A 72,089-nucleotide genomic window follows, 5' to 3' on the forward strand; every position below is an offset into this window, starting at 1 on the left:
TTGAACACTAACCCCACATTTTCGCCTAGCGACAATGGCTACAAGCGCAGGCGGAACAATAAACACAACCACAATTATGAAAATGGCCAAAACTGGCAAAATAACGGACAAAATTTTAATTACAACGGTAACCAAAACCAACAGGGACAGGTTTGGTACAGTAATAACCCAAACTACGGAATGCAGCATCCAGCATATCCGCAGCCTCAGAATGTAAACAACGACGCATGGCAACATCAAACTCAATCACAGCCACCGCCGCAAAGGAATTACAGCAATGCAGTACAGAACACAACACAACAGACATCTAATGCAACTTTTACACAGCAACAAGGAAGGAACGCGTGTGACTGGAATAGACAGTGCCCGAATGTAAACATAATAGAGGTAGACAATAACCCACCTACACCAAGACAGACTGACGGAACACAAGACAGACATTTAAACTAATGACAGCCATTACTAGACCCCCAAGTTGTGGCTGAGGAATACTATGGGGAGACTTTGATTTACAAGAATTATTTAAGACTGACACAGTAAGTACTGAACAAGAAGAAGTAAGAAGTATTTACAAACATAGACCTGTGTTATTCTTACCTTTTAATTATGGTCAAAATTTATCAGATGAACTCACTGAAAATGATGACATTATTTGCCGTTCATCACACAAAATGCTTCCGCTAAGGCAAAAGCAGGAGGTATAACTACAAGTCTCACGTTAGATACTGGTGCAGTTGTAAGCGTATTATCTGAGAATTTTTACAATTTAATGCAAGAACATGGACAAGTGGATGTGTTTCCAGTGCAAGGATGCAACATACTGACTGCTGTAGGTAACAAGCCTATTAGTATTAAGAAGCAAGTTTATATACCAGTTCAAGTAGAGAATGGATCGATCAATTGGGCATTCTTAGTTGTACCTAATTTAATATGTGATGTTATACTGTGACTGGATTTCTTGGGTGAAAAGGACGCTATAATTGACTTTTCTACACAAACATGTAGTTTTAAGGATTTTGGCAATCAGTACACCATGCACTTACAAACTAGAGAAGTAACCCATGATAAACACTGTCCAGGATACAAGTTACAGATAATACAGAACATGATGATAGAGAGACATGCACACCAGTACCTAAGCAAGATATGTTTGAGACACATACAATTATACAGAGTAAGGTACAGCAACCATCGGCATTATCTGAGGACGAACGAAGTGAACTAGCAAAACTATTGCATAGATGTGCCAGTGTTTTCTCAAACAGACCAGGAGTAATTAACACATATTCTTATAACATTGAAGTGAAGCCTCATACAGTATTCTACCACAAATCATATAGTGTACCACACTCACAGAAAGCAGAAGTTTGTAAAGAGTTAAAACAGATACTGGAGTGGAATATTATAGAGCCCAGCACATCTTCATATTGCAGCCCACTATTAGGTGTAAGGAATGTTAATGGTAGCATTAGACTTGTGCTAAATGCTAGGGCAATAAACCAGATTATACTACTTGTCAGAACTAAGCCTGAGAACCTTGAAGAGCAACAGCAGAAATTTCTAGATGCAAGATACTTTAGTTCCTTAGATTTGGTAAATTCCTTCTGGAAAACAAGACTGGAACCTCAGTGTAGGAAATACACAGCTTTCTCGTTTAATGGAAAGAGTTATCAATTTTGTGTACTGCCTTTTGGCTTGAATATCAGCTCTGGTGTTTTCATCTCAGTCTTAGAGACGGTACTGAATGGAGACTTAAAACATTCTGTCACACACTACGTGGATGATCTTTTGATAGCCACCCATACATAGGAAGAACATTCATACATTCTTAACAAGCTATTAAACAGATTTACGGAATGTGGTGTTATAGTGAATCTATCTAAGTTTGCTTGTGAACAAATAAAATTTCTAGGACATATAATAAATGCACAAGGCATAAGGTCAGATCCCATGAAGCTGGATGCGCTGAAGAATCTCCCAGCACCCAGAACAAAGAAACAACTAAGGTCACTAATTGGGTTTTTCTCATTTTTTAGAAAATCTTTACATCACCCACTTCTAAACAAACCACATCTACTCAAACTACTTAAGAAAACTAGACTTGGCATTGGAGTATGGAGTGTCAGGAAGGCTTTGAGAAAATTAAACATGCACTAATGAATGCAGACATATTATGCCACCCAGATTTTTGCTCAGAATTCTGTTTAGCTTGTGATGCTTCCAACTATGGTTTAGGAGCATGTCTTTTCCAAGTTGTAAATAAAGATGGTAAGGAAGAAGTTAGAATTATAGGATTTGCTAGCAGAACTTTGACTGAATGTGAAAGATCTTACACAACTACAGAACTAGAAACATTAGACATAGTCTGGGGTTTCAAGAAATTTAACTATTATATTTTTGGCAAGCACACAAGGGTATACACAGATCATCATGCTTTGACATTTCTTCTATCATGTAAATTCTTACACCCCAGGTGGGCGATTTCCCTTCAAGGATACTCATTTGAAATAATTCACATTAAAGGTACAGATAATGTCATAGCAGACACACTATCACGACTTCCACAAGGATTAAGTAAGGATACAACAGAACCAGAGAACCTCCATGATTACAGAATTTTGCTAATGCAGAATAGCAATTATATTCAGTATTACAAAGACTTGTGTACAAACATGGAAACACTACAGATGGCAGACCCTCACTGGTCAAAAATTAGGAAAGTTATCACAGATCAACCACAGCACACACTGTGTAGTAGATATAAACTTTGATAGAGGAGTATTACTTAACAGAAGACACATTTTGAGTAAAAACTGGTGCGTTTGTATTCCCCAGGAATATGAAGGATATCTTATTTGGCATACACATTTTCTCTTTGGTCATTATGGATCTAAGAAATGTTTTTTTCTAAATTAAGCTCATACTGTTACTTCACGAACATGAGAAGAAAAGTACAAAACACGCTCAAAACTTGTACCATATGTCAGAAAGCAAAAGCAAGTAACCAGTCACACAGAACAGAACTATATTCAATACTGCCTACCAAACCATTGGAAATAATTAGTACTGACATATCTTGACCTCATTCTGCAAGCTCTGGAGGAGCAAAATAGATACTTTTATTTTATGAGGTTTGTAGCAAACATGTAAAATTATCTGCACTGAAATCTGCAACAGCAATGCCATTATCGGGAGATTTAAAAACGATTACACACCACATGTAGGAAAACCTATTAAAATCCTATCAGACAATGCCACATACAACACAGGATTTCGTTGGAGGAAATTTTTATCCGACAACAACATACAACCCAATTCATTAGTAAATTTGCACCACAAGGTAACCCAGCAGAAAGAGTATTTAGGGAACTCAATCGGTTTATCAGGACTTACATACCAAATAAGCAAACCAAATGGGTAAGCCTATTGAACTCATTTGAGGAGGTCCACAATAATCTAAACATATATGACACTACCTATACACCTATGGAAATCATGTTTAACATAGTAGCAAGAAATGAATGGAGTAATCCAATACCGAAGTTGAAACACGAAGAAATCCCACTAGAAGACAAGTCAACATTACATTGGAAAGGGAAAGTAAGATAAGAAAAGGACACTACAGTAAACGAACTAAGAAAAGACTTAACTACAAGCAAGGTGAACTTGTACTTTTGCGTACTCACCACAAATCCTGAGCTCTGATGCATAGGAATGCTAGGTGGAGACTAATCTAGACGGTCCATACATAATCCATGGGATACCGCATCCAGGAGCATACTTACTAAAGAACAGGATAAATGACAAGATTTTGGATTATAACCGCATAAAGACATTAAAAAGTACAACACAGAATAACTACATGTAAATAGTAGTTTTAAGGGAATGCTCTGAATAATGACAGGCAGAGGATACTAATATTAATTAAGTAATATTTATGGGCCTGACTGAAGAAAGAAGGCATGATTACAGAAGGCTGATGCTGAATATTATAGTCATTAAGATAGAAGGTAAGTGATATTATTTGATATTAAGTATATATGATTGTGCAAGGCACATCTATTAACGAAGTTTGCAGTACGATGTGTAGATTGTGACACCGATTCACACGCACGCCTGCGGAACAAATAGAAATTCTTGAGCACAGCGATTCGAGGCAAAAACACACGACACTGAGTGACGCGAACACAGTGGCCAATTAATTGCATGGTTACCTTAGGTTATGATTTACTGAATAAATTTCCGTTTCGTTACGCGGTAACATTTGTGTTTAATAAGCGCCTCAGGGTCCAGTGCTCTAGTTACGATGTATTTTGTCTTATATTCTCTATTTTCAGGTTAATTTAAACTTGTATATATTTGTTGAATTTTTGATTTGCAAACAATTCTTTCCATACCTTGTTGACAAAGGATACTTACTTCATTATGTTATTTAGTTGTGAAAACTAAATCGCAACAGAAGGAGAAATGTGAACAAGTGCGTTGTTAGGTCTTGTGTGTGAATGCGGAAAATGACAACGACGTGATACGGTGAAATTTGCAGTCCAAACGACTCTGAACAAAGACATTATGCCAATTATGTTTGTCGACGAGCGCAAGATGTCGCGAACAATTATCGTCGGAGTGCGCCCGCACTCACTATCAACATAAGAAACTAAGTATGTAATGCCATGCAAGCGACCGGAGGAGCAACTTATGGAAAACTTCAAAATGCTAATAATTCAACGTATGACGAACATTAACCTTAGAACAGTGGATAACCAAATCAGTAAACTGTGACGTCGGAAGTGATTTACATGCCTTCTCCGGGACTAAACACTTGTGGCACACCTGAAGTTATGTACTTCAATTCTTATGTACGACAGGATCTGTGAACAACGACAAAATAGTCAATCAAACGACAAAAATGAACCCTTTCCTTCGTTAAAAGCGAGGAAAAGGTGCACTGTAATGAACTTTAATGGACAATACAAATCTGTATCACATCTGCAATGGACTTTGACCGCTGACGTCAACTGACGGCACGAGAACCTAACGGATGCAAGAAATGAATAAATTATAAACTATACCAGTACAATGAACAATGAAAACCAATGGAAAATATTTTCTTTTCAAAGTGATGAAGTACTTACCTCCAAGGAACTTTGGTATGCAGTTATATGAAAGTTATCACGACGAGATACACCCGAGAATGTCGGCGCGGAAATAGAGACTGAAACCGGCAACTATGCGCGACGGAGTATCTAGAAACGATCGCGGCGCGGCAGCAACCTACAGTGAAGCGCATGCGCGCGGACTACGATAACAGACTGTGGTCAACAAAGGGAAATATTCCGGCAACTTAAAGACCGTCTAAGAACTTGGTTTGTCAAAATGTAAGTAAATGCAATCATAATTTATCTGTATATGTTGTTATGTTTAAGGAATTGTATGAGTATTTATTATTATTATTTTTTTTTTTTTTTTTTTTTTTTTTTTTTTTTTTTTTTTTTTTTTTTTTTTTGCCATCCCACTTGGAAAAGTTGCTTATCTAAAAATGTGATCTTTTGCCTCGCAACTTTGGGGACGGTTTAAAGACACATTTTTAGCCATAGCATGTAAATTATCTTTTTTAATCAGAGAACCCTGTTTAATAAAGCATGAAAACCAATGCAAGTTATCTAGTGCGCGGTCGCATTGATCGCTGGTGAGACACAGAAAGGATGTCTAGTCTTTTGTTAATTACTTCTTCTGTTGTCTGTTCTGGAATGGAGTCGAGGGAGAGCCTCGCGCGTAAGACTGGCCGCTCTAATTTAAATTCTTTAATTTTATAAAAAGTCACTGCGTACTGCAGGGCGAATACTCGCGGAAACTAGTAATTATATAACGAAATTTCCACTGCGCACGGACGAGATACCGACGTGCGGATAATCAACACATCACTAGTGATTAATATTGTATTCCCAATGTAAGTAACATAATGCACTTCAGTAATTATAGTTATGATTAACGCTACTGTGATTTCATTATTTGTTTAATCCATGATCCTAAAATTTCAACATTATATGTGAACTGTATTTTCAGTATTTATCTCATTTTGGCTCAGAAATAGCGTGGCCCACGAACGTCTTTCTTACGGCGACGAAATTCTCAAAGCATATGTCCGATGCCACCTTATCATGGTTTAAATATATTCACTGATGTTTTTAATATTTCCATCCATCTCAATTCAGTTCAACAAAAATTATAAAAAAAAACCAAAATAATATAAATAAGCATATTTACACACACACACACATATGCAGTGTGTCTGTACTTAAATTGCAGAATCATTGAGAAGATGAAACTTCTACGTTATTTGATTCTGAAGCACCTGACTAAAACTGAAGGTACTTTCTCTTTACTTATTCTTATCATGTCAACACTAGCGCAACGCAATCTGACTGCTCAAAAAGTTACAACCTTACTTCAAATAATTAATTCAAAAGAAAGGCCCTGACTAAAAATAAATCTTAACAATAACCTTTATATTTCATTAAGCAATTACCACATAAAAATCTTCATTACACGAACTACTGCAATACAGCGAGCGCCAATACTACCAGCCACGTGTAAGATTCTAACTACTGAAGGCACCAACTTCTAATAGTAATATTGTTAGTTAATGAAAGATTTTGTTGCGGAGCAAACAATGTGTTTACCTTAGTAATGTGGCCACCAGTTCAAAAATCATATACTGTATAAACGTCCGTGACATCCAGTTCCAAAAGATTACATAATCATCGACAAATTACATTTCCAAGACGGACACACGTCGAGAACGTCCGCTTTAGTTAACACTTCAAACCTCTATCCTCCGTCACCTCTGGCTTTTATCTCCCCACATCCATCACTGCTGTCTGTTCACCTCCAAGTGCCCAGCAGTACTTCCATCACTGCTGGCGACTAACTTCCAACTGCCAACACTACTGGCGATTAACTTCCAACAACGAGCCCAATTAGCCACAGAGTCTCGTACAAAGAAAGCGCGGTCAGAGATCCAATGCAAAGCGCTACACAGCGCTGCCAACACAGAAGCAGTCCACTTTCAACGGCAGCGCACACTCTTCGATGTTCTCCCATGCTGAGCACAAGGTTGGAAAGAAGTTCTTGCGGTATGCCGTTCCATTCCTCTACCAGCGCATTTGACAAATGGTGGATGGTTCAAATGGTTCAAATGGCTCTGAGCGCTATGGGACTTAACATCTGAGGTCATCAGTCCCCTAGAACTTAGGAATACTTAAACCTAACTAACCTAAGGACATCACACACATGTATACCCGAGGCAGGATTCGAACCTGGGACCGTAGTGGTCGCGCGGTTCCAGACTGACGCGCCTAGAACCGCTCGGCCAAATGCTGGATGATCGTTAGTGCATATCAAAGTGCTGTAAAGCGTCTCCCAATTCATCTCACACGTTCTAGACAAGATTTAAATCGGAGAACGGGCCTGCCAGCCAATTCGGCTATATATATTCATTGTAAGAGCTTCTCCAGGGGCGCTGTTCGCCGCAGTTCTGCATTGTTTTCCATGAAAATGCAATCGATGCCGAATACACCCCTGATAAGATGCCTACGGGGAAGGACTATAATGTCACAATAACGTTTTCCGATGAGTGTAGCGAATTGAAAGATTTGAAGGTCAGTCGCCCAAGCAACATTATGCCTCTCCACACCATAACTGGACCACAAAAAACCCATGTTCGAAAATATTCCTGTGTGAATTATGTGTTACTATCTCTCTCCATATAAGGCTACATCCAGCACACATCTAGGGATATAGATATTGTGATCATTCATACTTTAACGTTACCTCGCTTCCGGTTGTTAGTTGTCCTTTCTCTGTACTTAACAGTCTTCCAGAAAACACGTAACATAATTTACTACCCGATTGTTTCTGCACAGTCGTAACTCCACCACGAAGTGGACTACGCCTGTCGGTCTAGACTACCCCTTTAGCATCCACGCATCCCCCCTTTAGATAAGTGACCTGCTCCCCAACAGAAAATACACTGAAATGCCAAAGAAATTGGTATAGGCATGCGTATTCAAATACAGAGATATGTGATGATGCTGAATACGACGTTGCGGTCGGCAACGCCTATATAAGGCAACAAATGTCTGGCGCAGTTGTTAGATCAGATACTGCTACTAAAATTGCAGGTTATCAAGATTTAAGTGACTTTGAACGTGGTGTTATAGTCGGCGAATGAACGATGGGACGCAGCATCTCCGAGGTAGCGATGAAGTGGAGATTTTCTCGTACGACAATTTCATGAGTGTACCGTGAATATCAGGAATCCCGTAAAACATCAAATCTCCGCATCGCTGCGGCAGCAAAGAAGATCTTGCAAGAACAGGACAAACGACGACTGAAGAGAATCTTTCAACGTGACAGAAGTGCAACACTTCCGCAAACTGCTGCAGATTTCAATGCTGAGGAATCGACAAGTAGCAGCGTGCGAACCGTTCAACGAAACATCATCGACATGAGCTTTCGGAGTTGAAGGGCCACTCGTGTACCCTTGGTGACTGCACGACACAAAACTTTATGCCTCGACTGGGCCCGTTAACACTGACATTGGACTGTTGATGACTTGAAACATGTCGCCTGGTCGGATGAGTCTCGTTTCAAATTGTATGGAGTGTATGGACGTTTATGGGTATGGAGACAACCTCATGAATCCATGGACGCTGCATGTCCGCAGGGGACTGTTCAAGCTGGTGGAGACTCTATAACGGTGTGGGTGTGTGCAGTTGGAGTGATATGGGATCCGTGATACATCTAGAGACGACTGTGACAGGTGACACGTACGTAAGCATTCTGTCTGAGCACTCGCATTCATTCAGGTCCATTGTGCAATTGGGCAATTCCAGCAGGACAATGCGACACCTCACTCATCCAGAATTGCTGCATAATGGCTCCAGAAACACTCTTCTGAGTTTACACACTTCCGCTGGCCACCAAACTCCCCAACATGAACGTTACTGAACATATCTGGGATCTCTTGCAACGTGCTGTTCAGAAGAGATCTGCAGCCCCTCGTACTCTTACGGATTTATGGACAGCCCTGCAGGATTCATGGTGTCAGTTACGTCCAGCACTACTTCAGACATTAGTAGAGTCCATGCCACGTCGTGTTGCGGCTCTTCTGCGTGCTCGCGGGGGCCCCAACACGATATTAGGCAGGTGCACCAGTTCCTTTGGCTACTCAATTTATATATGAATGATTTACTTGTGCCTTGTGTGTCTTGCTATAATTTGTAATTTGTAAATGAGGTAAATATTGATATAATGTTGTTCAGTACGCTGTCGTCAATTACCAACTGCACTTATACCCGTAACACACTCCTGAGCGCAATATACAGTAGCTCGATGAGAAATCCATAAATCTAAAATATTTTTTTTGACGATGTTCTACAGCTTTGATAAAGTTCGGAAAATTCATTTCTAAAATGTATAAATGAAATTACGGCTGTCACTGTGCCAAAAGTAGCTTATAAATATATGTTTGTTCAACGTAAATCGGCTCTTGTATCGAAACACCGTAACTGACCTGTTTGTAAATGTGGAGTGAGTGCAGGGTAAGAACAGACTTTATTTCTGGTCCCAGTGTTCTGCGTTTCAGCAGCGTTGCGATACAGGGTTGTGCTTTGAGTGAGCGCCATTACAACAGCCTCGTATCAGAACAACAGTGCGAATGTCGATAGTATGGGCTGTGTGTCTTGGAAACAAAGTTATTCCACTCACTCGCTCTACTTGATGTTGACAACGGTAATGCAAAGTTTAGTCTTCGCTCTCTGTATTGCATGCACTACTGCTTGATTCCGTCATGGGTTAGTTTTTCCTTCACGGTTAGCTGGAAGCTAACTACTGAAGATTTAGTTGCGAAGACTTGCCCGATATGCGCCTCGTGTTTGGGTTTTATGAACACAATAGCAGAGTAGCACAACGACGCCATTGTAAGCTGATCGCACAGTGGTGGTATCCCTACCACAGAGCTCGTTCTTCGTAAAAGAGTTGTTGCATTACTATATATTTTGTGTTTTACATCTTGATGAGTGCATTTTACAGACATTTTTCATTGTCGAAAAGATATTTTCACAGAAATAAATGTAACTGGGATAACAAAACGAATAAATCACAGTTACATTTATGTGCTGTTATGAACCACCGGAGACATTGGCTCCCTTATAAAGAAAACCCATAAAATGTCCATGAACTACTTCTAAAGTTCCGTCTGTGGAGTTTTGGCTCATCCTGTATAGCTACATATCAGAGGGACTAACATTACAGAGTGACTCTGCACTCGGTTCTAGGCGCTTCAGTCTGGAACCGCGCTGCTTCTACGGTTGCAGGTTCGAATCCTGCCTCGGGTATGGATGTGTGTGATGTCCTTAGGTTGGTTAGGTTTAAGTAGTTCTAAGTCTAGGGGACTGATGACCTCAGATGTGAAGCCCCATAGTGCTTAGAGCCTTGAGAGACTCTGCACTGCGGTGTCTGCCAAACAGGTTGTAGAGCAACTACAACTCACAATGTGTCGGTCTTCCCAGCGGCGCGATTCACAATTAAAAAGACACAGTTGTCTGACTGCACTAAATAAACAAGCCCCGCGTCTCTCGTTATTACTAGACAAAACTAAACAGCCATATAATTACAGCTTCCACATCAACAACTGGTGCCACCAAGGTTGTCGAGTGCTCGAGTGGTCGCTAGTTGTCATGATTATTTACTAAAGTTGAAATGCGTCAGACGGGTTTGAATTGATGCGTTTCATATAGCATTGCAATTACACCAATTTATATGTTGTATCGATTGGTAGATATCTGGGTTGATATCATGGACTATGACAATGACTGCCAAGATCGAGTAACTAACACAGATCTGAATTACATTTTTTATTCTGTGCGATGAGATGCATGACTCCTCGCAGTAGTGAGTGAGCCTCATCAGGCTGGGGGGAAAGCTTGTCGCAGGCAACATGTCCCTGGGGCAGGTGGTAGAGACATATTCTACAGGAAGAGCAGCTATGAGCAGGGAGCATTCGCCCGACCGCTCGGCGGCAGGTAACTGCACGTCGGAATCTCGGTTCAAAGGACCTTTTGATGCCACTGTTTGCGACACATGATGTTCCGAGAAAACTTGGGACAAGTTGGTGGCTGACAGATAGCTATCTCACTGCCTTCACGTGGGAAACTACGTGGCACAAACCGACCCAGTCCTCTCATAGTGCTGTCTGACCGGTAGTTGCAAGTTCATACTTCACCCAGACAACACTCCCCTTAGTTTGGTAAGTACATGACCCAACATCTAGTTGTAACATATCGACCGTAGACTCGACAGTTTTGTTTGGAGATGTGCAGATCCGTCACATCTCACCAGGATGATCCATACAACTATCCTACGTTGTATCTTCTACAGACGATATTACTTTCTCAGCAGTTGATGGTTCCAGGTGGTGTACCCGATATATCAAACTAAAGTGAAAAACGTAGGACTTCATTAATGAACACTTAAATTTTATGGATACCAGCTTAAATTACGTCTGCAATCTATCCGAATCACACTGTCAAAATAACTTACAATCACTGATGTCATACAGCGTATTAATCCAAGAATGCCTAACAACGCTTTATAATACGCAGTGATTCTCGGTCATCACATCCACGTTCGATATAATAATTACGATTGTCAACTCTCTCAGAACTGGTTCTGTGGCCTATTGACGATGACACTGTCTTTAACTGACAATATTTAAGTCATTTACGATGCTTCATGTGACCGTGACCGACATGTGACCGTTTGCTTGGACTGACGCTGCAAGACCCCTTGAGCAGTGACTACGGCATGGGGTTGGAACACTTGCACAAAGTGACATTTGCACGGAGTGACATTTGCACAAGGCCTGTGGCTCTTGCTGAGCTAATCGTTTTTTCACAGGTACAAGTAAACCAAGAAGTCCAGTAATTAAGTGCGGCTGCTCGTGCTGTCTGGCTTGCGCTCATGAAACAAGAGTGAGCAACCATCTATCGCTTCAGAATAGCTCATTCACGCGATTCGTGAGAAATCTATTTTTAAGAATGTTGTATTAATGAGAACTGACAATGAAATTCAACATAATGAGTAGTGACCAATTAACCAGTTCTTTTAATATTCTGATGATGAAAAGAACGAAGGGCAGTTAAGTAAGAAACGTGGTATTTCTTAAGAACTGTTCCAGCCTTATGACGACGGCTTTTTAGGACGAAATTTAAACTGACAAATTTATACTTCGTTACCGTTTTATTTAAACGTTAAATATAGAAACAAAGAGTGTTAATGAATATTACTTACTTTGCTTTTCACTAAATGACCAATGTCTGGTACCACTTTTCCAGTATTGCTAATTCGAAGACAAGCTCTTAAAAGTTGAAGTCTGCCAGTGAGCTATTGTGATTTCGTTCTCCTCATTGGGTAAAAAAACAGCATGTACGAGATGTAAGTCTAAACATCGATATAATCGGAGCTGCAGACTTGTAATGGTTCAAATGGGTAATGGCGCTGTGGGACTTAACATCAGAGGTCATCAGTCCCCTATAACTTAGAACTACTTAAACCTAACTAACCTAAGGACATCACCCGCATCCATGCCCCGAGGCAGGATTCGATCCTACGATCGAAGCAGCAGCGCGAATATGGACTGAAGCGCCTAGAACCGCTCGGCCACAGCAGCCGGCAGATTTGTAATGCCATCAAATTTTACATTGAGGAAACAGATATGAAAACTAATCACGCATACGTCACACTGTAGATGTGTAAGTTCCAGCAGTAGCCGATTTTCCACACTATTAACATACCCGAAAATCGGTGAAATTGCACAGCCTTTTGCAAGCTGAAAAGCAGTATGGCAACTTAATCTAACTGCAGATTAATTCGCTGAATCTTCCCCCTGAAAACAAAAATGTAATTTTAAAGTGAAAATACTGGAAAAATTATTGAGATGTTTATATTTCTGGCCTCATATGACGAATACTATCTTCAATCATGTCACTTAAAACCGTTTCTTTTCTTTTTTTTTAAATTTTTTCACATCAACTTTTGCTCTACCAAGTGTCTGTAATCTTTTCCATGGAATTTATTCTAATGTTGTTGTAAACTGAATTTCTTCATTGTGTTCAAAGTTTTGAGCCTCATTAATAGAACACTAAGCATATCAAGACAACATCACTTACAATGAACATACAGACAAGGCATCCCGCATTGATACATTGATTTTTATGTGTCTGACTGCTTTGAAGTTTCTAACCCGACCATCATGCTACTACTCATCCCTTTAAAAATAGCTACTCCTCATTTTAAGGGGCGCCCCAATATAAAACTCCAATTAAAAAAAATCAGTGGCTATTTCACATCTTTGAAGTGTTTACTCTAATATCCCAAAACTATTTGGCTGTTTTCGAAATACAAATACGTCTAAGAAACGTTTGAAATACGGACTACGTAATGGGGTGTGGCACAACGAATGATACCAAAGATAATTTTAGATTTGTATAACCACCAAACAGAACCATCCTTATTCTGAACTTGGCATAAGATTAAACTGGAAAAACAAGTTGAACAAGTGGCAGCCAGTCGCTGGAAATCAATTACTTTGTGTGTTGACCGTATAAATAAAAATTTTAGGGAATACACTATTTAGTACAATCTACACGCTCCTAGCAAATAGGCACTGGCTTACAATCAGATATCCCTATCACTGTATCTCCTGAAGAAGACTGTGAGGAGATTTTTATTCAGAAAATTCAAGAAAATGACTACTCTGATTTCTAAATTGCAAGGAGCCACATACAAGGGGAAAGAGAAAACGTTATGGTGGTGGTGAATTCTAATGGGTATGTTTCTTGTAGTAGCATTTACTTTTTGATTAAATGTTAATGTACATTTTACCAAAAGTTTTTTCCTTTTTTTCTTTCTTTTTTTTATAAGCTCTGTGCTAACTTTTTTGTCGCAAGTATTAAACAACGTGAATGAAATTTTGCAGTAAGTAGTTTTGACGTGTTTGCATATTTCCATTCATTAATATTATCAAGGCTAATTATGATCATTCCTCTGAAGGCAGCACACTGTTTGCACTTCTCCTGCTCTACCAGTCGGTCGTGCTGCGCTACGCAAAAACGACGACTGACCATCCCGTTTTACCGCGAGCGCTCACAACCCAGGCGCGATCCAGTATGAACGCTCTTGCTCGCCCAGCCGCACCCTCTACATGCCCGCTGTAGTCTACGACACGCGTTAATAGAAGTTAGTTTTAACATTCTGAAAGCTTGTAGAACTGCGACCAGTAACTGTTTTATGATAATTTATTTTGTCTTTACCAGATTCACGCTGGTTTGCTCATCTTCTAACGGGGAGAGAAAGTATGGATTTAATTGCGTCATTTGCCTGCGTTTGCGCTAGAAATATTTTGTCTCCATCTACATCTACATGGTTACTCTGCTATTCACACTTAAATGCCTGGCAGATGGTTCATCGAACCATTTTCATACTACTTCTCTATCATTCCACTCTACAAGGGCGTGGGAAAAATGAACACCTAAATCTTTCCATTCGAGCTCTGATTTCTCTTATTTTATTATGATGATCATTTCTCCCTACGGAGGTGGGTGTCAACAAAATATTTTCGTATTCGGAAGAGAAAGTCGGTGACTAAATTTAGTAAATAGATCTCGCCACAAAGAAAACCGCCACCCCAGCTCGCGTATCATATCAGTGACACTCTCACTTGTATTGCGCGATAACACGAAACGAGCAGCCCTTCTTTGCACTTTTTCGATGTCCTCCGTCAATCCTACCTGGTAAGAATCCCATACCGCGCAGAAATATTCCAGCAGAGGACGGATGTCTCTTTGGTGTGTTTGTCGCGTCTTCTAAGTGTTCTGCCAACAAAGCGCAGTCTTTGTTTCGCCTTCCCCGCAATATTATCTATGTGGTCTTTCCAATTTAAGTTGCTCGTAATTGTAATTCCTAGGTATTTAGCCGAATTGGCAGCCTTTATATTTGTGCGATTTATCGTATACCCAAAATTTATCGGATTTCTTTTAGTACCCATTTGGATGACCTCGCACTTTTCTTTGTTTAGTGCAAATTGCCACTTATATTCGATGCCGGCTCAATAGATGTTGGTTCTAAGAACCTCTTCAGTCGAACTCTGTGGTTATTTCCTAGAAAATCTTTGTCAAATGCCAGTCTTCGTTACGGAATATTTTACAAATTTTAAGAGACATTTAGCCGACTTTGTGTCGTTTCCAGGGAACACCATGAGGAGCTGGTCTCTTTTCATACCTCATTGAATTTATTTACAATATTTATAAGATCTCAAATGACTACATTAAACTACTGTTCAATATTAACAAATTTTTCAATGAATCTGACGTTTTCTTCGTCATTGCAATTTCTGTGTATAAGCAAAACAAATCCGAAATGTTTTTAAGTTTCCATCAGTTTGGAGTTTATTTAGAGCCTTTGCAATCGTTTCGTCACTCTTCATTGTTGACTTTTATCTTCTTCTCCAATCAAAGTTTATAATTAGTCGGTCAGCCTGGCGGCCTTGGTACTCTGCATCATCTCAAAAAATTTTCACTAATGAGTAAATATTCGGATGAACTTCTGATATTTATGTATTTATTCTTCGGTTCCAACCTTCTGAGACGTTAATGGTGTAATGGCGCCTCCCACTGCACTTCCACATCTCTCTTGGCATACGTTCGTTATCAAGTCACTGGTTGACAAAACAGGCATAAAACTTTTCAAACTTTTGGTTTTGAGGGGTTCTCTCTTGAATACACAACCAACCATCATCCATCATTTCCAGGGGAAGAAGTGCTAGAGCAGAACACATTGTTATGTGACTGTGTATTTTCTCGTTTTCCTTTTATGCTGGAACGAGGCAACACCACTGAATTTGTTTTCACCAAACATTGATTAAAATGATAATTGTAGCCAGTAATCTCTGTTCCAGGAAACAAACCATTATCTGCTTGGACGATGCCAGTTTCGATGTCCACTGTCAGAGACGCAGGGTTCCATCCAGGAACATTAGTTTTAATAGCTTTCAACAAACGTCCATACGTTTCTCCAACGACTGGAATTGTGTTTGTTTCCCCTCAAGAAGTATTAAGGTCGGAGTAGAATACAAACAACTGTACAAACTGTTGGCTCGAACTCTTGAAGGTTCCATCCACAAAGACGATTGATAAACATGCTTTTTCCTTTCCGCTGGCAAACACCTGTATTCTGTTTTTCAGTCCCATTTATCATCGGCAAGTAAAATATTAGTACAATCATTCATGGGTAAATTATTTCCTTAGAAGAATATTCTTCGAGAATCGGTGGGATCTTATGTAGTTCCCACATGTTTTCACCTAATGCGATGTAACGATTGTTTCGCACTGCTGTGTGATGGTAATGATGTTATTAAGTCGTACAAATTGAAGAGGCTATCCTACTTCTGCAACGTAAACTGATGGATCTGCAGCATCTCTTTCTCTTGCCCACTTCTTTGCGGTGACAAAATGCTTTCGCACCTCATTTGCTGCTCAATCTGGAATACAAATGTGGCTACCTTCCGCTAAAACTGTATTATTTCTTGTGGATGATCGTCCTTTGCATTTACTCTTTATGAACTATACACAACGCCAGTAAGTTACTTCTTGTATGTTTGTAAATCAGTAAAGACTTCCCTTTGGTGGTCTCTGTGAACTCCATTATGTGAGAACTAAAACACTGAACACACTACTTCCCATCAGAGGTGAACTGCAGTACTGAAGACTGGGAGAAAGCCACGCACGCTACGAACTGGTGCGGGAAGGGGAACTTTGTGCAGGAAATGGGCTGTGGCCTTCTCCAGAATACGTCTCAGGTAGCGGTGGACAGGCCGTTGTACCCTACTTCTGGAACACCCTGTCAATTACCTACAGTTGTCCTGGGATCCGTGTAAATGTCAACACAATCCTCCTCCATACGAGTGTCATTCCGTATAAGTGTCACAAACTCTAACGGAATTCCTGACAGAAAATTCTCCGGCCAATAAAGGGCCTGGATTTTTCTTATGCTCATACATGATTCGTGTGCAGTTAGCAATTGCTACCAAGGATGTTGTTTTCAAGTCGTTGACGCTGTGCTATGTCAGCAAATTGCCACGTTAGGACCTCCGTGTCATCAAAACGCTTTGTTGTCCTGTCCAGACTGAAGGTGCTGGGCAGTATTTCGCCACTTTGCAAAACCTAATTAACGTGTCAGAACCTGAGGATCCCAGGTAAAAACCTGTGTAACTTATTATGTAATAGGAATTCAAACAATATTATTCCTGAGGTGCACAGGGCAGTAAACAATATAGTGGTAGAAGAAATATCCACTGGAATAGGTTGCTGTCATAATAAATCTATAAAATGGAACTATAAGGCCACACACAGATATAACACTTGCTGTAGATTAATAAGGTTCAGAAACTTGTGGCAAGTGGTGTCAGACAAACTACTGTCAGCACAGTATTGTAAAGAAGATTTCGCTTTATGGATAATTTAATACCACTATAATACATTACTGGCCATTAAAATTGCTACGCCAAGAAGAAATGCAGATGATAAACGGGTATTCCTTGGACAAATATATTCTACTACAACTGGCATATGATTACATTTTCACGCAATTTGGGTGCATAGATCCTGAGAAATCAGTACCCAGCACAACCACCTCTGGCCGTAATAACGGCCTTGATACGCCTGGGAATTTAGTCAAACACAGCTTGGATGGCGTGTACAGTTACAGCTGCCCATGCACTTCATCATGATACCACAGTTCATCAAGAGAAGTGACTGGCATATTGTGGCGAGCCAGTTGCTCGGGCCCCATTGACCAGACGTTTTCAATTGGTGAGAGATCTGGAGAATGTGTTGGCCAGGGCAGCAGTCGAACATTTTCTGTATCCAGAAAGGCCCGTACAGGACCTGCAACATGCGGTCGTGCATTATCCTGCTGAAATGTAGGGTTTCGCAGGGATCGAATGAATGGTAGAGCTACCGGTCGTAACACATCTGAAATGTAACGTCCACTGTTCAAAGTGCCGTCAATGCGAACAAGAGGTGACTGAGATGTGTAACCAATGGCACCCCATACCATCACGCCTACCGGTACGCCAGTATGGCGATGACGAACACACGCTTCCAATGTGCGTTGACCGCGATGTCGCCAAACACGGATCCGACTATCATGTTGCTGTAAACAGAACCTGGATTCATCCGAAAAAATGACGTTTTGCCATTCGTGCACCCAGGTTCGTCGTTGAGTACACCATCGCAGACGCTCCTGTCTGTGATGCAGCGTCAAGGATAGCCGCAGCCATGGTCTCCGAACTGATAGTCCATGGTGCTGCAAACGTCGCCGAACTATTCGAGCAGATGGTTGTTGTCTTTCAAACGTTCCCATCTGTTGACTCAGGGATCGAGCCGTGGCTGCACGATCCGTTACAGCCATGCGGATAAGACGCCTGTCATCTCGACTGCTAGTGATACGAGGCCGTTGGGATCCAGCACGGCGTTCCGTGTTACCCTCCTGAACCCACCGATTCGATATTCTGCTAAAGCCATTGGATCTCGACCAACGCGAGCATCCGTGTCGCGATACGATAGACCGCAATCGCGATAGGCTACAGTACGACTTTTATCAAAGTTGGAAACGTGATGGTACGCATTTCTCCTCCTTACACGAGGCACCCCAACAACGTTTCTCCAGGCAACGCCGGTCAACTGCTGTTTGCGTATGAGAAATCGGTTGGAAACTTTCCTCATGTCAGCACGTTGTAGGTGTCGCCACCGGCGCCAGCCTTGTGAGTATGCTCCGAAAAGCTAATCATTTGCATATCACAGCATCTTCTTCCTGTTGGTTAAATTTCGCGTCTGTAGCACGTCATCTTCGTGGTGTGGCAATTTTAATGGCCAGTAGTGTATGTTGGACGGTGGACGCGGCCATCCTGTCCCTCCGTTTTCTCCAGTTAATAAAAATATTTAAATAGATTGTTTTAAAAAATGATATGCATGACGATAGCTTCAAAAAGAAAGTTACACATTATTATGGTAGGCCAAGTAACTTTTATTCAATGCACTTCAGAACGCCACAAATACATGACACTATTTTTCAACATAATCACCAAACTTTTGTAAGTAGCAATTGAAATATTTTACCGAGCGTTCAATTCCTTGACGACAGAATTCCGCTTCTTTGCCGGGGAGCGATTCAAGAGCCACTGTGTGTGTCTTCAACGTTGTAAAAACTGAAATTGTTGCACATCAGTTTCTCGATTGTCTGACCATTGTCGTTCTTGGTCGATGTTGATGACCTTCCTTCCAGATCAGCATCACTCTCGTCTGTACGGCCTTTGTGAATCTTTTTGCGCCGTTGCATGTAGTCAGTATATCGCCAGAATTTCACGGTGAATATGTGTCCGACTGAAACGTTTTGCTCACAAGGATGGCGCTGCCCCGTGTACGTCAACTTTGTAGTATGTTTCGTTTGCCGCGTCATTGTGATGCACGTGTTATCTGTATCGCAGCAAAACTCTGTCTGTAGGAAACGCCTTTCTTACAATGACCAAACTTGTTGCGGAATAGTTCTAGCGTGGCACATCGCATGCAGCTTGCGTTTTGAAGTTCTCTCGTATAAAACTATGAGGTTTTAATACATTACGGTTAATAAAATATTGGATTGAATGTGGCTGGTACTGCCATAAGCGTGATGGCTTGATTTCATGATACGTATTATGCATAGGGAACGCTTCTTTTGGGCATAATAAAAGAGGATGGTGGAAGTTGGAAGCACTACACCTGGGGGGTCTCGGAGGAGGGAGGGTGCTATGTGGCTATGTCAGTGAATGTGGACAAGACGTGGGAGCTGGTACTTTATGACACCATCATTCGACAGTGGAAAGTGGAGGTGAATGAATTAACGGAACTACGATAAATGGTGATACTCGGGGATAGGACTGAGGGTACACCTAGAAGGCAGGGTAAATGTCGGCACATGGTTATTTTAGATAGGACAAGGCTCTCAAAGATATCTTGGGATAGGTCTCTGGCTGTACGTGTTTAATGGAAGTGGGGATATAATGCTATTGGCAGAACCAAAATTGTACTTGACAGCATTTCCCCTACAATTTGTTGCTCATCATTGCATCCCCTGGAATTCTATCATTTTCCAGTTACCCTATCGATATCACCGTTTCTGCTGAACGTGAACTCAGCGACGATCTGCCTTATGTGCCTATATATGAGCTTGCCGCTGCGATTGTTCTCTTAACTCTCGCTTCAACTATTGTTTCCAGATACGAGTTATGTAACAATATCCACCCAGTTACTCTATCTCTTCGTTCCATTATATTATTTATCAAACATTTTTCCCTGTTGAGTAAATGCAGGGGGTCTTCACAACTGCTTCGAGTAAAAGCCTCCTGTAACATCATATTTCAAAGGATTCTAATCATTTCATTTTTGTCTTCCTCATTGCTTAAGTTTCTGCTATAAAAAAAGTAAAAGTAAAATAAAAACGTAAACATTTTCTAGGCTCGAATTTCATATTTCTGAATGTTAGTAGCCATCAAAATTTGTCGACCCATTCAAAATGTGTTGCATTAACACATAGCCGTCTGGCACTTTTTACTTGATGAGTCATTATCCTACTTTTCTGCTTGTTTATATGCATATTACCACTACCAGCTACGACACCTTCTATTTCGTCATGCACCCAGTTCGGTACCTGTTCACTTTTTGCGACTACTGATACATCATCAGCGAACCGTATCATGTCGATTTTCTGTCCGTAATATAATACAAATTATAGCTGACATGAAAATTAAATGTGTTTTGTTGCCGAATTAAGAGATGTTAGCAAAGTAACTTGTACCAATTAACATATTTAGTAATTTGTTACACTTTGAAAGAATCGTAGCGAAGTACACGCTGGGACAGAGAAACAGGAATACTTGAAGTTAATGTTGGCATCCCTGTAGACGTAGTAGTAACGGATGTTTAGCTGCAGTGGAATTATGGAATAATACGGGGCCCGTGGTCGCCGTGAGTGCGTTTTCCCTACCTGATGACAGTGTGACAGATGCACAAAGAGTGTTTCGGCGTCGCGATCAAGTTACTTCTTCAAATGCAATCAAATCGTGGGCTGTAACTTTTAGGAGACTGATTCGGCTTTGAAATGAATCTTGGTGGGCGTGTATTGCCTGTAGATACCACAGAAATCTTTGATGTTGTGCAAACTGCTGGTAGTAAGGAGTCCCCGGCGCTCTATGCGAAAAACTGTCTCATCATTGGGGCTCGGTTATCGGAGCGAACAAAGAATACTCCATAGCCTTTAGTTTCATCGTCACGAGGTTTAGACTGTTCAAGAACTGAAACGTAATGATTCTGTGCTGCGTATACAATTTTGTGGAAACCTGTTGCCGGAAATCAATGAGGATACTAACTTCACTGAAACTTTTTGGGTATCAGATAGAAGCCCATTTTCACCTAAGTTGGTAGCAGAATGAGCAGAACATGCGCAATGGACACAAAAACACTGTTGCACTTGACCTTGTATGGTGTGCAGAGTCATTTCGTGGAGCGATCATTTGGTGGAGTGACAGGCCTTTGCTTTGGAAATAAAGGAAGCTCCGCCGTCAGAGCAATGTCTCAGCGTTGTGTCAACATGATAGAGACACTTCTGGCCTCGATGCTCCTATCTCTTCCGCATCTTGATAATTAGCACTCCTGGTTCCAAGTGGACTGAGCCACCTCATATGCTATCCGACTTCCTAGGCCGCCCGATCTACAGATCTCTCAGTCTGTGACTACTTTCTATGGAGACGTGTGAAGAGCGTTGTGTCTGAAGGAAACATGGCCAACATACTGGAGAAAACAATGAGTTGCGTATTGCAAAATCTTCAGAATCGACTCACTGAGTGCGTAACGTAAAATGCATTTTTTTTTAAAAAATGCCTAATGAAATTTCCACTCTTGTAAAACACATATTTCAGTATCAAATAAAAGTTTTGTAAATTCTTTCATTGTTTTTAATACCACTGCTTTGCAAAATTTAAGTACAAGACAGTTAAAGCAACGTAACATATTAACCACTCAGTGGAAACAAATGAAAGTGCGGGAGCATGTTGCCAGAGGTTTCCCAGACGTGCACAGAAAGCTGGATGTAGATGTCACATGTCGTAAGGTCAGCATGACGACAGCGCCAAATGAGGCTGGCCGCTGTAGGGGCTCTCCACCTCGCCGTTGTTTCTGGCGCCATAAATTTATGTCACATAGTACTATTAATTAAATTTTGACCGTCGGATTTCCTAACAAAGATACAGGTTCTAAATTGTGTCATAAAAACAATGAGATGATTGAATTTCGTTATTAATCACTCGCACAGAGCAAAGGAAAACACACTACAAATGAATAGAGCTGAAAACAACACATTTGAATAGCTGAAGGCTATTAATTTATTTGATGTATCACAGAAATTGATATTGCAACCTAGACATTAAAATATGGGTTCAAGTTGAGTATTATTATTATTAAGGACACGCACGTAAGTCAAAACTTTTCTTTACTACTTCAAATGTCGTAAGTCAACAAGGACAATTATATTCACCGAAAAGCGATCGCAAAATTGGTTACGACAAGAAGCGAAAGAGAAGTGGGAGATAAGTGGAGAGAACACTTACTTCAAGAGTGTATATATATATATATATATATATATATATATATATATATATATAACGGTCCATTGATCGTGACCGGGCCAAATATCTCACGAAATAAGCTTCAAACGAAAAAACTACAAAGAACGAAACTCGTCTAGCTTCAAGGGGGAAGCCAGATGGCGCTACGGTTGGCCCGCCAGATGGCGCTGCCATAGGCCAAACGGATATCAACTGCTTTTTTAAAAATAGGAACCCCCATTTTTATTACATATTCGTGTAGTACGTAAAGAAATATGAATGGTTTAGTTGGACCACTTTATTCATTTTGTGATAGATGGCGCTGTAATAGTCACAAACATATGGCTCACAATTTTAGACGAACAGTTGGTAACAGGTAGGTTCTTTAAATTAAAATACAGAACGTAGGTACGTTTGAACATTTTATTTCGGTTGTTCCAACATGATACATGTACCTTTGTGAACTTACCATTTCTGAGAACGCATGCTGTTACGACGTGATTACCTGTAAATACCACATTAATGCAATAAATGCTCAAAATGATGTCCATCAACCTCAATGCATTTGGCAACACGTGTAACGACATTCCTCTCAACAGCGAGTAGTTCGTCTTCCGTATTGTTCGAACATGCATTGAAAATGCGCTGACGCATGTTGTCAGGCGTTGTCGGTGGATCACGATAGCAAATATCCTTCAATGTGGCTACGAAGGCTTTCCTGGCGTAATAATTGATAATATTCTTCTCGGGTATGCATCCGGATCATAACGTCTTCATGACACAATATTTCCGCGGTCCAACTGGCCGCCATCTTCAGGTGAGAGCGCTGGTGCACAATCTCGCCGGAACTGACTTCCCAGCGCAAGCGGCAGCCCCTATATAGGCCGCAGAAGACCCACAACGCGTGCGCGAGGAGGTGCCGTAGCTGCCCTCTAGCGCAGTAAACATGCCGCGCCGCCAGTGGTGGAAATAGGCGAAATCGAGATATCGCTGTCAAAAATAAAAGAAAAAAATTTTTATTCCGACGATTCAAACACAGACAGTTGTTTTTTAATGTCGGATAACACCGCGTCCCAAGTCTTACTTAAAAGATTACCCTTGTCTCTATTAATAAGATTGTCAGATAAACGAATCTCTATGGATTCTTTTAAAACACAGTCCCAATAGCGAGATGCAGGGGCAACCATTTGTGTCGCATCATATAGCATTCTGTGTCCCTCGGTGAGACAGCGTTCCGCCACTGCGGATTTCTCAGGTTGAAGCAGCCGTGTGTGCCGCTGATGCTCAACACATCGGTCCTGAATGGTCCGGATTGTCTGACCAATATAAGCCTTCCCACAGTGGCAAGGGATCTTGTACATACCGGGCTTCCTCAAACCCAAGTCATCCTTAACAGAGCCAAGAAGCGCTCTAATCTTGGCTGGCGGACGAAAAATACTTTTGATGTGATATCTTTTTAGAATTCTTCCTATCTTCGAGGAAATGCTCCCAGCAAAAGGCAGAAAAGCCACCGATTTGCAGGTATCTTCTGGTGGTTCAGGCGATAGTCCAAACTGGAAAGCACGACGGATCTGTTTATCTGTATAGCCATTCTGCTTGAACACAACCTTAAGGTGGTCCAATTCTTGTGTCAAGCTTTCTCCATCTGAAATGGCATAAGCTCTTCTCGCCAACGTCCGCAGGACCCCCGTACGCTGGAACGATGGATGACAGCTAGAAGCATGCAGGTAACGGTCCGTGTGCGTAGGCTTTCGATAAACACTGTGTCCCAGTGTCCCATCATCCTTTCTGTACACCAGAACATCCAGAAACGGAAGCTTCCATCACTTTCCACCTCCATGGTAAACTTGATGCTAGGATGCAGGGAATTAAAATGATCTAGGAGGCGGTCAAGAGCTTCTCTCCCATGGGGCCACACCATAAACGTGTCGTCAACGTACCTCCAGAAACAGGTTGGTTTTAAGGACGCCGTCTTCAGCGCCATGTCCTCCAAATCTTCCATAAAAAGGTTGGCGACTATTGGGGACAATGGGCTCCCCATAGCCACTCCGTTAGTCTGTTCAAAATATTTGTCATTGAATAAAAAGTACGTCGACGTCAGCACGTGGCGACAAAGCCTGGTTGTTTCCTCATCCAGTTTCTCACCAATTAATTGCAAGGATTCTTCCAGAGGAACCCGGGTAAAAAGCGACACGACATCAAATCTCACAAGCAAATCGCAGGGACTAAGAGACAAAGACTTCAATCTCTGAATAAACACCATAGAATTGGGAATGTCATCAATATCCTTCAACTTTCCCCACAGAAAGGAATCCGGGGACATCAGGTACGGTGAACGTGCGGGCGATGGTATGGTGCCCCGACGACCAATTCACCTGTCATGAAATACGCTATTCAATACCGCTTTAACAGCACGCGAGCTATGTGCTGGACATCCATCATGCTGGAAGTACATCGCCATTCTGTCATGCAATGAAACATCTTGTAGTAACATCGGTAGAACATTACGTAGGAAATCAGCATACATTGCACAATTTAGATCGCCATCGATAAAATGGGGGTCAATTATCCTTCCTCCCACAATGCAGCACCATACATTAACCCGCCAAGGTCGCTGTAGTTCCACTTGTCGCAGCCATCGTGGATTTTCCGTTGCCCAGTAGTACATATTATGTCGGTTTACGTTACCGCTGTTGGTGAATGACGCTTCGTCGCTAAATAGAACGCCTGCAAAAAAACTGTCATCATCCCGTAATTTCTCTTGTGCCCAGTGGCAGAACTGTACACGACGTTCAAAGTCGTCGCCATGCAATTCCTGGTGCATAGAAATATGGTACGAGTGCAATCGATGTTGGTGTAGCATTCTCAACACCGACGTTTTTGAGATTCCCGATTCTCGCGCAATTTGTCTGCTACTGATGTGCGGATTAGCCGCGACAGCAGCTAAAACACCTACTTGGGCATCATCATTTGTTGCAGATTGTGGTTGACGTTTCACTTGTGGTTGAACGCTTCCTGTTTCCTTAAATAACGTAACTATCCGGCGAACGGTCCGGACATTTGGAAGATGTCGTCCAGGATACCGAGAAGCATACATAGCACACGCCCGTTGGGCATTTTGATCACAATAGCCATACATCAACACGATATCGACCTTTCCCGCAATTGGTAAACGGTCCGTTTTAACACGGGTAATGTATCACGAAGCAAATACCGTCCGCACTGGCAGAATGTTACGTGATACCACGTCGTTACACGTTTGTGACAATTACAGTTGGACACCCTGTAACAAAAAGGTACGGTCAAACGTCCAGGAAACATTCCTCGCACACAAATAAAGAAAAGATGTTATGTGGATATGTGTCCGGAAACGCTTAATTTGCATGTTGGAGCTCATTTTAGTTTCGTCAGTATGTACTGCTCAATGGAGCACGTTATCATGATTTCATACGGGATACTCTACCTGTGCTGCTAGAACATGTGCCTTTACAAGTACGACAAAACATGTGGTTCATGCACGATGGAGCTCCTGCACATTTCAGTCGAAGTGTTCGTACGCTTCTTAACAACAGATTCGGTGACCGATGGATTGGTAGAGGCGGAACAATTCCATGGCCTCCACGCTCTCCTGACCTCAACCCTCTTGACTTTCATTTATGGTGGCATTTGAAAGCTCTTGTCTACGCAACCCCGGTACCAAATGTAGAGACTCTTCGTGCTCGTATTGTGGACGGCTGTGATACAATACGCCATGCTCCAGGGCTGCATCAGCGCATCAGGGATTCCATGTGACGGAGGGTGGATGCATGTATCCTTGCTAACGGAGGACATTTTGAACATTTCCTGTAACAAAGTGTTTGAAGTCACGCTGGTACGTTCTGTTGCTGTGCGTTTCCATTCAATGATTAATGTGATTTGAAGAAAAGTAATAAATGTCCGCAGCTCGTGGTCTTGCCGTAGTGTTCTCGCTTCCCACGCCCGGGTTCCCGGGTTCGATTCCCGGCTGGGGCAGGGGTTTTCTCTGCCTCGTGATGACTGGGTGTTGTGTGTTGTGTGATGTAGTTAGGATAGTTAGGTTTAAGTAGTTCTAAGTTCTAGGAGACTGATGACCATAGACGTTAAGTCCCATAGTACTCAGAGCCGTTTGAACCATTTTGAGAAGCAATAAAATGAGCTCTAACATGGAAAGTAAGCGTTTCCGGACAAATGTCCACGTAACATATTTTCTTTCTTTGTGTGTGAGGAATGTTTCCTGAAAGTTTGGCCGTACCTTTTTGTAACACCCTATATACAGGATGAGTCACCTAACGTTACCGCTGGATATATTTCGTAAACCACATCAAATACTGACTAATCGATTCCACACACCGAACGTGAGGAGAGGGGCTAGTGTAATTGGTTAATACAAACCATAAAAAAATGCACGGAAGTATGTTTTTTAACACAACCTTACGTTTTTTTAAAATAGAACCCCGTTAGTTTTGTTAGCACATCTGAACGTATAAACAAATACGTAATCAGTGCCGTTTGTTGCATTGTAAAATGTTAATTACATCCGGAGATATTGTAACCTAAAGTTGACGCTTGAGTACCACTCCTCCGCTGTTCGATCGTCTGTATCGGAGAGCACCGAATTACGTAGGGATCCAAGGGGAACGGTGATGGACCTTAGGTACAGAAGAGACTGGAACAGCACATTACGTCCACATGCTAACACCTTTTTATTGGTCTTTTTCACTGACGCACATGTACATTACCATGAGGGGTTGTAAGTAGGCTGTTTATGTTTTTTTATTGGCAACGTTACGTAGCCCTCTGTATGAAAATCACTGGCTGTGCTGTGTGCAGTCTGTGGCTAGTTTGAATTGTTGTCCGCCATTGTAGTGTTGGGCAGCGGCAGCTGGCTGTTAACAGCGCGTAGCGTTGGGCAGTTAGAGGTTAGCCGCCAGCAATGGTGGATGTGGGGAGAGAGATGGCGGAAATTTGAGAGCCGATGATCTGGACGTGTGTCCATCAGAAACAATACATTTGTAAGACTGGATGTCATGAACTGCTATATACACTCCTGGAAATGGAAAAAAGAACACATTGACACCGGTGTGTCAGACGCACCATACTTGCTCCGGACACTGCGAGAGGGCTGTACAAGCAATGATCACACGCACGGCACAGCGGACACACCAGGAACCGCGGTGTTGGCCGTCGAATGGCGCTAGCTGCGCAGCATTTGTGCACCGCCGCCGTCAGTGTCAGCCAGTTTGCCGTGGCATACGGAGCTCCATCGCAGTCTTTAACACTGGTAGCATGCCGCGACAGCGTGGACGTGAACCGTATGTGCAGTTGACGGACTTTGAGCGTGGGCGTATAGTGGGCATGCGGGAGGCCGGGTGGACGCACCGCCGAATTGCTCAACACGTGGGGCGTGAGGTCTCCACAGTACATCGATGTTGTCGCCAGTGGTCGGCGGAAGGTGCACGTGCCCGTCGACCTGGGACCGGACCGCAGCGACGCACGGATGCACGCCAAGACCGTAGGATCCTACGCAGTGCCGTAGGGGACCGCACCGCCGCTTCCCAGCAAATTAGGGACACTGTTGCTGCTGGGGTATCGGCGAGGACCATTCACAACCGTCTCCATGAAGCTGGGATACGGTCCCGCACACCGTTAGGCCGTCTTCCGCTCACGCCCCAACATCGTGCAGCCCGCCTCCAGTGGTGTCGCGACAGGCGTGAATGGAGGGACGAATGGAGACGTGTCGTCTTCAGCGATGAGAGTCGCTTCTGCCTTGGTGCCAATGATGGTCGTATGCGTGTTTGGCGCCGTGCAGGTGAGCGCCACAATCAGGACTGCATACGACCGAGGCACACAGGGCCAACACCCGGCATCATGGTGTGGGGAGCGATCTCCTACACTGGCTGTACACCACTGGTGATCGTCGAGGGGCCACTGAATAGTGCACGGTACATGCAAACCGTCATCGAACCCATCGTTCTACCATTCCTAGACCGGCAAGGGAACTTGCTGTTCCAACAGGACAATGCACGTCCGTATGTATCCCGTGCCACCCAACGTGCTCTGGAAGGTGTAAGTCAACTACCCTGGCCAGCAAGATCTCCGGATCTGTCCCCCATTGAGCATGTTTGGGACTGGATGAAGCGTCGTCTCACGCGGTCTGCACGTCCAGCACGAACGCTGGTCCAACTGAGGCGCCAGGTGGAAATGGCATGGCAAGCCGTTGCACAGGACTACATCCAGCATCTCTACGATCGTCTCCATGGGAGAATAGCAGCCTGCATTGCTGCGAAAGGTGGATATACACTGTACTAGTGCCGACATTGTGCATGCTCTGTTGCCTGTGTCTATGTGCCTGTGGTTCTGTCAGTGTGATCATGTGATGTATCTGACCCCAGGAATGTGTCAATAAAGTTTCCCCTTCCTGGGACAATGAATTCACGGTGTTCTTATTTCAATTTCCAGGAGTGTATATTATGACTTTTGAACACTATTAAGGTAAATACATTGTTTGTTCTCTATCAAAATCTTTCTTTTGCTAACTGTGCCTATCAGTAATTAGTGCCTTCAGTAGTTTGAATCTTTTGTTTAGCTGTCAGTAGTGGCGCTCGCGTATTGCAGTAGTTCGAGTAACGAAGATTTTTGTGAGGTAAGTGATTTGTGAAACGTATAGGTTCATGTTAGTCAGGGCCATTCTTTGGTAGGGATTTTTGAAAGAGGATGTGAACAGAATACAGAAAGCATGCTTGGATAGGATTTTTTTTGGTGGAAACAAATGTTGAAATAAGAGGAAAGATCTACAGGATGAAGTTTAGGGTTGGACTGCAGTACCAAATGTCACACTGAAAACAAACCCAGTCCTGTATTTTTGTGTTATTACACTATGTGAATTTGTGTTTTTCCTGTCTTTATGTGTTTAGCTAATATGATTTATGTTGTAGAATTTTTCTAATACAATGTTATTTACTTTGTAAATATGTTTAAACATTATTTGTTCTGTTTTGTTTTAATGCTCATGTGTGAAGTTTATGTTTCGAAAGTTATTCTGATCTTTTATGTATGTACTCATGTCATAATTCCTGTAACACTAATGTATATGTTATTTCGATTCTTTTGTAAACCCTGTACTACAAATGTTATCTGTTCTTTAAGACTGGATGTCATGAACTGCTATATATATTATGACTTTTGAACACTATTAAGGTAAATACATTGTTTGTTCTCTATCAAAATCTTTCTTTTGCTAACTGTGCCTATCAGTAATTAGTGCCTTCAGTAGTTTGAATCTTTTGTTTAGCTGTCAGTAGTGGCGCTCGCTGTATTGCAGTAGTTCGAGTAACGAAGATTTTTGTGAGGTAAGTGATTTGTGAAACGTTTAGGTTAATGTAAGTCAGGGCCATTCTTCGGTAGGGATTTTGAAAGTCAGATTGCGTTGCGCTAAAAATATTGTGTGTCAGTTTAAGGACAGTCTTGTATTATTTTTCTAAGGGGACGTTTCAGAGTGAGTTAAACGTACACACGTGGTTTCCGTTTTCAATTACGAAGTGGAATAGAGTGTGTCCCACTGGAAACGCGTCGACGTATGTGGTATCAGCATGATGGTGCAGCTGCACATTCCGCAATTAACACTAGGCTGACCCTTGACAGGATGTTCGACGGGCGTTTCATAGGACGTGGAGGACGCATAAATTGGCTAGCCCGTTCTCCTGATCTTACACCTCTGGACTTCTTTCTGTGGGGTACGCTAAAGGAGAATGTGTACCTGATGTGCCTACAACCCCAGAGGATATGAAACAACGTATTGTGGCAGCCTGCGGCGACATTACACCAGATGTACTGCGGCGTGTACGACATTCATTACGCCAGAGATTGCAATTGTGTGCAGCAAATGATGGCCACCACATTGAATATCTATTGGCCTGACATGTCGGGACACACTCTATTCCACTCTGTAATTGAAAGCGGAAACCACGTGTGTACGTGTACCTCACCCCTCATGGCAATGTACATATGCGTCAGTGAAAAAGACCAATAAAAAGGTGTTAGCATGTGGATGTAATGTGCTGTTCCAGTCTCTTCTGTACCTAAGGTCCATCACCGTCTCCTTTGGATCCCTACGTAATTCGGTGCTCTCCGATACACACGATCGAACAGCGGAGGAGTGGTACTTAAGCGTCAACTTTAGGTTACAATATCTCCGGATGTAATTAACATTTTACAATACTACAAACGGCACTGATTACGTATTTGTTTATATGTTCAGATGTGCTAACAAAACTAACCGGATTCCATTTAAAAAACGTAGGTTTGTGTTAAAAAACATACTTCCGTGCATATTTTTATGGTTTGTATTAACCAGTTACACTAGCCCCTCTCCTCACGTTCGGTGTGTGGAATCGATTCGTCAGTATTTGATGTGGTTTACGAAATATATCCAGCGGTAATGTTAGGTGACTCACCCTATATATATATATATATATATATATATATATGTATATATATATATATATATATATATAGTGCAACTATAAACAGTCTCTTTGGATGACAGTCACTCGCACAAAGATGTCTCTGTGGCTGTACTTGCGCACTTTTACAGAAATTTAAATACTGTAGAGGGTTGAAAGATGAGAGTTATTAAGTTAGTTAAAGGTAGGAGTTTTGCAGTAATAAAGTTAGTTATAATGTGAAGGAATATTGGGAGCCAGAAGTCGTATCTGAGTTACATTCTGTTGCGCAGTTCAGTGCTATGATACCGTGGCATAATTGAGTGGGCGGAGCGCCGAGCTCAGCAACACGAAGGAGAACGCTGTGCCAAGGGCCAGCTCGCCGCATGGCAGGGTGTCAACGTCGAGGGTGGAGACCGGGTCAGTTACGCCAGCCGAGCAACACCAGAATACTCCACCGAACTGAAGAAAGCCGTACTTAAGGACCAGCAGCCAGCTCGTCAACATCGTCCATCGCGAGGTGTTGGAGTGACACAGAGCCTGCGCCACTTAGCGCCGCCACCAGTTCGGAGTTGTCACTGCGATCGCAGTCATCGTAATAGTCACCGTCGTAACAGAGGTGGTCGCCAGTGTGACGCAGCCGCTCGTCTGACGCCATTAACAGGTAGCCGCATGCCGTGGGAGTCATTGTATGGTTGGCGTTGTGGTAATGCATAGTCGCCATCGTCCTGCGACGCTGTCGCCGCAAACGCCGAGACCGGGGCAGGAGCCGGGGCTCTGGCCTGCCAACACCAGACAGCTGCCTCTCGGGAGACGGGACACTGACCTCTCCCACTGCCGCCGCCACGCCCCCTACCTGCGATCACAACAGAGGCCTGTGGCGCGTGCTACCAGCTGTCGCAGTGCGACCCAGCAAGGCCGGAGCGCCGCTGTCGAGGCAGCGGATTCGAGTTACGCCAGCGCAGCCGTAGACCCATCAGTGGGCGCGCGTGTGGGCGTCCGCCACCACACCCGACGATCCGAGAATACTATGAGCGGAAGCAAACCTCGCCCTGAGGGCCAACAACCAGTGTATTGCGGTTGATCAATAAATGTTATTCTGTCATCAGAAGCCTTCCATGGACACAGCCCCACCCTCCTCTTCCTCTTGCTCAGCAGAAAACCTAGCCGGTCTCGTGTGACCGAGCGGTTCTAGGCGCTTCAGTCCGGAACCTCGCTGCTGCTACGGTCGCAGGTTCGAATCCTGCCTCGGGTATGAATATGAATGATGTCCTTAGGTTAGTTATGTTTCAGTAGTTCTAAGCCTAAGGAACTGATGACCTCATATGTTAAGTCCCATAGTGCTTGGAGCCACTTGAACCATTTGAGCAGAGAATCCAAGTTCGAATCCGACGTCGGGTAGTGGAGTCCCGTCCTACTAACACGGCCCAATTACGCTGATATCAGATGTCGCCGTTTCCAATACAATTGACCAAAAGAAGTATGGGAAATATTAAACCCGCAACAGATGGCAGCTGAAGAAACGGAAATAAAACATCGTATGCCAATCAGTGAGTACTCACGGTGCATTATTCTGGTGTTTTTTGTTGCAACATGGCCCAAAAGCAACTTCCGAATAACTTCATACGGGAAGAATCATTGGGAAACTGGAAGAAGAACGAAGTGTGACAAGTGTAAAATGTTTCAAATGGCTCTAACCACTATGGGACTTAACATCTGAGGTCACCAGTCCCCTAGAACTACTTAAACCTAACTAACCTAAGGACATCACACACATCCATACCCGAGGCAGGATTCGAACCTGCGACCGTAGCATCTCGCGGTTCCGGACTGAAGTGCCTAGAACCGCTCGGCCACCGCGGCTGGCGCGACAAGTGTAGCCCAGGAGTTCCCTATTAAAAAAAATCTTTATTTCTCAATATATATATGATACATAACAACCCACCACCTTATGCAATTAGTGGGTCCTAGTTTCCTAGTTGATACAATTCAGGTGTTAGTACTACAGCTTACTCTATGTTAGTTTTCTTTTGCTCTCACTATGGGCTCTACCGTTATGTCTTCCTATGTTATTTTATTCTACTTATGCTAATCTACTTCTACCTGCAGCGTTACAAACGTGCAAGCGTAGTATAAACCTACGTTGTTGGCCCTGTTCACCGAGCTAATCCCGGTGAATGTGCCCCTGGCACCGGGCTGGCCAGAGTTGTTGATCGCTGCAGCACTATACTAATGTTGTTATCCTAGCTTATCCTACGTCTAACCTATCTTAACGTAGTGTCGAAATCGGTGAGTGTCTCAGATCGGTAGTTGGGCGCACCCTCCCCCTAATCCCAGGCGTGGCGGATTCCAGCCGTGAGGCGGCTGGCCAAGTCCACGCCTCGGCGGAAACAGGACAGGAGCGTGGAGTCAAATTGGGTGTAGTGAGATCTTAATCATTGTTCCTGAGATATTCCCTTATCACTTTGAGTGAGATCTCATTTGCTAACTTGTTCAAGATTAAGAAATGGTCCTCATGCCTGAGCAGGTGATATGTGTCATGGTTTGGTAGTTGCTGGCGTAGTTGCGCCGCTACATCGTCGAAGAGGAGTTCCCTATTGCCCGTAACTTTATTTCGCGTGAATGAGGAGCATTCCGAACTACGTTCCGACAGTACATTGCGTACCATTGACACCCCCACATCGGCGGCACCGTTTATGATGGTGTCAGGAGCACGGGGACAGGACCAACGAGGAGTGGAGTCGCGCGCTCTCCTCGGATGAGAGCAGGATCAGTGCGATTACTGATTCTGCGCGTCCCCCGTATGGCGGTAGTTGGAAACATGTAGTGCAACCAGGAACAATGTCGAAGATGTCGTTTTGTTGGTCCATTTATTACGGTATAGGGAGACATAATGTTCCAAGGGCGTACCAACCTCCAAGACTTTGAGCGCAGTACACTCACTGGTGACTGTTATTGTGAAAGTGTACTACTTCCCAATGTGGGTATTTTCCATGGTGCATTCGGCCCTGACTCCACTCTTACGAATGGCAATGCGCGACAGCATTATGGGGCATCTCACGTGGAGGAGCTCTTGCAACGAGGCGATATTCGGCGAATGGAATGTTTACCCCAATTTAAATCTCATCGAGCACATGTGACGTATGATGGGTGGCCTTATTCACATGTATCAAGGCCCATCCGACAGTTTTCTACTGGAGGAATGGAATCGCCCTGCTACGAGAACTCCTCACCAGCCTTGTGGCCAGCGTCAGACCACGTCGCAGAGTCGCAGAGCACGCATCGCCGTCCCTGATGATCACACATCCTATTAAGAACCACGCCTATCTTCCGTAACGTCCAGGGCCCCAGCATAAATAATTGTCCTTTCAGCGTAGTTACTGTCTCTGAATAAAAGGCTCATTTCTGTTCGCCTCGTAGCGTATTTCTTTCAAGCATCTTCTGTACTATACTGTAGCAGTTCATTCCATGTGTGGCCCGTTTCATCGAGCCGTGTTAGTACATGGCAGTGACACATTATCGGAAAGCTGCTTTCGTCCTTAAGTTTCGCGCATCAGTGCGTTTCCAATTTTCTTTTCTTTCTGTGTCACTCTGAAATTGTAGTGGTTGAGTATAGTGGAAAATTTATCAGCACAGTCCTAGTACACTGGCGTTGAGCTGTACTGTACTTGGTTTAATGCTGCGAGGGCTGCAATTGACTGAGCACTAGGAGGATAGAGCGGGCCGATTTACTATACTGCCTGCGCCCTGATAGACACAATAGCACGCGGCTGCAATATGCTGCACGGAACAGACGCCCTGACAGCTGCTGTTCTGCGGATGGCTTCATTACAACTCAGTGCGCAGCACTAAGCTATAAACCCAAATGTCTACCCCTATATTGCGTTTCCAATCGGAGTACGTGTATAGAGGATGGTTGCATGTTTCTTTAAAAGATTTCTTCTTCAATGCCTTGTAGTTTCTACGGAAAGTGATTATCTACATCTACGTGATTACTGTGTAACTGACAATTAAGTGCCTGATAGAGGGCTCATCAAACTACCCTCAAGCTACGTCTCTACCATTCCACTTTCGAACAGAGCACGGGAAAAACGAGCACTTAAACCCTACCGTGCGGGCTCTGATTTCTCTGATTTTATTATGATGATCTTTTCTTCCGAAATATGTGAGCGCCAAAAAATGTTTTCAGACTCCGAGGAAAGAATTTTTGATTGAAATTTCATAAGGAGATCTTACCGCAACGAAAAACTCCTTTGTTTTAATTATTGACAACCCACGAAGTGTATCATCTCCGTGGGACTCTCTCCCCTATTTCCCAATAATACAAAACGAGCTGCCCTTCTTTGAACTATTCCGACGTCCTCCATAAATCCTATCTGATGCTAATCCCACGCCCCACAGCAACATTCCACAAGAGGACGGACAAGCGTAGTGCAAGTAGCCTCTTTCGTAGCACTTTTACAGATCCTAAGTGTTCTGCCAATAAATCGCCGTCTGGTTTGCTTTCCCCACGTCATTATCTATATAGTCGCCCCAATTTAAGTTATTTTTAATTATGATCCCAAAGTACTTAGTTGAATTTACAGCCTTCAGATTTGTATAATTTACAGTATAACCGAAATTTAGCTGATTCAGTTCAGTACACACTTCACACTTTTCATTATTCAGAGTCAATTGCCACTTTTTGCACTATACAGATATCTTGTATAAATCATTTTGCAATTGATTACAAGACGGTAAATGTCAGCGTTATCTGCAAACTATCTAACAGAGCTTCAACGGTACAAATGGCTCTGAGCACTATGGGACTTAACTTCTGAGGTCATCAGTCCCCCAGAACTTAGAACTACTTAAACCTAACTAACCTAAGGACATCACATACGTCTATGCCCGAGGCAGGATTCGAACCTGCGACCGTAGCGGTCGCGTGGTTCCAGACTGTAGGGCCTAGAACCGCTCGGCCACACCGGCCGGCTCTAAGAAAGCTGCTCAGATTGTCTCCCAAATCGTTTATGTAGTTCAAGAACAGTAGAGAGCCTACGACACTTACCGAGCGAGGTGGCGCAGTGGTTAGACACTGGACTCGCATTCGGGAGGACGACGGTTCAATCCCGCGTCCGGCCATCCTGATTTAGGTTTTCCGTGATTTCCCTAAATCGCTCCAGGCAAATGCCGGGATGGTTCCTTTGAAAGGGCGCGGCCGACTTCCTTCCCCATCCTCCCCTACTCCGATGAGACCGATGACCTCGCTGTCTGGTCTCCTTCCCCAAAACCAGCCAGCCAGCCAGCCAGCCTACGACACTTCTTTGGGGAACGACAGACATTAAGCAGAGCGCCCATAACAATTCCTTGAGAACGTCAGATATTACTCTTGTTTTACTCGATGACTTTTCGTCAGTTATTACGAACCGTGACCTTTCTGACAGAAAATCACGAATCCAGTCACACATTTGAGACGTTAGTCTATTGTCACGCTATTTGATTATAAGTGCTTGTGAGGAACGGTATCAAAAGCCTTCTGGAAATCTACAAATTTGGAACCAAATTGAAATCCCCGACGTTTAGCACTCATTAATTCATAAGAATAAAGAGCTAGTTTTGTTCCATAGTGCGATATTGCCTGAATTCATGTTGGCTGTTTGTTAGTAAATCGTTTTCTTCGATGTAATTCATAATGTTCGAACAAAGCGTATGTTATCACTTATGCATTAACTATAGAACTGTGAAACCGAAACATTACATGTTCTGTAAATATTGAGCACTTAAATGTTAATACATGAGCAATATTTGCAATATTTCCTCCTTTCGAGTAGACCAACTCATGTGAGAAATGTAAATTAGTTGCTTCAGCCAACTAGAATTACCGGTATGCCCAAATAACCTTTTTATTATGCACTTGAATAAATCTTTGGCCCGCATATGGTTTTTTATACCGTTGCGTAAATTACAGCTCCAAATGGATCGACAGCAAGAACTGTGTTACGGTTATTCTTCCTCTTTGAACAGTGACTGTCTAGTGAAGAGGCGTAAGGTTGGTAGGGGCGGTTTCCATATCGTCGACTAGGCGTTAAACAAATTCTTTTTCATTTTCTTTTTTTCTTTAAGAAGAAAGAAGCATGCTTTCTGAGTCTCTACAAAGCCGACATATGAAGCAGAATTCATCCCAAAACTACAGATTTGTTCAGTACTTAAATACAATTGTTGAATATGTAATATGAAAAGTCCACTAAAATCTAAACTCTGTTGTCACAATATAATACAGAAATCCAGTTCAACCTGTTGTAGCTTTATATTCTGTGTAGGGTAGCGTGTATGGCTGCGTTTCTGGGTCCAAAATGTACTTCCTTTTGACGTACATCTGTATCGCAAGCCACTGAATTGTCCACAGCGGAAAGCACCTTGTACCACTACTAGTCGTTTCCCTTAGCCCTAATTTACGAAGTCATGGGGATCCTTATGCGAAATCGAAGTTGGCGGCAGTAAAATCGCTCTGTAGACGGCTTCAAATGCCGGTTCTCTAAATTTTCTCAGTAGTGTTTCGCGATTTAAACGCCTTCTTCCCTCCAGAGATGGGTTCACAGGGCATCTCCGTAATGCCTACGCCTCGATCGAACCTACCGATAACAAATCAAGCGATTCGCCTCTTCGGGTCATTGTAAGGTATCCGACTTTTTCCATTGTGTATACACCATCTCCGAAGAGCTTCCTGGAATGCCTGTAAACTACTCATCCCTAGCTGCCACATTAACTGCATTTACCCGAAATGTTTTTCAGCACTGAAATCTTCAAATTCAAATGGCTCTGAGTACTATGGGACTTAAGATCTGAGGCCATCAGTCCCCTAGAACTTAGAAATACTTAAACCTAACTAACCTAAAGATATCGCACGCATCCATGCCCGAGGCAGGATTCGAACCTACGACCGTAGCGGTCGCACGGTTCCAGACTGAAGCGCCTAGAACCGCTCGGCCACAGCGGCCGGCTGAAATCTTCAAACGTAATGAATGGCTAGAGGTCAAAGAATAGCAAATTGCCACGCCACGTATGTATAAAGATGCATTATCCTAATAAAAAGTGTTAATTTTTTATTCGTATTTTATTTTATGTTTTTATTTCTTCAGTCTTAGTCTCTTCTCTTGCACTTCCTGTTCTGTTTGTCAACATGACTCATTTTCCTGTTCTCTTCGCCAACATGAGTTGAATTGTATTCGGCAGCTAATTTTAATATTCGTAAGGTAATTAAAAACAAGATCCAACCTTTCATTGCAATAAACACTTCCCATATTCTCTCCAGCAGACAAAACCCATTTCGTTTCGTTCTGGTTCAGGATGACCAGTCACCACTCACTTCAGTGACTGATATCTCTTTTCTAGAGTGAAACGGTGGCATCGTGACTCATCCACAGTCATAAATTGGCTTATAAAATCGGTTAGATCATTGCTGAAGCTGCTGAAACATTTATTTTCACAGCATACACCAAGCGCGGCTCCCATCTTCAACAGACATTTATGTGTCAATTACATAGTAGTGTGAAGTATATAGTCCTTCTTGCGATATGACTACATCGTGACTTATTTCATGTACGTCTAATATCTGACCGTCCAATACCATATTCCGAATTTCCATCGGTGTTCGCAGTTTTTGAATGCTGATCATCTTCAATAAATATATGACCGCTTCTCAGGTCGGACATCTCTTAATTCTGCAAGACGCGAGGATGAGTTTCTGTTATATACAAATCGCTGCAAACCAAAGGAGTTTATGAGGCACTTTGAAAGACACACAAGCAATACCACTATTTTGAAAACCTGTACAAACAAATCAACTCCAGAGATAAATTCGACAAATTGCTTATTCTTGCCGCTAAATGTATGAGCAACATGTACTAACAACAACGCCATCTCTGTGCGAGCCGGGAATGTGCGAGCCGGGAATATTTCATCTTATCAATATAATCTTGCATCGTAATATGATAATAATTGTCTGGAGAATGCTACACATTAGATTCTCTAAGTAATTATATCAGTGAACACTTCAGAGCTAGTCGTGGAACTGGTTCATTTTTTTTTTTTACACACATCACAAAAAGTTTTGCATCACCTCTGCTTCGAGAGTTGAGGACCCTGTACAGACAATTGTGATAGAGATCAACATAAACACCATTTCCGCCCTTTTTAATGCTTATGGAAAGCACACACTGCATGTTGTACTACCATACAGCGAGATCTTCAGAGGTGGTGGTCCAGATTGCTGTACACACCGGCACCTCTAATACCCAGTAACACGTCGCCTTGCATTGATGCATGCCTGTATTCGTCGTGGCATACTATCCACAAGTTCATCAAGGCACTCTTGGTCCAGATTGTCCCTAAGGGTGGTTGGTGTCTCACGTCGTCCATATACAGCCCTTTTCAATCCATCCCAGGCATGTTCGATAGGAGAACATGCTGGCCACTCTAGTCGAGCGATGTCGTTATCCTGAAGGAAGTCATTCACAAGATGTGCATGACGGGGCGCAAATTGTCGTCCATGAAGACCTATGCCTCGCCAATATACTGCCGACGTGGTTGCACTATCGGTCGGAGGATGGCATTCACTTATCGTACAGCCGTTACGGCGCCTTCCATGACCACCAGCGGCATACGTCGGCCCCACGTAATGTCATCCCAAAACATCAGAGACCCTCCACCTTGCTCCAGTCGTTGGTCTAGGGGGTTCAGCCTGACAGGGTTGCCTCCAAACACGTCTCCGACGATTGTCTGGTTGAAGGCATATGCGACACTCATCGGTGAAGAGAACTTGATGCAAATACTGAGCGGTCCATTCGGCATGTTGTTGGGCCCATCTGTACCGCGCTGCATGGTGTCGACCTTGCAAAGATGGACCTCGCCGTGGACGTCGGAAGTGAAGTTGCGCATCATGCAGCCTATTGCGCACAATTTGAGTCGTAACACGAAGTCCTGTGTCTGCACGAAAGGCATTATTCAATACACTGGCGTTGCTGTCAGGATTCCCCCGAGGCATAATTCGTACGTAGCGGTCATCCACCGCAGTGGTAGCCCTTGGGCGGTCTGAGAGAGGCGTGTCATCGACAGTTCCTGTCTCTGTGTATCTCCTCCATGTCCAAACAACATCGTTTTGGTTCACTCTGACGCCTGGACGCTTCCCTTGTTGAGAGCCCTTCCTGGCACAAAGTAACAATGTGTTCAGCCCCCGGTAGCTGAGCGGTCAGCGCTACAGAATGTCAATCCTAAAGGCCCGGGTTCAATTCCTGGCTCGGTCGGAGATTTTCTTCCCTCAGGGACTGGGTGTTGTGTTGTCCTAATCATCATTATTTCATCCCCATCGACGCGCAAGTCGCCGAAGTGGCGTCAAATCGAAAGACTTGCACCCGGCGAACGGTCTACCCGACTGGAGGCCCTAGACATACGCCGACCAGTAACAATGCGGACGGAATCGAACCGCGGTATTGACCGTCTAGGCATGGTTGAACTACAGATAACACCAGCCGTGTACCTCCTTCCTGGTGGAATGACCGGAACTGATCGGCTGTCGGACACCCTCCGTCTAGTAGGCACTGCTCGTGCATGGTTGTTTACATCTTTGGTCGGTTCAAATCGCTCTGAGCACTATGGGACTTAACTTCTGAGGTCATCAGTCCCCTAGAACTTAGAACTACTCAAACCTAACTAACCTAAGGACATCACACACATCCATGCCCGAGGCAGGATTCGAACCTGCCACCGTAGCGGTCGCGCGGTTCCAGACTGTAGCGTCTAGAACCGCTCGGCCACTCCGGTTGGCCATCTTCGGTCGGGTTTAGTGACATCTGTTCAGAGATGTCTGAACAGTCAAAGGGACTGTGTCTCTGGTACAATATCCACTATCAACGTCTATCCAGGGGTTCTGGGAACCGAGGTGACGCAAAACTTTTTTTGTGTGCATATATACATTAAACACAGAGAATAAGACAACCATAATAGGAGAGTAATTGTCGAAACCTCTGCATACTTACTTGTAGCTCATTAGCGCGAGATGCGGTGGTCTGGTGTGCGCTGAGACGTCGTTCATTGTCGAAGAACCTGCGAGAAAGATCTTATCTCTTCCAGACTGACTCCCTGTATAGGTTTCCACTGCTCATGGAACACTCTTGTATGTTTTTGAGCTTACGTAATAAATATAAGCGGATTTACTGTTGCATAAGTGGGACCTTTTCTAAAGGTTTAGATGTAAATTTTACTAACGAGGAGTCCTATCTGAACCCTAACACAGAGGAGAATGCAGTTAATGAAATAAAAAGCAGAACCAGTGGGTATGTCCATTATGGAGACAGAAGCAAATAGGTCTGCAGCCACAGAGCAGGTTGGCTGAAAGGCATCCCTATAAATAATTTCCTGGAGTTGAGAAACGGGATCGCAGCCACGAATTTTCGTGAAGTGAGCTTGGTAGGTCTGGCATTCTACAGGATAGCGAATGAAGACGACAAGTTTTCCTTGTGATGATGTGTTAAATTTGACTAAATATAGGTATTTTATTATGATTTCCACAATCGTGAAAAATTTATGAAGGATGGCACCATTCTTTTCCGTATCCGTGCAAAGTCTGCAGTAACTGTTATATTTTACATAGATACCTTCACGACATGAAACATTACAAACTAAAAAAATGGAAAAGAGCACTCAGAACTACTATTTTATGAGTGATCAGATATTACTTCATCACCGCCTCTGGATACATCTAGACTAGTCAGAGGAAAACATGTTTGATTACTCTGCTTCCATGCCACATGCATCCTTTCCCGTCCCGTTATATGATATGTTCCAGAAATTTTACTGTAGTAGTTACTAAGACAACTAGAACTGCCTGTTGTTTAGTATGTATTGCAGCCGATTAATGTGATGTAGTTGTGATATTTCTAGCTTTGATGCCGTAAGATTCACTCCATAGTTTGGCTGAGATTACAGTAGATGAGGTATGACGTAAGAGACAGAATGAAGTGAAGATAACACACGGTACAATGAGAACAAACTGCGTGAGGAGCTACGCCAGTTTAATAGGAGGATAATTTGATTGGTTGCCGTCACAGGAGCCAGCGCGCAAAATTGATTCCATTCATTTATTAATACTCCGTTAAGATTTAATTATCTGTCACGCTGAATTGACTTCCAATAGCAATCTCCAATTCAGTTATTTGAGATGTGTTTTTATTCCAATTTTTTTACATTAGAATCATAATATACAGGCGAAGCACTCACCCCTCACTCTGTTTCTTTCCTTCGTATGGCCGTATAATGAGAAGTTATATGTCTAACCTGCAGTTTCAGTTAGATAATTATTAGGAATGTGTCATCTCACGATTTAATTTCTTGGCGCAATGTTGTAAGGCCTCGACATGTTTCGAAAAACCACAAAATATTGCTCTGATAGTTATAGATTCTTTGTTTCAGAATACGCCAAAAGATGTGACTGACATCGCCGATAAAGGAAATTATACAAAATGAAGATGTGCAGATGTATAATTTATCAGTGGTCACTGTTCAGAAAAATAATTCACGAAATAAAATGGCAACCACATTGTCCCTCGTTAATATTACATCACATTGCGCAAGAGGTATTAAGTATTATTTAGGAAAATCAGGTTGACTATTCTTATTCTTGCTATAAATGTCTATAAATTAAATTACTCTTGCACACAACTGGTCTATGTTATATGTTTAAATGAGTAATTTTCACGAGGCATGTAAGGCATTGTCTGCAGTAGTCTAACTACTCTCAACTGTATATTCACGAAGTTGTAACTGGTCGCCGTGGTTTTTCTCATCATCAAAGCTTACCCTCATAGTGTTGTGATTGATGTTGATTGCAAAAACGAACGTGTGCATTAATGTCCCTGTCTGTACTTGATCGGGTAAATAAGGTAGCTTCATTGATAAATCTTGTCATGGGTTCATTTCCTTGCGTGGAACACAAATATTCTCGAGTTGGAATTAAGGATCTCTCAATGTTTTCTTTCCATTAAATTGTTCGCGTAATTGTCCTTTGGCTTTGTGAAAACCGCCCTATTCCTCAGAAGAAAATAAAGAAGAACAAAATTTACTGTAAGTTCGCGACGTGTTACAGGCTGCACATTACATTTTACACGTATGTACCTTTGTATCTTGCATTGTAGGGAGATGCAGCTGGTGAGATTTCTACTCCACTTCAAAAGGAGCCGGCAGCCTGTAGGAAACTGCCAGGGGAAATCCAGCTAAAATAGCACGAGACGGCGCGCAGCTTTTAATGTTTTGAGAGCGTATAGGGAATCCAGAAGTACAAAGGCTTTCCATACATGACTACACTGCGTTCTGATATTCTCATTACGCTTTGGGTGTTCATTTGCAGCAGATGTTCTACTGTGCTTTCGCTCCCTCAAACGAAGAAGCTTCACAGCTGTACAACTTACGGGTCTGACAGCTCGAATTTACGCCTCCCTTCCCTCTGACGTACGCTTGACGACTGTAAGCACGAAGGTATTATGAGAACTTAATGGATTCTACCTGTGTGTTCACCCTGGTGTTATTTCGTGATTTTAGTGATACAATACAAATGAAACTTCCTGGCAGATTAAAATTGTGTGCCGGACCGAGACTCGAACTCGGGACCTTTGCCTTTCGTGGGCAAGTGCTCTACCATCTTCTGCTTCTGGAAACATTCCCCAGGCTATTGCTAAGCCATGTCTCCGCAATATCCTTTCGTTCAGGAGTGCTAGTTCTGCAAGTTTCGCGGGAGAGCTTCTGTGAAGTTGGGAAGGTAGAAGACGAGGTACTGGCAGAAGTACAGCTGTGAGGACGGGGCGTGAGTCGTGCTTGGGTAGCTCAGATGATAGAGCAATTTCCCACGAAAGGCAAAGGTCCCGAGTTCGAGTCTCGGTCCGGCACACAGTTTTAATCTGCCAGGAAGTTTCATATCAGCGCACACTCCACTGCAGAGTGAAAATCTCATTCTGGAATACATATGAACTTGAGGACTGCCATTTGAAGAAGCCACCGGTCGGAAATTTACTCGGTCTTTATCCGTCTCAACCAGTCATGTTCCTTCAAATACAACATTTCTACCCAAAAATAGAATTAAGTGTTCTTGTGTTAACATTCGTGGAAGGCGTTTATAGCTTGGGTAGTTAACAGAATGTTACGTCTGTTACTATTTACCTAAAGTTATTACGCCGACCAAAACGTCGCCATAGTAGCGATGCATTCGAACACCAGCGCGGGCCTCTGCCGCTGTGGACAGTGCGACAGTGGCAGCCTCTAAATTAGGCATTTGGTGGCCCGAGGACCTTGTTCACATACTTAAACTCGCGATCCGCATTGTCATGTGACACGACAGCAATGCTCCTAGACCATAAAGTCAATGCTAAAGCATCCGTGACATTAATGTTCATGGGGTAAAAGTCCGATATGAATGGCACCCGTTTCCCGACACATCGGGACAATAAATTATGCCTTAAAACACGCATTTCCGAGTGTACAGAAGAGTACATTCATTTTCTAATCACCTCTTCTTCAGATATTGACATTTATTTGCTCGTCGTGAACATTGTTTCTTTACAAGCTGCGACGTAGTGATAGTAAAGTATTCCAGTGAGCAGGGAAATATTATTTTGTTATAAATCTGTTCATAGGCCACAAATTCTTATTACTCAGGTTATAAGTTTCGGTCCATGGCGACGATCTTCAGACCTGAGCGGATGCAGTATAAGGACACGATATGTGTAGTACTCAGGTCTAAATGGTCAAGTTGATCGAAACTGATAACCCGATGTATAAGAATTTGCAGTCTGCGACTGGATTTATAATAAAATAAATTGTTTGTTTGCTTATGACGTTTTACAATAACTGTCTTAAAAATCTTTACTGCAAAAATTTACAGCGTCGTTAGCAAATAGATGATATTAACGAGACGTAAATAAATGTTATCAACTGAAGATGGGATGCCAGGCACCTCACGGAAAAATTATCGCCTATAGAGGCATGTGGTTTCAGCTAATTCATCGTAAATTGCCTTCAGTTTCAACAGTGGCAGTATTATAATATTTTCTTAGTGGAAAAGAAATATTCACTAATGTTAATACGAGAAAGCATAGTAAGACAAAATACGGCAATGGGATAGGCTATGCCAGTTAGGAGTAACTTTGCGATTTTTGGCCACAGGCAGGTCGTTCGAGTGTTTGAAGTTTAATGTATTAATACCCACAAGCGCTATATTCTTTTAAATATTTGTTGCAAAATACTTTTATGACTGACCTTATAGGTATGGGTTCTTCCTGTTACACTAAATAATTTAACCCATCATTTCTCTGTGCAATTAAAAAAGTTTAAAATCCTCAGTCACTTGAACTTAGCATTATCTGCTGTACCGTACTGAAGAAAGATCAGAACTGAGTGAACAACAGGATGACCAACTGTCAAACGAATAACACGCAAGTAGTAGAGTATGGGTGGCATGAAGACAATTTCGATATCAAATTGACGTGAAATTGCTATGCAAATTAATTAAATTATTCAACTTTTTACTCTTTCACCTCGCCCCTCCACCCCAAGATGACGTTATGCGATTTCCTCAGCAAACACGTGGGTCTCCAACCTATTCCCTTCCCCACCTCTTCCCTTTCTCACCTATACTATTGGCGGGAATTTCGAATTTTGGCGAGAATCTCGAATTTTGGTAGGAATTACTTTGTGCCACGGCTGTGCTCACGTTCCACCCCACCCCCAACCCAGAAATTGACGGGAAATTCGAAATGGCCCTTTCTGGGATTCGAACCATGGTCCTTCTGGATGGAAATCCCAAGTCAACCCCCAACCACCTGGAAACTGTCCAGATGCGGGAAAGGAAGGTTAAGTTAGTATACTTTATTTATTTTGGATGGCAAACTGAAGTAAATATCGATCCATGTTACATAACCCTTCATAAATATCGATCCTAATAACACAACCATATGTATTGCACAACACAAGGAATGCCTAAATTCGCAATACAGCTTCAAAATAGACAATACCGTACAACAGTGTTATACTGCTGGGAAAAAATTTCACTATACCACTTAATAATTTCCGCAACGAAATTCTGTCCCGAAATCTGGCAGAAAACCCAAAGAGATTCTGATCATACATAAAGCACACCAGTGGCAAGACGAAATCAATACCTCCACTGCACGATAACAACGGTGAAGTTACTGATGACAGTGCCACTAAAGCAGAGTTATTAAACACGGTTTTCCGAAACTCCTTCACCAAAGAAGACTAAGTAAATATTCTTCAATTCCGATCAAGAACAACTGCCAAGATGACAAACATAGAAGTAGATATCCTCGGAGTAACGAAGCAGCTTCAATCACTTAATAAATGCAAGGCCTCCGGTCCAGACTGTATACCAGTCAGGTTCCTCTTAGAGTATGCAGATAAAATAGCTCCACATTTAGCAATTATATACAACCACTCGCTCACAGAAAGATCCGTACCTAAGCACTGGAAAATTGCTTAAGTCACACCAATACCGAAAAAGGGAAGCTGGAGTAATCCGCTGAATTACAGGCCTATATCACTAACGTCGATTTGCAGTAGGGTTTTAGAACATATACTGTATTCGAACATTATGAAGTACCTCGAAGAAAACGATTTATTGACATATAGTCAGCACGGATTCAGAAAATATCGTTCTTGTGAAACACAACTAGCTCTTTATACTCATGAAGTAATAAGTGCTATCGACAGGGGATGTCAAATTGATTCCATATTTTTAGATTTCCAGAAGGCTTTCGACACGGTTTCTCACAAGCGTCTTCTAACCAAACTGCGTCACTAAGGAGTATCGCCTCAGTTGTGCGACTGGATTCGTGATTTCCTGTCAGAAAGGTCACAGTTCGTACTAATAGATGGAAAGTCATCGAGTAAAACAGAAGTAACATCCGGCGTTCCCCAAGGGAGTGTTATAGGCCCTCTATTGTTCCTGATCTATATTAACGACATAGGAGACAATCTTAGATTGTTTGCAAAAAAAATGGCTCTGAGCACTATGGGACTTAACTGCTGTGGTCATCAGTCCCCTAGAACTTAGAACTACTTAAACCTAACTAACCTAAGGACATCACACACATCCATGCCCGAGGAGATTGTTTGCAGATGATGCTGTCATTTACCGTCTTGTAAAGTCATCAGATGATCGAAACGACTTGCAAAATGATTTAGATAATATATCTGTATGGTGCGAAAATTGGCAGTTGACCCTGAATAAAGAAAAGTGTGAAGTTATTCACATGAGTACTAAAAGAAATCAGCTAAATTTCGATTACGCGATAAGTCACACAAATCTGAAAGCTGTAAATTCAACTAAATACTTAGGGATTACAATTACAAATAACCTAAATTGGAACGATCAGATAGATAGTATTGTGGGTAGAGCAAACCAACGACTGCGATTCATTCGCAGAACATGTAGAAGATGCAACAGGTCTACTAAAGAGACTGCTTACACCACGCTTGTCCGCCCTATTCTGGAGTACTGCTGTGCGGTGTGGGATCCGCATCACGTGGGACTGACGGATGACATCGAAAGAGAACAAAGAAGGGCAGCTCGTTTTGTATTATCACGAAATTGGGGAGATAGTGTCACAGACATGATACGTGAATTGGAGTGGCAATCATTAAAACAAAGGCGTTTTTTGTTGCGACGCGATCTTCTCATCAAATTTCAATCACCAGTTTTCTCCTCCGATTGCGAAAACGTTCTGTTGGCACCCACCTACATAGGGAAAAATGATGATCATGATAAAATAAGAGAAATCAGGGGTCGCACAGAAAAATTTAATTGCTCGTTTTCCCCGCGTGCCGTTCGAGAGTGGAACGGTAGAGAGAGAGCTTGAAGGTGGTTCGTTGAACCCTCTACCAGGAATTTTATTGTGAATAGCAGAGTAATTACGTAGATGTAGATGTAGAAACTAGTGACAGATGTACTCAAATTCTACTCTTCACCTGCAAGCTGACAGGAACAAAGGGTGGAGTTATAGGTACTATCTTTATATTTTTGGTAGGAATTGTGTTCAACTGACGAGACATTGGTGTAGGACAGAGAGAAGTTTAGTAAGTGTATTACCTGTAAGCCTACAGCTGATAACTGTACTTATCAATATTGGACTCCTGTTTTACAATCACCCTGCTGCCCAGGTAACGGAAGCCAATATACACTACCACAACCAATGGAAAATGCTTCGCTCTTCTAATTCCACATCGAAATTGTCGTGAAAAAAAAATCAGCACTCGTGATCAACACATGTATTGAGGAAAATCATCGACTCAAAAGATTGCAGAGGGAGCGGCAGTGGCAGCTGTGACCTCCTGGATAGGTGCTCATGAACTAATCATCTTAGATTCAGTCCTACCCTCCGCCCCCTCTACCACCCCTTAGCACTCACTCTCCTCACCATACTCAGGGATAGAGGCCGGGTCTATCTTGATCCTTCTAGTGGCATTGGTATACTGTCTCCTGCCAGCTGAAATCAACTGCAGGTAGACAAAAGATAAGAAGGGGTCACTTGATGCAATCAGTTAAACGTATTTCTCAGCAATACTGTAACCCCCTGAAACAACAATGAAATTCTGGAGAACTCTCCAGATCGGTTTTTGAAACATCCGCTGCTTGGAAAACAGGCAGCTCGCTGCCTCTGCCAGCCACCGCCCCTGCTGCATCTGGAAGCAGAGTCTTCGCCCAGCTGTGTCGGAGAAGCCTCCAGGGCGAGGCACATGGCCGGATGTTCCATTCGGCGGTTCTTTGCTAACGCAAAAGGCCGTAACGCCGGCTGCCTGAAGAACAAAATGAGACGAATGAGGCTAAAATGCAGCCATGCCCTGGTGGGGCATTTTTGCCCAGGTCGACCCTCCCCCCCCCACCCTCCTCCCACACACACACATATACACATCCCACACACACACACGTATACACACAAACACTCTGGACAGTCCGCACCACTGCCCACGCAAGAGCCGGCCATTCTGAATGTGAAAGTACTGCACTGTAACTACTGTGTTCAACGACAAGGCATCTCTTATACTCGAACATCTATTTTAAAAAGAATACAAAATCGCGACTATAATAAATGTCCTCTTTCCACATAAATTGGCTCAGACCATCTTCTTTTAGTTTTATGACCAACGTTAGTATAGTTTTTATGTTCGACTGCAGGATACTATTTGCATCCCATTATTTTGCGACAACAGACGAAGTGCACTGCCACCAATTACAGATGGCCAAAATTCAGAGGTCGGGCTATACACTCCCTATACATGTTCCATCCTACATAAATGGGAAAAGAAACTTCCACTGTTTTGCTGCGAAAACTACTATCACCACAGAATATCCTCATCATTTCGAAACCATCATCAAAGTAAAGAAAAAGCGAGAATTTAAACTTCAAAGAAAAAAGATCTATGTTAAGTAATTTCTTTCAGCTTGATGGACAAATTACACGACCAGAGAGCGTTTCTCGCGTTCAAACCAGTGTCTGTAAATAAACTGTCATGCATATATGTATTATAGACATTTCAGACACGTGTAATAACATTAGACAACGCAACCTTTCACGCCATTTACTCATATGTCGGGAAAAACACAATCATTTTACGTTCGACAACAACAAGCTATTATTCAAGAGGACATTACTGTTTTGTACAGTATGGGAAGTTCTGTTTTACCAGTCCAAAGCTATATCACACCGGCGTTTACGAGACAAATCATGAACAGCCTTGTAGTAGAACCTCCTATAAGATTTTACCATGTCTATCTCCTCTGATACATCGAAACCAGTTACCATCTTCATCCTTTTACTCGTCGTTTTTGCTCCATAGCTCCCTTCTACCGACTTGTGTGTAAAATTTCTTTCATCCAGCAGACAATTTTTCAGAATACCAGCATACTCTTGCGTTCTAGTTTTATGAGCAATTTTATCACCACAGCCTGTTTCACGCAATCTACCCATATGCCAGGGAAAAGCATTGTCATTTTGAGGTTTCACAACAAGCTATAATTCAAAAGGTGTCGACTTTTTAATTAGAGTTAATGAAGTATGAAATAACATAGGACTTGCGGTAACACCCATTGTTAAACACTAAATCATGATGATAATAATAAAAGTGGTCATGATTCGATGAGAAGAGATAGATCTGATTTCTATTAGTTTTATGAGCAAAATCGGTTTAATTTTGAGAGAATTATATGCCCCCGAAGTTAAACCAGCTGTACCACTTCATGTAACAGAACATCCTATAAGATTTTACCTCCTCTCTCTTCTTATATATCGAAAACCAAATATCGTCTGTGTGTTGAGATCGAGATTATTACACATACATGTATCACTTCATTGGAGCTGGAGGTCAGTTCTGTAGGCTGTACCGGAGGTAGACCATATCCATCAGACAGATTTCTGGTATTTTTCATTCAAAGCAGTTTAATACATTGTTTTTCAGCTGTAGCATATCTAAGCAGTGTATGAGTACAGCTTTGCACACCGTCATACACCTTGTTTTTCTACCATGACTTCGATGTCTGTCTCAGGTGCTAAACCAACACCAACATGTTTCAAACCACTGGCTCTCACATAAAGCTGAACACTGCATGGTATAATCTGTTTAGCTCCCACAACACACAGGATGGTAGAAATAAAATATAGAGGCTTTGTTTCTCATTAACAAAAACATGGAAGACATCTCAACATATGGAAACTAGAAGAGTTTGTGGCAACAAACTATCCGAAGGTGATGATCTATACAGTTAATATCACCCTCCACAGTCATGGGGTAGCATGTGCCTCAGTGTGACGAGCACTGTTTCCTCATTTTGCAGTCACCTACATGATTACTGTTCTGGTATTGACCATTACTGGAAGGTGCTGCCCACAACACGTGTGAGGTAAGAGAAGTAAAAAGAGGTATTATTACCCTACTGGGAGAAAAAAATGTGGAGAGCATTCAGCATATGCAAATAAGGCGAGTCTGCAGCATTGAGAAATGATTCCAAACAACTATGATGGTGATGACCTCTGCATTTAATCCCATGCTCCATAGTGACAAGGCACAGATACCCAGTGTTCCACCAAGACTCTCTCCATCTCAACCAGTTGGCGTCAGGCAGTGACTATGAGGTGATCAATAGCATTCCGTGGAATGGATGGGATGGGAAAGACACCATTGATATGGGATGATGTACTGTAATATGTACCGAAGTCGATAGCATGAGATATTTTAGCAGTTTCACCAGCTGTTCCGTAATTTCAATGCCAGCCAGTGACACAGCAGAATGCCTCCCAGTTTCAATATCATCACCAAATCACCCCTCCACTACTTTGCAAGTGCCATATACTAGACTGTGAATGCAGGTAGATGACTGTGCAGTAAGTCCATTCGTCCATATACACCAAAGTATACCAGACAACGTCTTATACCGATGCAATTAGGTTATCAACCTATTTCCAGTGCATCGGACATAATGAAGAACTTACGATTACAATTGGCCTTCTTTCCCTGTGTGGATGGGCGTCACAGAGTACGCTCTCATTCCTAGGATAAAGTCAGAGATGGACTATTCGCTCCCAAATTCTCCTTGACCAGTCCTCCCTGCAATAAGGTCACCAAATTAATCTGTAACTGACTAGTGGTGTAATGGTCCTATACCCACTACATTCCACGTCTTGTGAAGGAACAGGGCGACCTGTGTCGGTAACTGGTGTCTAGTGAAGACTGTTACCCATGACACACATCCAAATGCATAAGATCTCTCCAGATGCGTGCATGTTGAGGAGGGTTGCACATCTTGTCGGTGTATAGTAGAGATGAGAGAGTTGTGGTGATATAATAGGCGGTTAAGAAGAAACGTGTGGTTTATACATATGGAGCTCCAGACGGATGGAGTTTGAAACATTTCATGTGAAGCTTAAACAGTATGCTCTGGCTGAATGCAGTTATAACCTTCCCCCTCCCCCTTGTAAACTAAGTGGAGTTTCGTAACACATACTTCAATAGAGGCGACGTAAGTATTACGCAGAGGCGCTATTTTAAAGCAGGCAAAACATATGTATCCCAATCCGTAACTGTATTTTCACACACGCAGTCCAATATAGATATTACCGAATTATAGTCTGTTCTCACAAAAAAAATGTTATTCCTTAAGTATTAAGGAGAAGAATCAATGCATTTATCAGACTTAAGCCTTTCCCTACAGTGTTCTATAGGAGTCTACTGATACCACATGTATCACCTTTAGTAGTGTGGGCCGGCCTCTGTGACCGAGCGGTTCTAGGCGCTTCAGTCAGCAACCGCGTTGCTGCTACAGTCGGAGGTTCGAATCCTGCCTCGGGCATGGATGCGTGTGATGTTCTTAGGTTAGTTAGGTTGAAGTAGTCCTAAGCCTAGGGAACTGATGACCTCTGATGTTAAGTCCCATAATGCTTAGAGCCATTTGAACCATTTAGTGGTGTGAGGAGAGAGGGTACTTGACAGACATAATGTTAGGACAAAATTGCTATATTATTCTTCACATGAGCAAAACTACCAACCATCAGACCAGGACTCTTTTGTCCAAGAGGAATGCTACCATAGTTAGTGTGGTGCTACTGTAGACAGCAGTGAGACAGTTACATCTCCTTTCGCAACTGATCGTGGTGCTTACTCCCTCGTAAGAAGTTGCTGCTTTTTCATGTACTATCTGCCATCTCCCGCCATGTTCTTGTACAAAGACTTTCCGAAGGGTCGTTGTTAAACGCAGGGACAAGGGCGGCTTTTCCTGCCAGTGGTTTGCGCAGTGGCTACGGCATCTCGTTGTGTCCACTAGATGTCCCACGGTGTGGATTTCGGACTAGCAATGGGAAGGGAATTGTCGTCATAAAATTCTCCTTCCCTCAGAACTGCATCTCATAGCTCGGGTCTGGGAAATTACTTGTGTGCAATTACTAGTGTGAGCTTTAGTGGTTTATAATCACGAAATGCTGGCTTGTTTATTCACTTTGTCTATCATTAATTCGTACATTTTCACATAACTGTGTCATGTTACATATTGATTTAACCAGAATTGTTTGAGGAATTCAATGTAAGGTGTGTTTGTTTGTCACCTTACAGACATTCCATCTTATGAACTTGAAGATTCACCAGCTGAACAGAGGAAACAGACAATGGATTTATTTGAAGAACTTTAGGATATGCTTACTGACAGATAAGTTTAAAGAAGCAGGGAATCAAACTGAATTAACATACAATGTTCCTGTAAGTCATCATCCGCCATGCAGACTATCCCTACCTAGGCTGAAACAGTTAAAGGTGACTGTCGATGAGATGTTTTGTGAGGGAGTTGTTAAACTGTCCAAATCCCCATGTGCCCAAGTTAAAAGGAGAGGGGAGACAAGTCATTGACTGTGGGACCCTGAATGAGTAAATAGTTACTTCGTCTGAACCGTTTCCTGATATACATCTGTGCTTCTCATGGTTCCAAGGAATGAAAGTCTTTATCACCTTTGACCTAAATCAAACCTACTATCACATTCAGGCAGCTGAGGACTCGAAGCCAAACGGCCTTTGCAACAGATTGGTCATGGTATGAGTATAATAGTGCCATCCTCTTTGTATAGAGGGTCAGTGTCTGGTATAGTGGATAAATTTTCCTGACCCTAAATTCGATTGTGTCTGTCATTACGTTCATGATTTGGTAGTCTTCGGTGAGAAACACGCAGGCCACTCTAGAGAGGTGCTTCAGTGGCTGCATAGGGCCAGGTTCACAGTCAACCTTCTAAAGGTTAAATTTGCTGAGCCTGAAATTTCATTCTTTGGGCATATCGTTTCCAATCAAGGTGTTAGCATCGCCAGAATAGCCAGACAAAGGCTGTTTACTCTTGTAGCATACCGAACAACGAAAAGGTGGTGCCTCACTTTATTGGGATGATTTATTCCTAATTTTGCACAACTGGCAGCAACTTTAAACGATCTTTAGAAGAAAGGAAGGAAATATGGGTAAGGTCCATACCAACAAGTACCTTTTGGGCCTTGAAGAAAACTTTAACGAGCGCGCCCATACTGGCCAGGGCTGACTTTAGCAAGAAATTTATTGTTCAAACTGGCGCCTCCACATCAGGAGTCGCGGCATTCTTTTGCAGGAAAGGGTGGTAAGAAGACAGCCTACTCCATTCCACGTAAGAGCTGAAGACGCTGATGGCTTTGTTCACCCTCCAGAAGTTAAAGCTATATCGGGAACATCAACAATTTCTCTTGAATAATAAGTATAATGTGGGGAAACACATTTTATTGTGCAGGCTGTAGGAACCGAAGTGATAAAGTCATGGTTCATCTAATTTTTTTTAGTCTTTAAAATATTGCCATCGGCCTTGCCGCATTGGTTATGCCGGTAACCGTCATATCAGCCAAGTTAAGTACCGTTGGGCTTGGCAAGCACTTGGGTAGATGGCCGTCTGAGTCCGCCACCCGCAGTTTTTAAATATTATCATGAAACGCTAGTGGGCGGTCATTTCCGCACGTTCAAAACACGGATAAAGATTAGAGAGAATGTCATTTGGCGGAAGATGTATAAACAGATTGTCATCGGTGTTGGGGTGTAAAATTCGCTGCATTAGCAAATCCTCATTAAATACGCAACAAGGGATTCTGTCGTCTGGCAAAGATGATGAGCATATGCGAAAGTTATTTGTGGACTTTGTGTGTCTTTCACCAATCTCTAGAAAGGGTAACCGGCACGCCGTTGTTCGAGGAGGTGCGTTACACGCTTCTGCTCTTTGCTCCCCACTCGTGATTTTACGTCTCAAGTGTTAATCAAATGTTTATATGGGATTTTTGGACATTTGGGTCTTGTCGCGTTTTAATTTCGGCTAATGCAACGGCGTTTAAATCTACTGAGTTTAGCAGACTTTAATTGGTATAGAAGTGGCTCATAGGACTGCTACATCACATTACCAGAACCCTGACTTTGCGGAACATGTGAACCGCAGTTTTCGAGGGGCCTTGATTGCTTTCCAGCATAGTGACCAGATGGGATAGTTCTTTGTCGTGGTTGGGGTATGCCTTTAATACCGCGGTACACGATGCGCACAAGGCAACAGCTGCTGATCTTATTTGAATAACGACAGTTTTCCATAAGGCTGTGTGTAAAGCTTTTTATTTTTCATACTACCGGTTTTGGGCGTTGCCAATTCTACTAAAGACACACTAAATGTTACTAGAGACACACTTGAACAATGAAAAATAAAAAAGTTTTATACGCAGTCTGGTTGAAACATGTCGTTCTTCAAATTTGTTTAGGCTGTGGGCCCACGTGGAAGAAAATCGTTGCTGATCTTCTGTTTGCCTTCAAACCCAACTCTCAGTTTGACAATTTATGGTCGCTAAATGGCCTGCTCGAGGAGGACGCTGCACATATCTTTACTAACTGGAAGCGCGCCCGTAATAACCTATAGGTGGCTCATGAAAGTATGAATCGGCGTTATGATGGCGGGAGACGGCCGAACTCACTGAAACCAATTGATCGCGTTTGGGTGACAAAATTCGGTGAGGAAAGCCGACAAGGCTATGGGAAACCTGTTGTCCAGGTTTTTGGGGCCTGCTCAGATTCTACGCATTTGTGGCCCTGGTCACCTCTCGGTAAGGAACACCCAAACTAAAGGAATTTTTGCAGAAAGTATATCAGAGATTAAATCATATTTTGTAGAGAATGCACCTCCGTAAATGTTGTTATTCAGTAACTAGTTTTAATTTACTGTGTAAGCATGTCGGAGGTGATACGAATTCCTTCCGGAGCTTTAGTAGTTCCGTAGTATTAAAGTTAGGCACAAGTAGAGAGGGCTTGGTGTGGTTTTAAATTTGTGAAGTATATGGATTATTACTTATTCGTTGTGGATCGTGAGAAGAGCAGATGGCATGGGATAGTAATGTGCGAATTCTTTCAGCTACATTACTGCCACCCCCTCCACCCCCCCCCCCCCCCCTCCCTCCCGCGCCGCAGCCTTAAGTTTCGCTGACGCAAAAGTCGCCGCTATAGCAATCCACTTCTACATATCTACTTCTACATACAAGGGGCATTCAGATGAAACCCGGTCGCTAGTGTAAAGCAACGTTAACGATTTCATTAACTCAAAAATCTAGTTATACACAGTACACATACTCAAAAATAGTCACCAAAACTGTTGGTACTTTTATCCCATTGCGACACTAGCCGGTCGATTCCATCCTTGAAGAAGCTAGTAGGCTGCTGTTGGATCCAGGCCTGGACCCAGTCACACACTTCGTCGTCCGTTGCGAATCGATGTCCGTGAATAGCTTGATTAAAAAATGGCTCTGAGCACTATGGAACTCAACATCGGAGGACATCAGTCCCCTAGAACTTAGAACTACTTAAACCTAACTAACCTAAGGACATCACACACATCCATGCCCGAGGCAGGATTCGAACATGGGACCGTAGCGATCGCGCGGTTGCAGACTGAAGCGTCTAGAACCGCTCGGTCACATCGGCAGGCGCGAACAGCTTGTTTTGGAGTTCCAAAGGCATGAAAGTCACACAGTGAAAGGTGGGGACTGTAGGGTGAATGTTCCAGCGTTTCCCACCGAAACTGCTGCAACGTCGTCTTCACCGCAGTAGCCGTGTGTGGGCGGGATTATTATGCAGGAGGAAAGCATCATTGGACAACATGCCTCGCCGTTTCGACTTCATGGCTCGTCTAAAGCTCTGTAAAGTGGCTTGATAACGCTGGGCATTGATGGTGGTTCCTCGTTCCAGGAACTCGACAAGCAGCGGGCCCTTGTGGTCAAAAAAGGACAACACGACCTTACCACCTTTCTTTGGAGGTGGTGAAGTCACATGTTTCCAACTACTTGCTCTGACGCTTGCTTTCCAGTTCAAAATGGTGACACCAGGTTTCGTCACCCGTGACAATACGCGATAGACAGCCGTATTAATCTTCATGATAACGTTGCAGACGACTCAAAGACAGCGCTATTCAGGTATTGCGCTGTTCGGCGGTCAGTTGGTGGGGAACGCACTGCGCACAGATTTCTCGAAAGGTTAAGTGTGACAGTAAGTTTGATGTGGCTTTACTTGCAGGTGGCAAATATACCCTCCGATAATTCCCGGTTCCTCATCAAAAATCTCTTCATAAGCCGCTAACAGATGATGAAGCTGCTGCCTTTGCTCTACGGTAAGCTGATTTGATTTACTGGCTTTAAGTATTGCTGTTTAATCAAAGTCTTCATTCTGCATCGAATTATTTGAAAAATCTTTCCAACGACCGTTTGTAGTATCAATTAATTGAATGGTGGCACCGCGACAATAATTCTTATGCACCGTCTCCATTCTATTTAAGTCCAGTGCTATCTCTCCTCCATTTATTCTAAATTTTGACTTTCCCTTCCGAAAAATCAATCTTACAATCGTACTCCTGCATACTCCCAATACCAAGAATACAATCAACTAACACCTTCTCTACTACAAGGAACGTGCATCTTATTGCTACATTTCCCATCTTCATCTCCAGTTGGGTTTGTACTTTGACACTGGGAGAGCGTGCTCCTACAGCTCCGATGATTTTACAGTTTTGTACCGGTAAGATTGGTACCTTCCTTTTCTTAACAATTCTCCTAAAAAGATCGCCTGAGATGACATTGGCGGAAGCGGCGGTGTCTAGTATTACATCCGTTGAATTCTCCTCTATTTCGACAAATACCTCCAATACAGGAGCACTCGATCTTTCATACTGACACATTGTTAAATCTTTCTTCGACTCTTCAGTTAATAGCTCACCGTCATTATATTGTAACATTTGCACTATTACTGACTCGGCCCTAACAGATCCCCTGACCGCTCCTCCGGGGCACGATGCAGTCACGATTAGTTTGACTGATTTGTATTACGATTGCTATTTGTATCGTCAATTATTTCAGTAATGGTCAGTTGTTGTGGTTAGTCGTGATTCCATCCTGTCTGTTGAGGTGAATTTGGTTGGTATTTACTCGATTGGTTCGTGTAGTTATTGTTATTATTCTGCGGCTGTTGGTAAAACTTTCTTGCATTCCCATACATAGGATTAAATCGATTAAAATTTCTGTTGCTCCTGAAACTGCCCCTCGAGATATTGAAATTTCTATTATAAAAATAATTGTTGTTTCCATTTAACCCATTTATAAGTCTTCGCGGATAAGATGGTTGGTCCTGATTATTATTACTATTACTATTATTGCCATTTCCGTTCCTGTGTAGCTCGGATTTGATTCAATTTCTCTTATTTGATGGAACATTTCTTTTGTCCTTTGATCGTCCTCCTCAATTAAATTAATGTGATCAAGAGTGGTCATAAACGGGTCTAAGTCATTATCATTTATGTACAAAAGCTGATTCTTTATCTTCGTGGGTAATCTGGATTTAAGTATTCTGAGTAGGTCAGGTAAAGGAACTGGTACGTCCCAGTATAATGATTTGTTAATATATGTCTCAAAATATTTCTTTAGGGATCCTCTAGAGATTGAGAAAGGCTCAGGATATAATACTTCATGCCTTAGTCTTTCTTCTGTTCCAGCTGACCAGTATTTTGCCAGAAAAATCTGCTCATATTGTTTATATACTTTACAGGAGGATATTTGCTCAGATGCCCACAATGCTCCTGATCCTTGAATATATCCAGACACAAAACTAATCTTTTGCCATTCTGTCCAATATCGTGGGAATAGACCTCTAAAGCTTCTAATCAAAACTACGGGATGCACATTCCTTTTATCAGGATTAAAGATTTGGAATTGTCTTTGTTTAATTATTTTTTCGTCTAACGCACTACGACTCCAAAAATCATCCTATTCAAAATCTTCATGGTGACAATCTGGTAGATCAACTAACCCGTGACGTTATACTTCTGTCTGCATCTGATATTGACGTTGACGGAATGTCACGCATAGATTGAGAATTTTGTTTCTTGCTTCGCGCGGTTTCCAAATCTTCCTGAGAGAGATTTAACGAACTTTCAGTATTCTCCTTCCTACGCGAAAATTCCTCGCCAAGTTGATCACAGATTTCCTTCAACCCTTTATTAAAGAAATTCTCTTCGGAACTATCAGAAATCGACTGCAAAGCCACTTTCACTGTTTCTTCGATCTTTTCAGAAGAAAACCTCTGCCGTTCTAATGTTATTTCTGAAAATTTTACGGTAAGTACATTGATTCTATGTTCAAAATTCGTGTGGTTTTCCTTGACTTCGTCGAACAGCTTCTTTAGATTGTCTTGTGATTCTATTATTTCAGGTATCATAGCTACGGCACACTGCATGTCCTCTTGTGCTTGTATTAATTAAGGAACAAGTTCGACTTGTTTTTGTATCGTGTCTATCTTGACAGATACATATTCGGTTAGTTCCGCCTTTAATTTATTGGTAGTTTCTTGACATTGCTGACGGACCTGCTCAATTTGAGCAGTGAGATTTTGTTCGGCTCTTTCTGCCTGTTCTTTTATTTCCAGTGTCTTGGTATTTAACCTGTGATCTAGTTCATTAAAGCTTTCTCGTAATTTATTCTGTAATTCGGTTTGATTTTCAGTTAACTTATTATGCAGGTCAGACTGTACTGCTGATAATTCTCGTTTGACTTCGGCTTGCCCTTCTGCTAAGAGGGATAACTGCTGCATAATCACAATTAACGGGTCCACAAGTTTGATCTGGTGTCGTACGAACATTGTCTGAACCAGCGGGGGTTTCTATATTGCTACCGCTATCCACAACAGTCTCAGAATTGCTCTCTGTGGCCTCTGCTTCGGCGCAAACAGCTGAAGGCTGTTGCACGTCTTGTTGCTGATGCACGGACATCTTATATGCAGCTCTAGTTAATACCATGAAATAATTATCTATCACAGTTTATAAATCACTGAATATTGTTTCAGAATTAATGTCTTAACCAAGTTTAACGTTCAGATTAATTCACTGAGGTAGCCAAGTTAAATGCTCGCACACGAAATAATAATCACACAACATTAAAATTCTACAAGCTAACTACTCTCTGATAAACTTCTTTCCAAGAAACTTCGAATTCTCTTTTAACTACAAAATTAAAAATTGGCTTGTTCTGGCCTTTATCTGGAGTGCAATTCTTGTCTAGTAGGTGAAACCTTTCCTGTCGGCAACCTTTACTGTCAGCACAGGATATTTCTGCAGCTTAGTTCCAGCTCGTTCTCGTAGTTTATCATGAAACAGAAAATACATGTATTATAGAACAATCCAAGAGAGTCCTGTCACACTGGCGCCAATATAATTTTAACTAATATTGTGTTTATACAGGTTGCTGGTGAGGAGGGAAGTTAGTTATTAGTATTTTATTAATGATCTCATTCATAAGCAGCCATATCATAGTCATCACAGTAGCTTTACTTGTTTAATCAGAATCGGGCGATGACTCTCCTCGATGATTCGAAGCGATCTGCAATCCTGTGTAAATAAAATGTCTTGGTTTACTTGCGTTACGTAGTCAGTCGGGAAACCTCAGTTCAAGCGGAAAGTTTGCTTTGATAGAGTTTAATTATCCGATGAAATAATGGAGATCTTGGATCTAATAATTGCAGGTTCGTTTCCAATTCATCGGAACTTCCCTTCTGATTACCAACGAAACGACACCTCCGTGCAAATTTCATATATAATGAAATTCCTTACACACGTTTGATGTAAATGCTCAGCATATATTTTCTTGAGTAGCACACAATATATTTTCAGTCTCTTTCTTCCAGTAATCTCGATAGCAAAATTACAATTATTCAATGCGGCTATTTGGCACGGAGAATATCCTAGAAGTGCCCTCAACACACCAGAGAGAATATTACAAAGAGTAATTATGCGCTCATGGAATAGTAATAGTACGGTACTACTTTGCGCATCCATTCTGCGAGTATATAGATGGTCAAGTAGGAAACGTAATTCACTCATCGAATTGTGCAGGGATAAATAGTAGAATATAAAGAGATATTACATCCTCCTTGTTCGTGCTTACTCGCCTGCTTGTTCGGTAGTGGACGATATCTCTTTTGATTCCCTTGTCTTCGGCGTGAAACCACACTGGCGCTACGCATCATCAAATGGTGCACATGCGGCAGTCTGTCTTCCAAGAGACGGCGCCACCATACCCGCCGTTACATGGTGCCACGTTACATGTAAGGCAAAGGTAGACACACTGACCAAGTTTCATTTGAATGAACCTCATATATTCTGTGCAATCCTAGTACGGTGGTGGCGGATGGTACCCCGTACCGGTACCAGTCATTTCCTTTCCCTTTCCACTCACAAATAGAGCGAGGGAAAAACGATTGTTTATACGCCTGCACACGAGCCGTAATTCATGCATTCGAGCTGAAATGCATTGGAATTCCCGTGCACGATGCTCGGCTGCAGTGTGGGCAGTGCGACTGTGGCGCCTGGTAAACGAAGGGGCCTGCCGTCTGCTCCAGAAGTTCTCTTCCGCCGCCAGCTTTGAACCTGTAACTGCCATCGACGGGACACGTCCTGCCGAACTACACAGTTTCCACGTCTTGGATGTGCTTGTTTTCGGACTCTGTGTTCTCGACGGTGCCGGTCACTATCAGATGCTCTAACGTGTTAAACTTGTCTGTTCGTGGTTGTGTAGCTCATTGTAAGTGAAAGTGGCTGGGTGGCTGGGCGGCTTTGATTATTTTCCAGAAAGGCTCTAGTCATGGTTCAGAAAACCGTTGGTTTGCCTGGCCTAAGACGATTCTCTTAAGATTATTGTAAGTGGTGGCTCCAGTCTTGCTGATTGCCTTATTTGATAGGAGCTCAGTCGTGGAAGAAACACCAAACTGTATTGTATAACGTTTATTAACCATTCATATACGTGAATAGTTGTTCGCCTAGGTAAAACAATATATTTTGTTTAGCTGAGGATTCATGCCATTTATGTTACAGCAGTATTTTCCAACCACGTAAAATGAGGGATTAGTAAATTATTGGTTTTACACATATTGTTTCATTGTGGTGGCTATCATAAATGATTGTAGTCGCAGTCTGTAATTGCTGAGGGAGTTGTGGAGGTATAGCAATCTAGATGAACAAAATTACATGTTGTCTTAAACTGAATGGATGAGAGTAATGAACACTGTTTTCCTCTAATAGGAGTCTTTCTTTGCGCAGTAGAAGTGTAATGTATTTTGAAGAAAAGTATTACATTCATCTCAACTTAGTCCTTCCACTCACTTACTGAGTAGCAATTACTTAAGTTTTTCTGACTTAGAAACTGGTACTACATGTTCTTCACTCAGACTGAGAAAGAGTGCTGCCCTCTGAGATGTGGCATAGGTAAATAGCTCATCTGCAAACTAAGAACTAAGCAACGACTGCAGTGTGCATTTAAGTGCACTTCCACATTACAGGTAATTTCAAACTGTCTGTGAGCGCTCATGTATTTACTATTTTACATATATCTACATTACTACAAGACGAGAAAATACCGTGTTGGTCACTATACCCTCTTTACTAGTACATAGTTACCGCATTTTAATTTTGGGCGATCACTGTTTTATTAGCAATCTGTTGGTCATATCCGTTTTCGATAATGACTATGTATCCTGACCTGTACAACGCTGTAGCGAATCATTATTGTAAGTGCACACTGTTAATCACTGCACTATCCCATGGCTTCGCTTGTGTGCATATAGGGCAAATAAATTGCACACACGGGTTCTCCTCTGCCCTCTCTCTTTCTATCGCTCCCTGTCTGCCATCAGTCCTCTCTCTGTCTATCTGTCCTCTTCCTCTGTTCATCTCTCCTCTCCCTCTCCATCCATTTCTCCTTTCCCTTTCTGTCCATCTCTCCTCTCACACCCTACCCACGTCTCTGTCCATCTCTCTACCTCTTCCCGACCATCGCCTCCTCCTTCTTTATCTATCTGACAATGACTTCCTTCCCCATTCTATCCATGACAATATCACCTTCCCTCACTCTCTCTCTGGCCATTTCCTCCTCCCCTCCCTCTCCGATTGTCTCCATGTCCCTGCTCACTGTCTGTGAGCTCCTGCACCCCTCTCTCTTTCCACCTCCTCTTGCGTGCTCCCTTTCTCTCATTTCCTCCTACCTACTCTTTCTCCACCTCATCCTCTCCACTGGCTCTCTGTTCACCTCCTCCTTCCTGCCTCTCTCTGTCCATCTCCTCCTTCCCCCTTTGTCCACCTCAACCTATCCTATTTCCCACTATGCACCTCCAGCATAGCCCTCTCCACTCCGTCATGCCCATGTAGCCCCTGTAACACATACCAATACTACCTGCACAGCATACCTGGCATGCAGAGTGGGCTACATATCAGCTACAGAAAACCCTTTTTCGAACTACACTCCTGGAAATGGAAAAAAGAACACATTGACACCGGTGTGTCAGACCCACCATACTTGCTCCGGACACTGCGAGAGGGCTGTACAAGCAATGATCACACGCACGGCACAGCGGACACACCAGGAACCGCGGTGTTGGCCGTCGAATGGCGCTAGCTGCGCAGCATTTGTGCACCGCCGCCGTCAGTGTCAGCCAGTTTGCCGTGGCATACGGAGCTCCATCGCAGTCTTTAACACTGGTAGCATGCCGCGACAGCGTGGACGTGAACCGTATGTGCAGTTGACGGACTTTGAGCGAGGGCAATAGTGGGCATGCGGGAGGCCGGGTGGACGTACCGCCGAATTGCTCAACACGTGGGGCGTGAGGTCTCCACAGTACATCGATGTTGTCGCCAGTGGTCGGCGGAAGGTGCACGTGCCCGTCGACCTGGGACCGGACCGCAGCGACGCACGGATGCACGCCAAGACCGTAGGATCTTATGCAGTGCCGTAGGGGACCGCACCGCCACTTCCCAGCAAATTAGGGACACTGTTGCTCCTGGGGTATCGGCGAGGACCATTCGCAACCGTCTCCATGAAGCTGGGCTACGGTCCCGCACACGGTTAGGCCGTCTTCCGCTCACGCCCCAACATCGTGCAGCCCACCTCCAGTGGTGTCGCGACAGGCGTGAATGGAGGGACGAATGGAGACGTGTCGTCTTCAGCGATGAGAGTCGCTTCTGCCTTGGTGCCAATGATGGTCGTATGCGTGTTTGGCGCCGTGCAGGTGAGCGCCACAATCAGGACTGCATACGACCGAGGCACACAGGGCCAACACCCGGCATCATGGTGTGGGGAGCGATCTCCTACACTGGCCGTACACCACTGGTGATCGTCGAGGGGACACTGAATAGCGCACGGTACATCCAAACCGTCATCGAACCCATCGTTCTACCATTCCTAGACCGGCAAGGGAACTTGCTGTTTCAACAGGACAATGCACGTCCGCATGTATCCCGTGCCACCAGACGTGCTCTAGAAGGTGTAAGTCAACTACCCTGGCCAGCAAGAGCTCCGGATCTGTCCCCCATTGAGCATGTTTGGGACTGGATGAAGCGTCGTCTCACGCGGTCTGCACGTCCAGCACGAACGCTGGTCCAACTGAGGCGCCAGGTGGAAATGGCATGGCAAGCCGTTCCACAGGACTACATCCAGCATCTCTACGATCGTCTCCATGGGAGAATAGCAGCCTGCATTGCTGCGAAAGGTGGATATACACTGTACTACTGCCGACATTGTGCATGCTCTGTTGCCTGTGTCTATGTGCCTGTGGTTCTGTCAGTGTGATCATGTGATGTATCTGACCCCAGGAATGTGTCAATAAAGTTTCCCCTTCCTGGGACAATGAATTCACGGTGTTCTTATTTCAATTTCCAGGAGTGTATGTCCGCTTCTATGACAACTGGGAGGTTGTAATCCCCATGGTGGTGATTCTCATATGGCAACCACTATGTGTAACACATTTGGTTGAAATCGATCCAGTGGTTTAAGAGAAAATTCTGTACACACACACACACACACACACACACACACACACACACACACACACACACACACACACACACAATGAGTTTCATGAAAGACACATCACTTTCCATTAACAACTGAATGAAAGTAGTTTCTTCCACAGCGACACTAGCCATTATGCAGTTCAAAGAAAGCCAACTGCAGAAGAAAGGGACAGATCAGTTCATTCGCTGAATTTCCTCTCGTTCCAAGAGCTGCTCCACCTGTACTGTTTGATGCGGGCGCGCACTGTCATCCACAAAAATGAAGTCAGAATTGAAAGCACTCTCGAAAGACGTACATGGGCAACGTGTACAGTATCACAATAACGTTGATGATGATGATGATGTTTGGTTTGTGGGGTGCTCAACTGCATGGTCGTCAGCACCAGTACAAAGTCCCAATTTTTACATAGTTCAGTTCTTTTACCCAATCCAATCTAGCCACTGTCACGAATGATGATGATGATAAAATGATGAAGACAACACAAACAGCCAGTCCCCAGGCAGAGAAAATCCCCAAACCGGTTGGGATCCAGCGACAGCAAAGCTCGGTACTAGACCGCGAGCTGCGGACACAGCTTTGGCCGTTCAGCATGCAGAGGAACGGACTCGCCACTCGTGCTAAACTCACATCATCGTTCCTTTACAGCAATGCCAAAACTTGCATTCCCGTGCGGCATCTGAAAGGGAGCCAGCATCGGAAGTACTCCCTCTCCATTAAACGTGATCGTACGATGTAGTATGTGTCTCGACAACCAAAGTTCCCGCTTTCTAAAAGAAATGTCGTGCAATATTACGCTATCGCCTTCACAGAGCTTTTGTGAGGATAAATCGCGCCTGCAAAGTTCGGGAATTCCGGTATTAAGGGGCGCGTTAGCTGGGCACTGATTGTTTTTAGGCGACCCTCCGTCCCACAGGAGTGACGAGCGCTGCCTGCACTGGTGCGGCCAGCGGCGATCGAGCCGTGCAACGGACGCCTGCTGCACTAACAAACAACGCGCTGGCGCAGCTGCCGCTGGGTTGCTGTAAGCGGGTCCGCCGGGCCGACTCATTCCCGCGGTGGCCAACGAACCGCCGGCTGCAGAGTTGCACAGTGCGGGAGTGCAACAGCTGCGCGAGTTGGCGGCAGTGCCTGCACAACATGTATAAAACGAAAACTGAGAGCGTAACCCTATTGGAGGCGTTCCCCAATTTTATTTACTACACCGTCTGGTAATTACGGCACTACAAGACATAGAAAAGAAAAGAATTTATTTCGCTCTTGTTTAAAATTGACATTGTGAGATCCTGTATAGGCGAAAAGGCAATAAATTTGTTACTGAGAGCAAATATAGTGATCATCCATCTTTATAAAGTACCCTGCTGGCGATTAATACTCCAAAAACACGAAGGCGACATACAACAAAAGTGAAATTGGTGCGAAGTGTAATATACGCTTCGCTAAGCCAATGATTAGCATTCCAGCATAAGCGCACAAGGTAGTTAAGGGTGAAGCCATCTACGTTATGCACCCAAAGATAGAATGCGCAGCTAGGTGTTGTGTGATGTCCTTAGGTTAGTTACGTTTAAGTAGTTCTACGTCTAGGGGACTGATGAGCTCAGATGTTAAGTCCCATAGTGCGTAGAGCCATTTGAACCATTTTTTTGCACAGTGCTGTGCATGCAGTTACTTAATTCGAAGCTAATTATATCTGTATCGTCTTCGTCTGTGATCTGATAAAAGTACGAGAGTCCGTCAATAAAAAAACGCAAAACTTTTTTTCTTGGCAAATTTAGGTTGAAAAAAATGCAGAATTTGTTGTAGGACGTCGTGGAATATTCTCGCTTTGGCCATTATAGTTTCATGAAGTTGTGATAGGTGGCGCCGCTAACCGCAGCCTTGTAAATGGCGGTTATAACGGAGGAGCGTTCAAGCAGAGAGCTGTCATCGAGTTTCTTTTGGCGGAAAACCTTCGCAGAATGTCTACGAAGACCTGGCGGTGAAAAAAATCACGGTCAGTGGTTGTGTAAGGCGTCTTTCTCCATGGCAACAAGATCGCGCAAACCCGTCCGATCTCCCGCGTACTGCCCGGCCGCGCACAGCTGCTACACCTGTAATGTTGGATCGTGCGGACACTCTCATTCGAGGCGATCAACAGTTCACAATCAAACACGTCGCTGCTCATCTGGACGTCTCTGTTGGTAGTCCTGACACACTCGTCCACCAGTTGGGGTACTCAAAGGTGTGTGTCCGCTGAGTTCCTCGCTGCCCAATAGGAGATCCTAAAGACTAACGAAGGACCACATGTACGGAATTTATTCCACGTTACGAGACTGATCGTGGAAACTTTTATCTAACATCGTCACGTGAGATGACGCATTATTTCGTCTCTTCGAACCGGAAAAAACGGCGGCCTCCTCCGAAGAAAAAGTTCGAAGCCGCAACTTTAGTCAGTAAAGCCATGGCAGTTCCCTTCTGTGGCTCTGAGGGGTTACTCTGTTTTAAGTCCTACATTATGGTGCAACGATCAACTGTGAAGTGTATTACGCTACTCTCAGGAAACTGAAGAACCGACTTTAGCGTGTTCGTAGCCACAAAAACGCAAACGAACTTCTCCATGACAATGCAATGTCTCACGTAAGTCTGATCTCCCGAGAGGAACTCACAAAGCTTCATTGGACTGTTCTTCCTTATCTATCCTAGAGCTCGGATCTTGCACATTCCGACTTCCGTCTGTTTGGCACAGTGAAGACTGCACTCTGTGGGAAGCAATAAATGGATGTTGCTGAGATTATTGATGCAGCAGGACGTTGCCTTCGACGTCGATCAGTAGAGTCGTACCATGTGGGTATACAGGCATCCCTGTAAGGTAGCGTAAGGGCGCCGTACTGAACGGAGAATACGTTGACTAATTTGGTTTTGTAGCCGAATGAGTGAGGAATAATATGGTGTATTGGTACCCTGAATAAACCCAGCCTGCTTCCAGAAAAATAGATATGTTGCACTACTTGTTGAATGCCCATTGTAACACTTTCGAATTGTTCACGAGACCTTTCAGTTACCAAACGCCTTTTTATTTTTTATTCCTTTTTTTCTTAGTTCCTTTCGCGTATTTCCTGCTATATGATAAAAACACAATAAGTAAAACTGCGTTACTTGGTATCCTTTCTTGAGTTGCATTTTTATTGGCCAGAAGTGCACCATGCTTATTCAGATCTAAAACGTTGTCGTGTTGAAAGTATTCTTTTGCATGCAAAGTGTGTCACATTTATACTCAGTGCTTAACTTCTGCGGCAGTTTTTGCAGAAATATGAAAGTCCTTCTCTGTTCACTGAAACCATCGTCAATATCGATCCTGAGGACCTTTGGCGACTTACCACTTGCTTACGGAGTGAAAAGATTAACCGATTAATGGTTTTTTTCCAAAGGACGGCCGTACTAATTAATTGTAAATTTCGCGTAAAAATTCTTTTTATATCCTACACTTTTCCCGGCGGATTAATTGTTGCTGAAATAGTCACAATTCGCTCACGCACGTCCTTGTCGTGATAAATAATGGCAACACAATATCCTTACAAAGCCCCTGCCTCTTTGCGGAGTCGTTAAGAAGAAGTTTATGCACCAATTATAGCTTTTAAGCGACCCACTGCGATCTCGTCTCTAGAATCTTCCTAAAAATGGTGGCGGTAACTACCTTCACGCACTGATTTCAGCAGTTACCGTAGGAAACTTTGATACAGCTTGTCTGCTGTACTTTAATATACAACTGTCTGCTGACTGCATCCCTTACTTGATCGTCATCATAATCATCATCATGGTCTTCAATTATTAGCCTTATGGCCTGTTCCACCTCATCATTGTTCATGTCGTCTCCGTATCTTCTATTTGATGACAGGTAATATTCGGTCTGATCTTTCTGTTAGCGTCTAAATGCCCGCTGAATCACAACACCGTCTTCGCAATGGGAGAAGCGTCTAGTGAATTTCAGAGTAAAATTTTACCAACCGATCTGAATACAATTCCTAGGATTTTTTTATTAAAGGACATCTACACACCATGGGCTGCAGTAGCAATGTTTTTTTGCCGAAACTAGTTTTCGGATTTTTAACCTGTCACCAATGGCCTGTTATGCAGTTCTGTAACAATGACAAGCTTGTCCGCTAATATGACGGGATCTGAAATATGTCCTGTAACACAGAACACAGTTTTTACTGGCAGAATTGAAGCTGTGAGGACGGGTCGTGAGTCGTGCTTGAGTAGCTCTGTTGGTAGAGCACTTGCCCGCGAAAGGCAAAGGTCCCGAGTTCAGTTCAAGTCTCGGTCCGGCACACAGTTTTAATCCGCCAGGAAGTTTCACAGTTTGTCATGTATGTTACTGCTGTCAAGTCTTAGGCAGTGACACGTATTGATAACATCTAATATAACCGTCATATAGAGTAAACATGGCGTTGAGATCTGTCACACTTTATTAAGAGTTATGGTTCAAATGGCTCTGAGCACTATGGGACTTAACTTCTTTGGTCATTAGTCCCCTAAAACTTAGAACCACTTAAACCTAACTAACCTAAGGACATCACACACATCCATGCCCGAGGCAGGATTCGAACCCGCGACCGTAGCGGTCGCGCAGCTCCAGACTGTAGCGCCTAGAACCGCTCGGCCACTCCGACCGGCATTAAGAGTTATCACTGCCTAAAAGATGACGCCAGTAACAAACATTACAAACTGCGTACTATGTTATAGCACATATTTCTGATCCTGTCGTATTAACTGTAGAGCGTGTCATTAGTAGAAAAGTGTGTAATATGCTACTGACGATGGGTTATAAATCCGAAAACCGGTTTTGGCAAATAAAATATTTCTAGTGCAGCTCATAGTTTATAGAAGATGTCCTTTAATAACTATCTGAATTCTGTGGAGCACCAAGCATTCAAGATTTCTAGGAATTTTTGTGTTACGCAAAGTCAGTAAACGTATCGAAATCGTCTATTTAGTCGCACAATGATCGTAATAGCTCCGACACGGAAGATGACAAGAGACATGGACGAAATATGAATGTAGTATTCCGAAATTGTTTCAGCGCAGAAGAGCGTTATACAGTTCGTCCGTCGAACCATCCCACGAACGCCGAAATAGCAAATAAGTAATCACGGAATAGAAAATCACTGTATAGTGATGAGACATCGCTGTGAGATTCTGCAGAGATTACGCAGAAGAACGTTCTCGGCTTCTAGCAGCGGTTTATTGTTTGTCACTGGAAGAACGAAGGGTACCAACCAATTACAATAACCACGGAAGGATCATCGAACAGATGCACATAATCATAGGTGTAGGTGTCTGTTGTAGTATTATGGAAAATGTTCCATGCTCACGTCATAGAACGTTTATGAATAGAGAGAAATTTCCTCTAAAAAAACCAAAATAGATTCCTGAAACGGAGATATTGCGAATCACAGCTACCTGTGTTCCTCCATGAAATACTGAACGCCGTAGGCGAAGGCGTCTAGGTTGAAGCCTCGTTCCTTTATTTCTAGAAGATATTCCTTGCAGTTGCGGAGTGTCGTGTAAAGAACAAAATACCGAATATGGGACTGTTTGTGACTGCACTGAGGACTTTATGAGAGATAGGAATCAATATATTATTATTAATGGGATGAAATCGACATATGTAAAGGTAATTTCTGGATTGCCCAAAGGGAGTGTTACTGGGCCATTACTGTTTACAATGTATAGTGTTTCCCATTTGTCTTGATCCATCTCATTTATGTTTTACCAACATTAAATTCAATTCCGTCTGAGAAAGTATCGTAATAAAAAGATTCATTACTTAAGTAACACAGTGTATTACTACGCTCAGTTTAACAACATTCCATTATTTACTATTTATTTCAAGCTAACACCTTCAATACTTCCTGCATTCCTCTGTGTTTTATTAACCATGTAGGCCGTTGCACTGTTTCCAATGTTTATCTGTAAAGTAGAGTTTATCCGTGATGAGTGATTCTGAAATGTCTGTCATACATCGATCTGAAACAATGCACACAAAATGATTTTCTATCGGGCCACTGGCTTCTGTATACTGCTTCGATTGCTGTTTCGTTACTGGTGTCAAGAGGAGCATCGCCTCATTTTCTGTAACCTCTTGGTGTACAAAATCAGTTGTATTCCTTTTCAAACGGTCCAAATACTATTTGTTGCATTTTCTTTTGACCAGCACGCAATAAACGCTTTTATTATAATTCTTGATGTAAGATTTACGACTACTCCCTCACATACTTGTACCGTCAACAACTACATAGACACACATTCACCAAACGTCCTATACAACAGTGCAGACTTCGTCTCGGTTCCACATCAGTGCAATTGTGGCCATGCTTTACTACTGCCTTCCATTACTTGAAAGTCCAAAGATGGGGGATTTGGTTTCTAACAACCTTTCACAGACTTTGAATGAACAATGATAAATTGTTAGAAACAACAGCTTTTGTGATGAAAAGTAACCCTAATTTGTTTTTTTGAATGAACATAACATGACTGCATGAAAAGCCATGTAACCATAACTGCTGAACAGATTAAGCTGATTCTGGACTTACGTTATTGCAACACATCGATCAGCGTCAGGAAAAATAAACTTAAACATCATTGTCGAGCTAGGCTGATAAATTATATCCTTATCTTTTTACCTGAAGAGGAAATAAATTTGAACGTCATCGACGTGCTACTCTGAGAAATGATACGTTATCTTTGTACTTAGATGATAGTAGTAGTAGTATTAGTAGTAATAATAATAAACCCTGTGGAGGCCTGGGAAAAGAATAGGCCTCCAGTATGTTCTGCCAGTCGTAAAAGGCGACGATAAGAACAAACCACTAATAGGGCTAACCCCCCTGTTAGTGTGATTACTTGGTTCTGGACAGAACTAATGAAGCCTCGGACAAGCGCTGTCATGGTCGGGGACGACGCTTGAACCC

This window comes from Schistocerca piceifrons, chromosome 2, assembly GCF_021461385.2.
Source record: "Schistocerca piceifrons isolate TAMUIC-IGC-003096 chromosome 2, iqSchPice1.1, whole genome shotgun sequence".
Classification (NCBI taxonomy): domain Eukaryota; kingdom Metazoa; phylum Arthropoda; class Insecta; order Orthoptera; family Acrididae; genus Schistocerca; species Schistocerca piceifrons.